The sequence below is a fragment of the Zea mays genome, chromosome 10 (genome assembly GCF_902167145.1).
Source record: "Zea mays cultivar B73 chromosome 10, Zm-B73-REFERENCE-NAM-5.0, whole genome shotgun sequence".
NCBI classification, from domain to species: domain Eukaryota; kingdom Viridiplantae; phylum Streptophyta; class Magnoliopsida; order Poales; family Poaceae; genus Zea; species Zea mays.
This window is the reverse complement of record NC_050105.1, coordinates 92503739-92575827: the sequence shown is the minus strand read 5'-3', so window position 1 is coordinate 92575827 and position 72089 is coordinate 92503739. Positions and strand designations below refer to the sequence as shown.

Here is a 72089-nt window from a genome sequence, read left to right as displayed (position 1 = left end):
CATCATGTTCATTGATTAGAGTTGAGCAATAGCATCAGACTAAGTAGTAATAATCCGACCCAAATAGGTAAACAAGGACATGGATAACAAAAGCTAGTCAATCCTTAGGTATAAATGTGTAATGCGGGAGGTGAATTAAAGAATGATTAGGACAGAGATAGGTCAAAGGACACTTGCCTCCACCAACCGACTGCTGCTCAGGGGCTTCTCCTGCGAATTCCTCGGGCTCTTCGACCGGATCGTTCTCTATGCGAGCGCAAACATACATACATCCATCCACATATTTAATACAAAAGAACAGTACACCATACAAGATAACAAATAAAGTGAATATGCACCAAGTATGACATTCGATAACGCATTTGTTATGGTTAGAAAGAAACGGGAAAGGTCTCGCAGGGGGTTAAATCTTATGCACTAATGACACAATTGGTTTTTAACAAAATAATTCTGTTATATATATTTATATATACTAATGGAAACCTAATCACTTTTAGTTGATCAACATTGCACAGGGTAAACAATTAATTACGTGAATCAATAACATAACGGAATTTTAAATTAAACTTCCTATTTTCCCATAGCATGAACAGTGATTAGCCTACTTAAAATACGGTAATTATGATCACAGAAAGTAAATAAAATAAAATAATAAAAAAAATAAAAAAAACAGAGGGGGGGGGGGCGGTTGAACCGGCCCTAGGGGCGGTTGAACCGGCCCGGGGGCAGGCGGCCGAGCTGGGGCGGCCGAGCGCGAGGGGCGGCCGAGCTGGGGCCGGGGGCGGCTGAGCCGGGGCCGAGGCCGGCTGAACCGGCCCGGGACAGGGGGGCGCGGCCAGGGGGCCAGGCGGCCGGGGCGCGGGCTAGGGGCGGCTGGCGGCCGGGCGGGGCGCGGCTGGGGGCGGCCAGCGGCCGGGCCAGGGCGGCCAGGGGAGCGGCCGGGGCTGGGGCGGCTGCCGGCGCGGCCAGGGGGCGCGCGGGGGTGGGGAGAGAAGAGGGGAGGGGGGAGAGGGAGGAGGGGGAGGGGGGCTCACCGGTGGGGATCGACGGCGAGGGGCGGCCGGCGGCAGGGGGCGGCGCGGCGGCCTAGGGTAGGGGGCAGGGGCGGCGGCGGCTTAGGGTAGGGGAGAGAAAATGAGAGAAAATGAGAGGGAGGGAGAGAGGATTGGGAAAAATAGAGGGGGTGGGGGGGCGGCTTGGGCCAATTGGGCCCAAGGGGGGGGCGCCAGGGGGCGGCTGGGCCGGCCGGGGTCGGCCCAGGGCGCGGGAGAGAGAGAAAGGGGAGAGAGAAAGAGAGAGAAAGAAAGATAAAAGATTTTCCGCTTGTTCTCGAAATCCGATCTTTTAGATGAATGCGATTGCACTTTCAAACAACCAAAAATGCAAGGGCGGCATGGTGCATCAAACAACATAAAGTATTTAGGGTTTTTTTTATACCTACGGGAATTCCAAACCGAATCCCGCTAAACTTTGAAAAAGGTCAAGGTTTAGCGAGGGGAAAAAGAAAAGGGAAAGGTAACGCCCGAATTTTGGCGAGTAAAGAAAAGAAAAAATTCAACTGCAAAATTCGGGGCGTTACAAACCTATCCCCCTTAAAAGAATCTCGCCCTCGAGATTCAGGGCTGGCTAGCAAAGAGCTCCGGGTACTTGGCCATCAGATCATCTTCACGCTCCCAGGTTGCTTCTTCCTCAGAGTGGTGACTCCATCTGACTTTGCACATTCTGACGGTCTTCCTTCGGGTGACTCTATCTGCAACCTCAAGGATCTGAGCTGGCTTCTCAATATAGGTCAAGTCCTCCTGGACTTCAAGACCTTCCACTGGCAACTGCTCTTCTGGCACACGCAAACACTTCTTCAATTGAGACACATGAAAGACATCATGCACAGCAGACAAATTCTCTGGCAGGCTGAGCTGATAAGCCACTTCTCCACGCTTTGAGAGAATTTGATACGGACCAATGTAGCGGGGTGCCAGCTTGCCTTTGACTCCGAATCTTCTGACTCCTCTGATCGGTGACACTTTCAGATAGACAAAGTCTCCGACTTCGAAACTCAGCTCTCTTCTTCTTGTGTCTGCATAGCTTCGCTGCCTTGATTGCGCTATCTTCAGATTCTCTCGGACCATCTTGATGTTCTCTTCGGCTTCAAGCAAAATATCTGGCCCAAACACCTGCTTCTCTCCAGGCTGATCCCATTGCAACGGAGTTCTGCAACTCCTTCCATACAGCGCTTGAAACGGTGACATCTTCAAACTGGCCTGGTAACTGTTGTTATAGGAAAACTCCGCATAAGGCAATCGCTTGTCCCATCCGGACTGATCTTGCAACGCACAGGCTCTCAACATATCTTCAAGAATTTGATTGGTTCTTTCAGTCTGACCATCTGTCTGCGGGTGATAAGCTGAACTGAAATTCAGATGCGTGCCCAAGGCTTCATGCAACTGCTGCCAGAAATGAGAGGTGAACTGCGTTCCTCTGTCTGACACTATCTTCTTTGGCACACCATGAAGACAAACGATCCGAGACATATACAATTCTGCCAATACTGCACTGTTGTAGTTGGTCTTGACAGGTATGAAGTGGGCTGACTTGGTCAAGCGGTCCACTACTACCCAAATGGAATCGTAGCCGGCTCGAGTGCGAGGCAATCCGACTATGAAATCCATACCAATTTCATCCCATTTCCACTGAGGGATCTGCAACGGTTGCAACAATCCAGCTGGTCTCTGGTGTTCTGCCTTAATTCTTCGACAACTATCGCACATAGCCACATGCTCTGCGATTTCTCTTTTCATTCCGTACCACCAGAATTTCTTCTTCAGATCCTGATACATCTTCTCACTGCCAGGGTGAATCAAATAAGCTGTCTCATGAGCTTCCTTAAGAATCAACTCCCGAATAGACTGGACATTGGGAACACACAAGCGGTCTTTGAACCATACCACACCTTCTGCATCTTCTCGAAAGTCTTTGCCTCTGCCATCTAGAATCAATCGCCGAATCTCACTGATCTTCTCATCATTTTTCTGCGCTTCTTTGATTTCGCGCTCCAAGGTAGGTTCCAATTCAACTGTGACTCCTCGCGAATTGTTCAGAAACCCGAGACTCAACCTGTCAAACTCTTTGGCCAACTCATAAGGCATCGGACGAGCGACCATCAGATTGACTTGACTCTTTCTGCTCAAAGCATCTGCCACTACGTTCGCTTTTCCTGGATGGTAATGAATCTCCAACTCATAGTCTTTGATCAATTCTAACCATCTTCGTTGCCTCATGTTCAATTCTGACTGAGTGAATATGTACTTCAGACTCTTGTGGTCTGTGTAAACATCGCATTTCTGTCCATACAGATAGTGCCTCCATGTCTTCAGTGCGTGAACCACTGCTGCCAACTCTAGATCATGGATTGGGTAGTTCTTCTCATGAACCTTCAGCTGTCGGGACGAGTAAGCCACAACTCTTCCCTCTTGCATCAACACACATCCCAAACCTGTGTAACAAGCATCGCAATACACCGAGAAGGACTTGTGCACATCAGGCAAGACTAGGACAGGCGCTGTTGTCAACTTCTCTTTCAGCGCTTCAAAGGCCTCTTGGCATTTCTGGGTCCACTTGAACTCAACCTTGTTGCCTAGCAACGCTGTCATTGGCTTCGCAATCTTCGAAAACCCTTCAATGAATCGCCGATAATATCCGGCCATTCCAATGAAGCTCTTGATTCCTCGAGCATCCGTTGGCGCTTTCCAGTTTAGAATGTCTGCCACTTTCTTCGGATCCACAGCCAATCCTTCTTTGTTGATTATGTGACCCAAGAACAGGACTTCACTGATCCAGAACTCACACTTGCTCAACTTTGCATACAACTGGTGCTCTCGCAATCTCTGCAATACCATCCTCAAATGATCTGCGTGCTCTTCTTCGCTTTGAGAATAAACCAGAATGTCATCAATGAATACCACCACAAACTTATCAAGGTAATCCATGAATACACTGTTCATCAAGTTCATGAAGAATGCTGGCGCATTGGTCAAACCAAAAGACATCACTGTGAACTCATATAAACCATACTTGGTAATGAATGCCGTCTTCGGAATGTCCGAAGGTCGGATCCTGAGCTGATGATAACCTGACCTCAGATCGATCTTGGAGAACACACTGGCTCCTCTCAACTGGTCGAACAGATCTTCTATTCTGGGCAAAGGATACTTGTTCTTGATCGTGACTTCATTCAAAGCTCGATAATCGATACACATCCTCTTGGTGCCATCTTTCTTCTCCACAAACAAGACAGGGGCGGCCCAAGGCGAGGTGCTTGGCCGGATGTAACCTTTCTCTGACAGCTCATCAATCTGCTTCTTAAGCTCAACCAACTCTGGTCCAGATATTCTGTAAGCTCTCTTAGAGATGGGGGCGGTTCCAGGAAGAAGCTCTATAGCAAATTCAACTTTCCGCTCTGGTGGCATACCCGGTAAATCCTTTGGAAACACATCTGGGAATTCAGACACAACCTTGATACTCTCAATTGGGTCTGCTTCACTGCTATCGACAGCCATCTGATAACAACTTCCTTTCTTTGGCTCAGGCGGGACTAACTCGGTCACCACTTCCTCTCCTAGTGGGGACACCAACTTGATTGTCCTTTTATCACAACTGATAACTGCCTGATACTTATCTAACCAATTCATCCCTAGGATGACATCTATTCCCTGAGTACCCATTACTATAAGGTTGGCGGGAAACGCTATCCCCCTTATTTCCACACTTACATTTAAACAAATGCTATCAGCTCGAATTCTACCACCAGCTGAGTCAATTTGAATGGGGGTTGACATGGTAGTAATTGGAAGATTATGTGCTTCTACCCATGATGCAGTAATGAAAGAATGTGTTGCTCCAGTATCAAATAACACTTCTGCAATATGGGAGTCGACTGGGAACATACCTACTATCATGTCGGGGGTCTCCTGAACTGCTTCAGCCTCCAAGTGGTTCAGCCTTCCATGATTATAGCGCGGCTGAGGGCGATTGCCTGCTCCAGGCCGAGACACATTCTGCTTTGCTGGGGCATTGGGGCCTGACTGCTGCTGGGCTGCCTTCTTCGGACATTGCATCACCCAATGGCCTTGCTCTCCACAGTGGAAACATGCCCTGTTTCCAACCTGAGCTGGTGCTGCCTGACTGTTCTGCTGATTTGCTGGGGCAGGAAGACGAGGTGTCTGCTGATTCTGCCTCTGAAACTGACCTCCTCCTGACTGATTGCTCTGACGATTCTGGTACTGATGCTGAGGATACTGCCTTTGGAACTGCTGATACTGCTGACGCTGCTGATGCTGCTGAGGTGGACGCTGGTTCTGCCTGAACTGCTGAGGTTGATTGCCTGAGAAACGGGGACGGCTGCTGCTTCCAGGCTGGGGTCCACTGATCTTGCGCTTACGATCTTCCATCTCCTTACGCTTCCTTTCTGTCATGATTGCTCTGTCAATCAGGTGCTGGAATGTCGGGAAGGTGTGATTCATCAGCTGATACTGCAGAGGGTCAACCAAGCCTCTCAGAAAACGGTATTGTCGCTTGGCGTCGGTGTTGACATCTTCGGGAGCGTAGCGAGACAACTGCAGAAACCTGTCCCGATACTCACTGACAGACGATGACCCTTGCTTAAGGGCCAGGAACTCCTCCTTCTTCACTGTCATCAGACCTGCAGGCACATGGTACTGACGAAAGCTACCTCTGAACTCTTCCCAGGTGATGGTGTCGGGGTTGGCATGGGTGGCGAGGTAAGACTCCCACCATGACTGGGCTGCTCCTCTCAACAGACGGGGACCATACAGAACTTTCTCCCGGTCATCGCACTGAGCGGTATGCAACTCCCGCTCCACAGTGCGCAGCCAATCTTCAGCATCCATGGGGTCAGAAGAATGAGCGAACGTTGGTGGATGACCTCTCATGAATTCAGCACGCTTATCTCTAGGCATCTGAGGCATCTGAGGCTGGGGTGGAGCCTGCTGCTGCTGCTGCTGCTGAATGGCGGCCAGAGTCTGACCGATGGCTTGAACTGCCTGAGTCTGCATCAGAAACATCTGCTCAATCGACATCGGGGGCGGGGGCGGCAGCTGCTGCTGCTGGGGCGCCTCATCTTGCTGACCGGCTTGCTCCTGCTGAGCACGCCTTCCTCCTCTGCGCCTGTTCTCTGACATCTGCAGAACGCAACCACACATCAGAACTGATCTGGCAAAGCTTGCAGCATAAGAAAAGAGTATAGAATTCTCCAACAGCACTGAACAGATGAGCATCTTCACTGATCTCCAACACAGACCACACAGCTTCTCAGATAAAGAGGAAAGTAGAATAAAGGTTTTCCCAACTATATAACTAACTTTATTAACATAGTATGTAAACCAAAATGCAGGGGATACCCACACTCTGGTGACAATCATTACAAAGATCCAAACCAAACATAGTTCATCATGACAAACATAAATGCACAGGATATAGCAAACTACCCTGTCTAACTAAAACTAACTAAGACCGAGACTAACGCTAAGACTGAAGCTTCCATGTATATATTTATTTCGTATTAATTACAAGATCCAACTCTAACGATCTATGGTTCTAGATTTATCTTGGTCTTGCAGGCGGGATTGCCATAAGACTGGTGTCCACGCTGAGGTGAGCGGTACGGGTGCTGAGTCCCAACGGGAGCGGGGGAACCACCGTCCAGGTGACGACGTTCCGCGCGCTCAGCCCGCAGCAGGGCGATCTCAGCACGAGCCCTACTCAGCTCGTCTAATGCATGGTCCAGCTCCGTGTTTAGCACGGCGGCTAGGTTGACTGTGCTGCTCAACCTAGGATTGCCCTCACCGACAGGTGAGACAATCACGCCTCCTGTGCTGCCAGATGAACGGCGGGGGTAATACTTCAGGTCAAGGCCGTCAGCTGCCCCACCGAAAACCGAGCAGTAGTGCGAAAGCGCACGCCGTGCAGCATCTTGCATGGCTGCCTCAGCTGAGTCCCGCTCAGAGATAGAATAGTGCTCTGAGCAAGCCTCCGCTCCCTGGAGACTGTTCTCCGGGCAGCGCACCAAGCAAGTTGCCTCCCAGCGATCCGGGTAGACCCCGCGACTGTGCTGGTAGACCACACAGCGATACTCGACGGACCAAGTATGTCGGTCAAATGCCCGACGTAGCAGGGTGTCGAGCGCATCATGGAAGTGACACCCGCGAGCAGCGTCGCGAGTGATGGGTCGAGCAACCCATCCTTCCGGCTCAGGGTTAGCAGAGAAGTCGGTGTCGTGGCTCGAGCTGTCGTCGCCATCTCCGTCGTCTGGGTCTCCTCCAGCAGCTACTCCAGAAGCTGGGACGCCCAGTGGTGGTGCAGGGGGCGCCTCCAGGGGAAGCACAGGAGAGCAGCTCCTCACAGACTCTATCTCCTGGTGGAGCAAGAAGGAAGAGCTCTGCTGCTCCTGTCGTCGACGTTCCTGCTCCTCACGCAGGCGGTGGTGTAGTCTCTCCAAGTGGCTGGACTGTCCGGCCACAGGACGGCGAAGCGGACGCTCAGCAAGGCGGGAGGGTAAGAAGGGGATGACTGACTTTCGTGCAGTGTGTCTAAGTCGAGCCATCTACAAAAGACATCGCAAGCAAAAGGGTGAGAACAGAATTAATATGACCAGCAAGTAATGAATCATAAATAAATGAAGGATTGGAATAAAACATGATTTTCAGCAAGGTATAATATATAGTAGAACATAGGTTTGGTCGGTATGACCAACTTTTGAAGGGATATCAAAGTCAAGGCAGAGACAGAGGTCTGTAATCCTTAGAACGACCATTCTACTCTAGGTTAGCGGTCCTACAGTCAGCACGGCTTTGATACCACTTATGTCACACCCGGTTTTTAGAAGGTAAACCGAATGCGAACCATGTACGTGCTAGGATCAGTTATTCACGTACACAGCAGTTACATAACATGGACATCATCACACAGTGCTCAAATAGTATTAAAAGGGGAAATAATAGTCGATTACATCATACGTCTGAGACGTCCATATAGTTCTTACAATAAATCAAAGTGCGAAAACGAAACGTAGATAACACGGCCTTCACAGGCAGCCGACTGGGGGTTGCCGCTAACCCACACCTAGAACTCGTCGTAGTCTTGGAACTCCTGGAAGTCTCCTTCCACAGCTTCATCTTCTCCTGAGCAGTGGTTGCAATGCTGACAACCTGGAGGGGGGGGGGGTTTGGTGTGTAGAGCAAGGGTGAGTACACATCAACATACTCAGCAAGTATCCTGTTTGGCTGTAGTGGACTAGCTTTATGTGGGGATAAGTCAAGCAGTTGCTTTTAGTTGGTCAGGTTATTACTTACTAGTAGAAAGCCAGGTTTTAACATTAACCCAAGTTATTAACCCAATGTATCCTTTCCAAACGGAAAGAATACCACTTACCAATACCATAATCATAACCAGAACCATCAATCTCATTGCCACCTGTACCACAATGTCTCTGATCAAGTACCACTAATCACTGGAGCTCCCTTGGCCGCTCATAACCGTGAGCACGGCTGATATATCAGTTTCATAACACTCTGCAGAGGTTGTGCACTTTACCCACAAGCCGTGATTCCCTCTTGCCTCGGACCGATCAAACCCTTAAACACTACCAAGGTGAATAGGCAGGGTTTCACTACGTAGCCTTTACAAAGATTCCCCGGGGCTGTAGCCACCCGTTAGGTTTCCTAAATGCACCACACTCCTCCCCAAGGGGCGAACCCAAACTTGGCAGAGCGAGCCGCATACACCGAGCCCCATTGACGGCACGACGGCTAAGTGAACTACATCCCGGATCCTCTAATTATTCAGCTAAGGGCACCCCATTCCACCCTCATGGTTGCACTGTTTTCCCGGGCGGTCATCCATAGAACAGGTCCTTACGGAGAGGCACTCGAGAAACCGCTCGAGTCCCCTTGAAAACCACAAGTATAATCATAAAGAAGAACGGGAAAACAGCGTATCATAGATAATCACATCATGTTCATTGATTAGAGTTGAGCAATAGCATCAGACTAAGTAGTAATAATCCGACCCAAATAGGTAAACAAGGACATGGATAACAAAAGCTAGTCAATCCTTAGGTATAAATGTGTAATGCGGGAGGTGAATTAAAGAATGATTAGGACAGAGATAGGTCAAAGGACACTTGCCTCCACCAACCGACTGCTGCTCAGGGGCTTCTCCTGCGAATTCCTCGGGCTCTTCGACCGGATCGTTCTCTATGCGAGCGCAAACATACATACATCCATCCACATATTTAATACAAAAGAACAGTACACCATACAAGATAACAAATAAAGTGAATATGCACCAAGTATGACATTCGATAACGCATTTGTTATGGTTAGAAAGAAACGGGAAAGGTCTCGCAGGGGGTTAAATCTTATGCACTAATGACACAATTGGTTTTTAACAAAATAATTCTGTTATATATATTTATATATACTAATGGAAACCTAATCACTTTTAGTTGATCAACATTGCACAGGGTAAACAATTAATTACGTGAATCAATAACATAACGGAATTTTAAATTAAACTTCCTATTTTCCCATAGCATGAACAGTGATTAGCCTACTTAAAATACGGTAATTATGATCACAGAAAGTAAATAAAATAAAATAATAAAAAAAAAATAAAAAAACAGAGGGGGGGGGGGCGGTTGAACCGGCCCTAGGGGCGGTTGAACCGGCCCGGGGGCAGGCGGCCGAGCTGGGGCGGCCGAGCGCGAGGGGCGGCCGAGCTGGGGCCGGGGGCGGCTGAGCCGGGGCCGAGGCCGGCTGAACCGGCCCGGGACAGGGGGGCGCGGCCAGGGGGCCAGGCGGCCGGGGCGCGGGCTAGGGGCGGCTGGCGGCCGGGCGGGGCGCGGCTGGGGGCGGCCAGCGGCCGGGCCAGGGCGGCCAGGGGAGCGGCCGGGGCTGGGGCGGCTGCCGGCGCGGCCAGGGGGCGCGCGGGGGTGGGGAGAGAAGAGGGGAGGGGGGAGAGGGAGGAGGGGGAGGGGGGCTCACCGGCGGGGATCGACGGCGAGGGGCGGCCGGCGGCAGGGGGCGGCGCGGCGGCCTAGGGTAGGGGGCAGGGGCGGCGGCGGCTTAGGGTAGGGGAGAGAAAATGAGAGAAAATGAGAGGGAGGGAGAGAGGATTGGGAAAAATAGAGGGGGTGGGGGGGGGGGGGCGGCTTGGGCCAATTGGGCCCAAGGGGGGGGCGCCAGGGGGCGGCTGGGCCGGCCGGGGTCGGCCCAGGGCGCGGGAGAGAGAGAAAGGGGAGAGAGAAAGAGAGAGAAAGAAAGATAAAAGATTTTCCGCTTGTTCTCGAAATCCGATCTTTTAGATGAATGCGATTGCACTTTCAAACAACCAAAAATGCAAGGGCGGCATGGTGCATCAAACAACATAAAGTATTTAGGGTTTTTTTATACCTACGGGAATTCCAAACCGAATCCCGCTAAACTTTGAAAAAGGTCAAGGTTTAGCGAGGGGAAAAAGAAAAGGGAAAGGTAACGCCCGAATTTTGGCGAGTAAAGAAAAGAAAAAATTCAACTGCAAAATTCGGGGCGTTACAAAGCAATTCCTCCTTTGAGCTAGAATTTCCAAGAACAAAAGATGATACCTGTCAAAAGCTCAAGGAAGAAAATGAGAGGCTAAGAACGAGCTTGACACAACTAAAAGGGAAGTGGACTACCCAACCTTCTCAAGATAACCATGATTACATGGTGAAAAAGCTTGAGATGGGAACAACCGTGGCATGCACAAAATCCCTTGAAGAAAAAGTCAAGGATTTGAGGATTGTCAAGAGGAAGGAACAAAAGAAGAAAATCAATACCTCTACCAAAAGCCTCAACCATGCCTCCATGCAAGGTAACATCCAAGGTAATGATCAAGCCACACTTAACACTAAGAAAAAGTGTAGTGTTGGGGGCCTTCGGCATCCGAAGGTCCTCAAAAACATGATTTAACAATGTTTCTGGAGTATGATACATGAACAGGTACCTTCGAACTTATGTCAAAACCACAGTGTGAAGAAGCATAAAGAATACGAAGGATGGCGCATAGCCGAAGCTATGCGCAGAGGAGCTTCGGCATGTTAGCAGAAAAGGAAACCGACTTAAAGAGGAAAAGGCTATTTAGACCCTGATGGATTATTATAGAGTTATTAGCAAATGTAAAGGGCATGGGTGTAATTTTACATGGGCTGTGTCCCGTGCCTATAAATAGATGAACAGTGCTCCTGTACTGTTCACGCTGACTTGGCATTTGCTTTTGCGTCACGCTTGTACTTTTACCTTCTTTCAAGCCGAAGGTACCTTTGTAACTTATTGTCATTTCTATTTTTCCATAATAATGAAATAGAAATGAGTTGATGGTAATACATAACTGTTTATGTTACTTTTTGTATTTCATGTCTCTTCCGTTATTTATATGTTATATTGACGAAGGTACGTCCTCCATAACCTTCGTCCGAAAATCATTATCTCTCAAGGGAAATAATGCTTCGAAGGACGAAGGACTTTAATGCTTAACATTTTCTGTGTTGCCTTGTTCTTAACTCATAGCATTTGAGAACAAGTCCCCAACATTGGCGCCCACCTCCGGTGAACTCTTATCGACCACCTTCGGAAAGCATTGACCTTCGTCATGCCACCGAAGAAAGCTTCGGCGATAGGAGCTGCCGCTCTGCAGCCGCTGGATCCGAACCAGGAGACCCTTTCTCTTTGAGAGGCCCGGAGCCAGAAGAGGAAGGCCACCAGTCGAACGCCCCAGGAGGACGAGTTGGACCAAGAGATCAGGAATATGGAGATGCTTCATCAGCAAGTGCAAAAGAAGAAGGAAAAAATGGCTCGGCTAGCTGACCTGCAAAGGCAGATTGACGAAGCCATTGAAGAAGTATGCCATCTTGCTCAAGATGAGCAAGAACGAAGGCCCCAGCACAGGGAGCTTCATCAAGAAGGATTGTTTAATGTGATGGATGGTATGATGATTCCCATCATGGAAATTTTGCTTTTGATGATGCTTCTCCTCTGTCAACAGAACTGCAGGTTACACCTTGGCCTCCATCTTACAAACCACCTTAGCTTCCCATGTACGACAGGCACTCAGATCCGAAGCAGTTTCTGATGAGCTACGAAGCTACCATATCTTCATATGGAGGCAATACTGCAGTCATGGCGAAATCTTTTGTCATGGCAGTCAAGAATGTTGCACAAACCTAGTACTCCTCTCTTCGGCCAGGAACAATCACATCATGGCAGAAGCTGAAGGACATGCTGATCACCAGTTTCCAAGGGTTTCAGACGAAGCCGGTTACTGCTCAAGCTTTGTTCCAGTGCACGCAGGATCACGAGGAATACCTTCAGGCGTATGTCCGAAGGTTCTTGCGACTGAGGGCACAAGCGCCAACAGTGCCCAATGAAATTGTCATTGAGGCCATGATCAAGGGGTTTCGGCCAGGACCTTCGGCCCAATACTTCGCCAGGAAACCCCCTCATACCTTGGAAAAATTGCTTCAGAAGATGGATGAATACATCCGCGCTGATAATGACTTTCGTCAAAGAAGGGAGGAAGCTTACAGATTCTCCGAGATGACCAGGGGCTTCGGAGGGAGGATTCACCCAAGGCACGTCAGATCAATCCACTCTACTCAAAATGACGACAGAGGAGGTCAGCAGCAGAGGCCGCAATATTCCTCCCAGGCTTCGGGGCAGCAACAAAGCTATCCTCGGCCTCCAGCTCCAAGGGGCAGAGACGACAGGGGCTTCGGTGGAAGGTTTGGGGATCAGCCCAGGAAAATTTATTGTCTATTCTGCGGTGAGGACAAGGGCCATACTACAAGGATGTGCCATGGCACCATCCAGAAACAGAAAGAGATAGCAGAAGCTGCAGCCCAACAGAACCAGCCGAAGCAAGTTATGCATACTGCTTCGTATCATTCACCGTACATACCAGAGTACGTGGGTAACCATCCTGCAATTTCTGTTGCTTCGGCAAGCCAACCTCAGGCATCTTGGCAACAACCTCCACCTCCACCACCAATGCAACCCGCATATCCCCAAGGCCAGCAGCCAGAAGGGAGCCAGCAGCCAGAAGGGAGCCAGCAGCGAGACTTCAGGGAGCAGTCCGAAGCTCGCACAGTCAACAGTACTGTGCCAGAATCGAAGCACATCTACTAAGAGATATCCTACCTCTGAAACAGTTTTTTCATTCGTCATCATTTTCCTTTTCAATAAAGAGCAATCATTGAAAGCCTAGTTCTTTTGTTGTTTTCAATTTCTTGTAATAGCTTCGTCATTGTCATGATATAATATACCTTCTTCACAGACTCACGAAGTTTCAAAAGTCAGTAAAACACGAAAGTTGTTCTCAAGAGAACGCGGGGTTCATAATTTTATTACAAGTTTTACCGAAGCAACAAAAAGTCGTTCTAAGGAACGCAGTGTAAGTTTTGCCAAAGCAACAAAAAGTCGTTCTGAGGAACGCAGTGTAAGTTTGCCGAAACAAACAAAAAGTCGTTCCTAAGGGAGCGCAGCGTAAGTTTTCTGCTCAAAAGTTGTTCCAAAGGAAATGCAGAGCTTACAACGAAAAATAAACGCTGATTCCGCCGAAGTATAAGGCAAAGCGCGAAAAGTCAACGCGAATACCATCGAAATAGAAGGCGAAGAAGCTCCTAAGGGAGGCTTACAGCGAAAAGTCAGCGCTGATACATCGAAAAATAAGCGGTGAAGCCGAAAAATAAACGACAATGAGATTGTGTGTTCTACTGTGGGAATGTGTGTGTATCTTCGGCACAAACATCATTCGCATACCATAACATCATTACATCATTCGCATAACATGACATCATACATCATATTGCATCAATGGCACAAGAAGGGGTTACAATGTTGATCTTCGGAAATTGTTTCGAAGATGCTGTGCCAAGGCACAAAATAAGTTTTGAACTAGTACAACTTTATCAACTTCAATATCAAAGGAGATCTATTGCTTACGAAGCATAATATTTTCGCGGAATATGGATATTCTTCACGAAGCGTGAAAAGAAGGGAAGGTGTTTTTTCGCCGAAGGCTCAAAAACGGTATGTACGTAAAGTTTCATGCATCGTAAAGAACTGAATTACAAACAACTTATATATTACATTCAAAACTATAAAATATTACACACTTTGTTCAGCAAATATTACATGAATATTCCGAATGTTTTTACAACAATAGCTATTCTTTTTTTAAAACTGCTTCCGCAGCTTCGTTTAGTAGTTGAGTCACAACTTCATCCATAATAGCTTCGGTCATCTTAGTAATTTCATCTTCCTTTTTTGCTTCGGGGTCGGCCAATGACTCGAAGGGCTCCGAGGGAGGAGATAGTTCAGCTGCAATACAAAATATGAATAAGTTCGAAGTCACAAAAATAAAACATAAAGTTAAAAACAATTAGGCAATACCTATCCGCCTCTCAAGTTCCGCAGCTTTTTCAGCCACCTTCGCTGCTTCTCTCGTATCGTATCTTTTTCGCTCTTTTTTATTATCTCATGGGCCATCCCTCGGCCGCCATTTTCCCAAATGTCAGTAAAGAATTTTCTGCCAACTAAGCTTGCTTCGGCCGAGGGATCCTTCGTGTCGTCAATAGAGAAAGCAGCTTCGGTTTGGGCCAGAATCTTCACATGTTCGCATCCTGCTTTCTCCAAAATGGATGCGACTCCTCTTGCACCAGAAAAGGCATAGACGTCCCCACGACCACTCAAAACTTCCTCAAAAGCTTCGGCTTCGCCGCTAATCCATTCAATTGGACCTTCGGGATCGCCCAGTACGAAGTTGTCTTCATTTGAATATGCGCCAATATTGGCGAAGCTAGTTTTTATCTTTTGTACACATGCTACAGATTTTTCATAGCATCTTTATTTTGAAGAGCGAAGCTCTACAACTGTTTTTCCCAGTAATTTTTCCAGTAGTCACTGGCGTCTCGGTCAGCTTCGGTAATAGCACATTTTAATTTTGCCTCTGCCAGCTGTTTCCGGAGATCCTCAATTTCGCTTCTCTGGGCTTCAGCTTGGGCTTTGGAAGTAGCTTCATCTTCTTTTATTTTGTTCAACAATGAGTTTAAAATCTTATCTTTTTCAAGACCTTCGTTCCTTAGTTCAATTACTTCGGAACGAAGGTTGTTCAAAGCTATAGTGCATCCTTCATCTTCGGCACTTTTTGTGCCCTGAGGGCGTTGCTAAGAATGAGGCCCTGCGAACGAAGTGTGAAATTAAGTATAAGCAAATAAAATAAATCTTGATTTTTTAATATAAAAAAATTTCATTCTGATACCTTTAGGCTATTATATGCTAAGTTGTCCGCCAGTTCATCTTTCGATAGCACCGAAAGTCCATCTTCTAGCGTCGGGAATCCGAAGCTTTTGCCCATCTCCCGGCAGACAGAAATTTCCTTACTATCTGGGAGACAATACAAGAAATTTTCTTCTCCGCTGCCATTAAAAATCAATGCCCCCTTTGGGTATTTCAATTTTTGGGCATAAAATTGAGCTTCTCGCTTTTCTTTTTCAGACAACCTTTTTCCCGAAGCATGTCGTACAATATAATCGACAATTTCGGAAGATGCTTCGGGAGTAGGAGTGGCAGCTTGTTCTGACAGAGTCTGTTCTGAAGCTTCTTTTTCCAGGGATTTCTTCTTGGCGGGCTCTGAGGGCCCAGCTTCGGTTTCGGCATGACTTTTTGCAGCTTTGGCTTCAGTTTGTTTTGTTTCAATTCGCGTTTTTGAAACTTCGGCTGTTTTTCTTGGAGTAGAGCTTGTAGTCTTTATTTCCTCCAGTACATCTAGTACGTGGACCATCCTTTTCCTCTTCGGGGTAACTGTAAGATCTTTTTGTGCCTTCAGCACTGTCACCTCTGCCGAAGGACTTGTAACTTTTGATATCTTCGTTCTCTCGACCTCTGTCTCTTTAACATTATCGACCTTCAGCTCACCCAATTTGGCCAACAGTGCCTTCGGCGTTGCAGCCGGCTCTTCAGACTTCTGCATAAGCGCAATTTCTTTGGATTTGCTAGCCGAAGAGGTCTCACCGCCAAATTCGGGCACTGTGGCCGTTTCAATGTAGCATGGTCGGTGTGTGAGAACCTTCACATTTTCCTCTTCGGCGCAGGCTCACTAGAAGCAGCCGAAGCAACATCCTTCACAGGAGCCGCACCTTTTCTTTTCTGACCCTGTAGTGGGTAGCGGTAGTCAGGGTACATGAACCCAATAGCATCAAAAACTCTGTTTAGTCTCTTCTTTTTCTGGTTCCCGAAGGCCACAGACAATGCGTTATCTTCTGCTCTGGAGTACGGCCCAACCAATTCATCACTTGTAGCTTCGATACATTTCAACCAGTCATCATCCGGCTCAACAAACTTACCTTCATATCTGAATGTGTACTTTAACCGAACTAGCTCTCCTTCGACAGCCTTATCGACAGTCTCCTTCGGCATTTCCCACTTTTCTACAAGTGGCCATACTCTAAAAGCTATATGCTCCTGGATCAGGTCCCTTGTCCTGATGAAAGAACAAACTATGCCGAAGGCTCTTCGGCATCCTTCGGCCGCCTCGTCAATCTCTACCTTCGGTTTTCGAAGGCCGAAGCGCTGCCAGATAGGGCACATGATTATTTCTTTAATGTCTTCTCATGCCTTTAAATCATTTTTCACATAGAACCATTCCTTCATCCAGTCTCTGGGCCACCTCTTCCGAAAAGTCGGTACTGGGGAGCTTGAGCCGGAGCGGGCAACGAAGCTATAGCAGCCAAAATTATTATGATACTGCTCTTTACCCCAGGGCTTCGTCTCATATAGCAGTTCGTGCATACTACATAAGCCTTTTGCATTTGGCTCCAAGCCCTGGCTCCTCACAGCCCAGACGAAGATTCCCATTCTTATGATTGCTTCGGGAGTAATTTGGTGAAGAAAAATTTGGAATATCTTTAAAACTTCAACCACAAATCCGCTTAAAGGGAACCGAAGCCTAGCTTTGAAAAAGCTTCGGAAGATTATGACTTCATTATCTTCGGGAGTAGGAGCAGTCTTGTCTCCATTGTCAGCCCTCACCAGAGACATATCTCGAAAATATCTTCCCCTCATATTGTCAAGATGACTCTGCTTAATAGTTGATTTTCCGAAGACTGCGTGACTTGGTCGCCACGGTCGATCTTCAGAGTCCTCACCCCCACTTTCAACATCATAACTGTCACTATCACCAGTGTCTTCAGATAAACCTTCTAAAATGTCCCTAGTGATCTTCTCTGTATTTGTCTTTGCTATTGATTCAAGAAACCCAAGATTTTTCTCCTCAGAAAGGCTCAGCTTCGTTGTGGCAACAGCTTTTTTATCTTCAGACATCTTCGGAAATGTTGAAAAAGTACTCTCAAGGCTGAAGCTTAGAAAATTTAAAAACCAAGCAAGTGTTGGTGCGCAAGAGCTAAAAATTGGGAAAGCAAGAGCAGATGGCAAGAAGGCGTGTCAATTGTGCTCGTGGTGTGCTCTTATTTATACGCCTAGTGCGTTGCAAGTGGGAGGGCCCCGCTTGTCATTGACTGTTGCTATTCTAGCAAAGGGAAGGTGTTTTTTCGGACCTTCGGCTTAAGGCCTTCGTCCATATTGCAATCTGAATTTATCATTCTAACAAATTAATATTGCGAGGGGCTACTGTTGGGGGCCTTCGTCTTCCGAAGGTCCTCAAAAACATGATTTAACAATGTTTCTGGAGTATGATACATGAACAGGTACCTTCGGATTTATGTCAAAACCACAGTGTGAAGAAGCATAAAGAATACGAAGGATGGCGCATAGCCGAAGCTATGCGCAGAGGAGCTTCGGCATGTTAGCAGAAAAGGAAACCGACTTAAAGAGGAAAAGGCTATTTAGACCCTGATGGATTATTATAGAGTTATTAGCAAATGTAAAGGGCATGGGTGTAATTTTACATGGGCTGCGGCCCGTGCCTATAAATAGATGAACAATGCTCCCGTACTGTTCACGCTGACTTGGCATTTGCTTTTGCGTCACGCTTGTACTTTTACCTTCTTTCAAGCCGAAGGTACCTTTGTAACTTATTGTCATTTCTATTTTTCCATAATAATGAAATAGAAATGAGTTGATGGTAATACATAACTGTTTATGTTACTTTTTGTATTTCATATGTCTCTTCCATTATTTATATGTTATATTGACGAAGGTACGTCCTCCATAACCTTCGTTCGAAAATCATTATCTCTCAAGGGAAATAATGCTTCGAAGGACGAAGGACTTTAATGCTTAACATTTTCTGTGTTGCCTTGTTCTTAACTCATAGCATTTGAGAACAAGTCCCCAACATGTAGTGTATGCTTTGAAAATGAGCACTTGATTAGGTCATGTCCCTGTATTAAAGAGAATGGCTTGATTATTAATAAGGATGATAAACATTGTTTTAGATGCTCTAAGAAGGGACATTTAGTTAAGTCATGTCCCTATGTAAAACAAAAAAGGCATAGTTTTAGAATAGAAAATATTTACTAACCATGTAGCAAGCAAGAACAAGGAAAGAAGAAATCTTCAAGACAAGAAGATCGCCTTTGCTACATTTGCCGAAAGAAAGGACATCAATGTAAGGATTGTCCTATTGGTAACTATCTTGCCCCCAACTTGTCAATTGATTCATATGTAACCAGGCAATCCAAAATTGCAACTTGTGCTAGAAAGGTAATGAGTTTACCAAGTGCTAGCACAAAGGACATTTGGGTCCCTAGATCTTTATTAACTAACCTTGACGGACCCATCAAGAGATGGGAACCAAAATATACTTGACAAGCTTTGCTGGGGAAGGAGATGATATGAAGATTTGGAAGTACTTGAGAGGATCAATTCAATTCATAATGACTCAAGCTATCAATCTTACAATAATCTATGTCTTTAAGATTGACCCAAAGTTATTTTGAGTTATTATATCTACAACTCATATCATCTCGAGCAAGATTTTGATGTTGTAGGGAGTAAAGGATTATTCTGTGTGGGAAATCAAAAGCCTACAACATGGAGGAAAGCCAAAGGATGGTAACACTTATACCTTTAAGTGCAAGTATTTTCAATTGGTTATCATTTCTCTTGTGTCTTGTGTAGTCACATAGAAAAAGGAAGCACTTAAAATATCTTTAAATTATGTCACCATTCTAGAAAGTTCCTCTCACATGGTAGATTGCATTTTCATCATTTCTATATTATGGCAATCTACATGATTTAAAATTATTGTACCTCATGGCATGTTTTACACTAATCATCCTATTATTACCATGTTCTAGACATAGAGAGATACTCCAAGTTCCTAAAAATAAGGTGTCATGTAAGGAATTCGAATCCTTAGGACACTTATAAAAGGAAAGTTCTCTCTATGACTAGAATAATGAGACTAACGTTTCTTGTCTAATTGATCTAAATAGTCTCACTTATAGAGAATAAGTTTCTTTATGGAAATGCGTAATCTAATATGAAAAAAAATCAATCCAATGATTTATGATATATTTCCTCTTGCTTAAATTGGATATGATTCTTCTACTTTCATCGCTCTCCATGTCATGAATTAGATTTGTTCCCATAATCTTAAGAAATTGGCTATGCTTATGAGTTTAAACTGAGCATGACATGATAATCTAGTTCATGATATAAAGTTTCCATGCTTTAGTAATCTACCTTTCATTCCTTCTCAAAAAATATTACAAAAAGGGAAACAAGTGCTTGTGTTACTAATGACATATCTCTTGAGCATATTTATGAAAATCTACGAGAGAATAAGCGCATGTTCAATTTATTAAAAGACACAAGCCTCAAGGGTTGATCTTCACCTAAAAGAAGAAAGGTAAAAGCAAAGGTATGGGAACTCATCTTCTTAATCAACAATAGTTCCCATCAATTGATATTTGTTCTATATTATCATATTCCACCTAGGAAAAGAATAGATTTCTTATTGGACTAAAATCAGCTAGAAGTGCATTCAATTCTGTTTTCATAAATGCATTAGTCCATTAGAATATAATTCATGCCTTTGCTATACCTGTTCTCACATTGATATGCTTCTAAGTTATGTTAATAAATTCAATATGAAGAAGTAAAATTCCTATGATTGATTAGAAATGTTAAAAGGTGCATATTCCCCTTTTCTAATGATGTGCACTAATATTAAGGATTTTACTTCATGTCTGTGTGACTTGTGGATGATGAATTGTTTATATCTCTTATCTAAAGAAATCATCATTTATCTCCCTTGTGCTGCTAATATCCCTTTTTGAGTATTTTTTTAATAAGCTTGAAAATAAGGGGACAACTACAAAGGGAGGACACTCAAATGAAAAAGAAGACATCAAGAACAACAACACCTACTTAGACAGTAAAATCATCAAATGATCAATGGTGTGGTTGTAAGTATTCTAAACCTTTTGACTGTTAAGAATACCAGACATAAGTTGATTATTGGAAATATTACATGCCTTGATCAAGATGTTCATAGAATTCCCCTATTTTTCGTTAAAAGAGAAGTGCATTCAAACTCTTGATGCATACCTTTAGGGGGAGCTCCATTTCTATATCTTGATCATATTGAAACTAACATTTTCTCTTAGTAATTTCATAAAGTCTCAAGTATGAGAATAAGTTTCTCATGAAGTATGCTGCTTCAATTCAATCCAATTTGGTAAAGTAATATCACTTTTAATCAAGGATTGTAGCTTTTATTGTTAAAGTAGCATATTTACTGGATTCTCATATTTTAAGCATATTTGATATTCTTATGTTGTTCTTTTGATCGCATCTGTTATTCATTGAATAACTTCAATTGACACTTATGTTGCTTAGTGCCTCATATACTATCAATCAATATCTCTCTTGATATGCACTAAGTTAAAAGGAGAATTCAGGATAAATTTATGCAATTTGTGATCTACTTGATATATGATAGCTATAACTTAGAAAAGGATCACTAGTTGTAGAACTCTCTCTTATGCAAAATATTTCCATACATTGTCTTGAATATAGGTCTTAAGTAACCAAGACTAAGGACAAAACACAATGAAGAGAGCATCTCTATATGAAGGTACATAAGGGTAAACTACTTCCTCTCATTTACACATGTACCTAAATCTTCCTATACATTCCTTGCATATCTTGTATAAAAGGAAGAGAAAGCATGTCTATGCATTATCCCTGCTTCATACCTAGTTTAACCTCTCAAAAATTTCATTCCTGCATTAATGCATTTTTGTTAAAACTGGGTGAAGTGATTTTATTGTCAAAGAGCTTAAAGCTTAACCTTGTAACGAGGATAAGCTACCTTTGTTCCAAAGGTGGAAGCTCCTTAAGCCTCTTTGAAATCCTTAAGGTAAATGCTTAAAATGTTTATAAAATGCTTTCATAAGTGCAAAGTCTGTCGTGAGCATCACACTTATATTATGACACAATGCACTTCACATTGTCTATGATATAGATATGTTCTCATTAACCTCATTTTGTGCATTTGGCATTTAAGGCCAAAATATGTATTCCTCTCAAGGCACATATTTAGGGGGAGCAATCTATATTATATAGAACTATGATAAACCTTAATTGACATATCTTTTGATCATATCTCTTTCATTTGATACACATCCATATTTCTTATTCTTCATGTGCCAAGGCTAAGACTAATAAGCTTCCATGAGTATTTCTTGTATTAGTCTTAGATTGAAAGGAAAATGGAGTATTCGGCAAAGACAACGCTTCCACTCAACTCCATCGGTATTATTTACCCTTTGTCGGTACTTCGCCATCTCTCCAATTGGTATAATCTTTCACTTATATTTCTTTTATCAATGGGGGAGAAAAGATAAAAGGGCTCACAAAGTCTCCGTTTTTGGCGATTAATGCAAAGGGGGAGAGAGTATTAGTCCAAAGCAAAAGGACTGTACCACCACCCTATTTTTTGAAAACGTTTTAAACTATTTTATAACAAAGGGGAGAACTTATTCAAGAAGAGTTTTGGAAATGGCCAAAGGAAAAGCATTTGGAAAAAGGAAAAATCTTTAAATCTTAGAAATGCTCTTAAAATTTCATTCTTGTACCTTGGGCCATACGCAAATAACTTTGAAAAAGATTTATCAAAAGTTTGCAAAAACCATCACATGTGGTGCAAAAGTGGTCCAAAGCTACAATCATATCAATATCACTCATATGCACTTAATACCACTTTTATTTTAGTAGCTTATGAACACTTGACCAATTGCAAACTAGTTACATTTTTATACTTCATATTTGCTTTGGTTTGTGTTGGCATCAATCACCAAAAAGGAGGAGATTGAAAGGGAAATGGCCTTAAACCATTTCTTATATTTTGGTGCTTGATGACCATCACAACCATTCAGACTAACTAGTTTGCCTAGTCTTTGATTCACAGGTTCATAAGATTCAACAGTTCAGTTTCTTAGTCAGAATCAGCTCAGACTCAACCAAATAGGGGTAAAACATGGAATAGATGAACTACCAATAATTCTACTCTTTGGATAAGTTCAAAATACCCCGAGGAACGTATTCAACACTTCTAGAAAGGTTGGGAAGCTCAAAATCAACATATCGCTATTTTGGAGCCAGTTTGAGCAAAAGAAGAAATATGAGTGAAAGGATCAAAATGTTCATGATCCATGACTTAGACTAGATGGAAAACCACTTGAGATATTTTTCTAAGTCATAGGATCTCTCTCAAGTTTAGCCAAAGCAAATTGGACAAGATTGTTCAAAGATCAACGGGAAGTCAGGAACTCAAGTTCTGAATTTGCCTAGCGCGGACCGTCCGACCCCTTCTGGCGGACCGTCCGTGACACCGTTTCGACTTCGGCCAGGAACTAAAAATCATGGATAGTCTCACTAAACCACGGACTGTCCGGCTATATAGTGCGGACCGTTTGACTATAATTCACGGACCGTCCGCATGTGAAGACCTGGTTCAGCCCGAAGGTGACAAGTTGAGCCAAAGGAATTATAGAGCTGACGCGGACCGTCCAGGACCAAGGGTGGACCGTCCGCATGGTGTCACCGAGGCATATAATCGTCGATCTAGCCGTTGACCTGTGAGGCGTATCCGTTGAAGATGTCAGAATCGACCGTTGGAGGGTCGTGGACCGTCCGGGCCCTAGCCTCGGACCGTCCGCGAGTGCAATTTCTGGCAGATGCGCCCCGACGACTATATGGGTGGTTGAGGGCTATAAAAGCCACCCCAACCAGCCCATTCACAAGCATTCATTGATCCATTTCATACACAAGAGTTGGGTATTCACTCCTATCTACTAGAGCAACACTTCTATACACATCAAAGCCTCACAAGTGCCACAAAAGAGAGATCAAGCAAGAAAGAGCTATTCGTGTGCGTTTAGTGATAGTGCCTTGTGAGAATTATTGAGAGAAAGTGTGTGCTACCTCTTGTGATCATTTGAGCGTGGAGTTTTGACTCCCATTTATTGTAAAGCTAGCAAGAGCCCCTTATCTTTGTGGTTGGCCTTGCAGAGACTTCGGTCTCTTGTTGACAAAGAAGAAGAGCTCGCCGGTCTTGGTGATCGGTGGAGAGAGGGAAAGGGTTGAAAAAGACCCGTCCTTAGTGGACTCCTCAATGGGGATTAGGTTCTCGAGAACCGAACCTCGGTAAAACAAATCACCCGTGTCTCTTGTGCTTATTGCTTTTGATTTGTTTGTTTTCTTCCTCTCTAAGTTCTCTTGCACTATTCCTTGCTAATATTATTTTGTGTTGGTTCAAGTTAAATTTTCATTTAGAGAAGCAACGCCTTGCAAGAAAGAATTTGCATTATTCCTCCTTTTACCTAAGCCCTCTTGCTTTATATTCCATAAACTTATTAGTTGTATTGATTTGCTAATTCCGCTTTCTTTGAAAGCAACACTCTTTACAAGCAAGGGACTTAGTTTTACACTCCGATAATTGTGCATCTTGTTCCAATCACTAATCAAGGGATCTAGTTTGTGTTTAGAGTTATAATTTCCAGGTTTCGCCTATTCACCCCCCTCTAGGCGACTTTCAATGTGGAACACACAGATATTATCCTACCCTTGCTAATCAACTCACAAGAAATGACTGAGCAATGAGCAGACCTATTGTTGCTAAGAAAGCACACTACACACTTGCATATTGTAGACACCTTTTTGGAGGCGTCAATTACTCAAGAGAACCAGCGGCGGTGCTCTCTGGTCAGGCGCGGACGGTCCGCGGCCAGGGCCGGATGGTCCGCGACCTGGCGCGAGGCGGTGGTGCTCTCTGGTCAGGCGCGGACGGTCCGCGGCACAGGGCCGGACGGTCCGCGACCTGGTGCAGGAGCTCGGGTTCCCTGCCTGACGGTCGGACGGTCCGCGCCCTAGGGCCGGACGGTCCGCGCGTGCGCAGGGGCGGCGGAAGATCGCCGGCGGCGCCTGGATCTCGCTCCCGGGAGGGACCCCGTCGGGGAGGAGAGATCCTAGGAGTTGTCTAGGCTCGGGTAGACCGACCTAGACTCCTCTAATCGACGTAGAGTCGAAGAGAGACAAAGAATTTGGGGATTGGAAGGCTAAACTAGGGCTAAACTAGAACTACTCCTAAGATAAAATGCGAAATAGAAGTTGTATTGATTCGATTGATGATTACAAATCGGCCGTAGACCTCTCTTTTTATAGAGGAGGGGGGCTGGACCCTTTACACAACCGGATTCTGAGCTAAATCCGCGAATATAGCTAACAAACATAGCATAAAACTCGGAACCCTAACCTATTCTGCGCAGGCGCGGACCGTCCGGCCCACAGGCGCGGACTGTCCGGACCGCGGACCGTCCGGCTCCAGGGCCGGACCGTCCGCTTGGCTCTTTTTGGTGCCAAACATATGCCCCCCTGCCTTTTGGTGGGGCTAGGCTAACCAAAAGCATCTTAACTCGATGTGATCACATCGGTTTTCTTTAAGCATCTTGCCACATACTAGGATGGTACTGCTTGAGGAAACGCCCATTCAAAGCTTTGGGTAAATCCTTGCCTTGTAATGTTTGTAGCAAATAGGCGTTACCAGATATAACCTGTTTTACTTTATAAGGACCTTCCCAGCTTGGCGACCATTTTCCAAACTTCCGGTCTTTATTCCTTAGAGGCAGGATGGTCTTCCACACCAGATCCCCTACTTGAAATGACTTTGCTTTGACCTTCTTGCTGTAGGCCCTGGCTACCATGATCTTGTCCTTTTCTATTGCTCCCAAAGCTATCACCCTCTTGTCGGTCACCTCATCAATATTATCCATCATCGAATTGTAATAATCAGTGATGGCTAGATCATTTTGTCTGGCGAACCTGACAACATTCAAACTTATTTCCACAGGCAACACTGCTTCCTGCCCATAGACAAGCTCAAAAGGAGACACTTTAGTAGCACTATGTTTAGATATCCTGTGAGCCCATAAAGCTTCGGACAAAATCTTATGCCAATGCTTAGGATTATCAGATATATTCTTTTTTATCAAGTTGATCAATGTCCTATTACTAGACTCGGCCTGTCCATTGGCCTGAGCATAATATGGAGATGAATTAAGCAACTTAATTCTATATAATTCAGCAAATTCACGTACCTCCTTTGACATAAAAGAAGTCCCTTGATCTATAGTCAAGGTCTGGGGAATGCCGAATCTATGAATAATATGCTCAGTTATGAACTCAATTACCTCCTTGTGTGTCATGTTCTTCAGAGCAACGACTTCAGTCCATTTGGTAAAGTAGTCAGTGGCCACTAACACGAACCGATGCCCTTTTGATGATGAAGGATGAATTTCTCCAATAAAGTCTAATCCCCATCCTCTGAACGGCCAAGGCTTGATGATAGGATGTAATTCAGCTGCAGGGACCAACTGTAGGTCACCGAATTTTTGACACACTTGGCAACCCTTGTAGTACTTGAAACAATCAGCTATCATACTAGGCCAATAAAAACCGGACCTTCGCAACAACCACTTCATTTTTGGAGCTGATTGATGAGTACCACAAATCCCTTCATGTACTTCGGCCATGGCTAATATAGCATCATCTGGGCCCAAGCACTTAAGCAGGATGTCATTGACTGTTCGGCGGTAAAGTTCGTCACTCATCAAAACATACTTGAAAGCTGTTCGCCGAATGTTCTTATCTGTTTTGATATTGGGATTTTGTAAATAATTAAGTATAGGTGTCCTCCAATCTCTTGCATCGGCTTCATTGTCAGCCGAATCGATTAAGAGAACATTTCTGGTAACCCCGGACGGTCCGGCGCCATCACGCGGACGGTCCGCGACCTAGGAATTTGGCTCTGCACTGGTTATCAGATTTTTAGTTTTGTGAAACTTCCCTCTCTTTATCCGATAACCTGATGCATCTTGTGCCAAATCGTTAGCTCTATGATTCTCGACTCTAGAGATATGCCGAATACTGAATTCGTCAAAAGAATAAATTATGCTCCAACATTTCTCAAGGTAACTATTTAGAGTACCATCAAAACATTGATATTCTTCTAACACTTGTTGGACAACCAGCTGAGAATCACCAAATACCTTCACATGTTTTACTCCCATACCATTTAAAAGTTCTAAGCCGAATAGGAGGGCCTCATATTCAGCTTGATTATTAGTGCAATAAGTTTTCAATCGGCTAGAGAAGTCAAAGGAGACATTACTTGGTGAAACAAGCACAATGCCAATTCCTTGCCCTTCATTGCAAACCGATCCATCAAAATATAAAGTCCAAGGAGTAATAGTGAGGTATGACATGTCTAGTTCATGGATATCATTAACCCGATGTTCTACAATGAAATCCGCTATGACTTGGCCTTTCATAGATTTCAATGGTTCATAGGCCAAGTCATATTCTATGAGTGCATAAGCCCACTTACCAATTCTACCACTCATAATTGGGTTATGCAACATATATTTGATCACATCGGCTTGACCAGAAACAGTGCAACAACTAGAAAGTAAATAACATCTACATTTGGTGCATGCAAAAAACAAGCATAAGCATAACTTTTCAATAAAAGTGTACCTTGTTTCAGCATCCACCAACCTTCGGCTTAGATATGTCACCACATGCTCCTTCCCCTCAGTTTCTTGTGTCAGAACAGCCCCAACGACCTTATCCTCAGCTGCAATGTATAATCGGAATGGTACTCCTGCTCGTGGTGCTTTTAATACGGGAGCCGAAGATAAGTATTTTTTTATGAGATCAAATGCTTCTTGCTGTTCTGCCCCCAAGCAAATTCGGCATCATTCTTAAGCCGAAGAATAGGGGTGAACGCATCAATCTTCCCGGCTAGGTTAGAAATAAACCTTCGTAAATAATTCACCTTGCCGAGAAACCTCTGTACCTCGACCTTATAGGTCGGAGGTCCCACATTCCGAATAGACTTGATTCGGTCAGGGTCTATCTCTATACCATGTTCATGTATGACGAATCCTAAAAACTTACCAGCCGACACTCCAAAAGCACATTTACGTGGGTTCATTTTCAAACCATACTGACACATTTTATCAAAGGCTTTGCGCAAATCAGCTATATGAGAACTAAACTCAACCGATTTGACTACAATATCATCAATGTAAACTTCCACAGTGTTTCCTAATAATTCATGGAAGATCAAATTCATAGCCCTCTGATAAGTAGCACCAGCATTTTTCAGACCAAATGTCATGACAACCCACTCAAATAAACCAATGAAGCCTGGACATATAAAGGCCGTTTTAGACGCATCCTCTTCGGCCATGAAAATCTGATTATATCCGGCATTACCATCAAGGAAGCTAATAATTCTATTTCCTGATGCATTATTGATTAATGTGTCGGCTATGGGCATGGGGTATTCGTCTTTAGGAGTTGCTCTATTTAAATTGCGAAATCAATGCATACTCTAAGTTTACCTGACTCCTTCTTCTCCACCGGCACAATATTGGAGACCCACTCTGCGTATCTGCAAGGTCTGATAAAATCAGCTTCTAGCAGCCGGTGGATTTCGTCCTTGATGCGTGGGAGAAGATCTGGACAAAATGTTCTAGCTCTTTACTTGAAAGGTCTGAAACCAGATTTAATAGGCAGCCGATGCTCTACGATCTCTCGACTCAATCCAGGCATCTCAGTATAGTTCCAAGCAAAGCAATCTGAATATTCCTTTAATAGACCGATCATCTCATCTCTAGGATCGGTCTCCAGGGTCTTGTTTACAAAAGTCGGCCTTGGAGTTTTACCATCTCCTATGTCAATCTCCTCCAAAGGATCGGCCGATGTAAACCCCTGTCCTAGTTTATCAAGATCTCTGAATTCCTATATCATGTTCCCCACAGAGGAATTAGAAGATCTTTGTGTGACGACGGACTCTCCGGTTTCGGGGACCGGATCATCCGTGATACTGTCCTTTTGCTGTGATATATGTTCGGTCTTAAAGCCCGAACCCTTTTGTGAAAGACCAGACCATCCGGCCTTGGAAGCCTAACTGTCCGTGGCTAGAGACTCATGAATTTTGTGTGTATTCATCATTTAAACTTCATTTAGTATTTAGTCGATTCTCCATCGGCTCTAGCATTACAGGAATGAAGCCTTTCTTATCGATACTTATGAATTGATAATCAGAAAAATCTACTCCTGTGAGACATGTAGCAGTCTCATAAGTCCAGAGTACAGGGGCATCGGCCACAGCGATGCAGGCCGATACATCAGCATGTACTTGTTCTATGTCATCGCCTACCCATTGTATTAGCATTTGATGTAATGTAGAAGGTATACATTGATTGGCGTGAATCCAATCTCTGCCTAGAATTAAACTGTAATTTCCTTCTACATCAGCAACGAAGAATGCAGCAGCAAGGGTCTTAGTCCTGATGGTTAATTCAACGGACGTGACTCCCCTGGCTTTGATCGAACTATCAGTTCCAACACCGCTGAGGGTCATGTTGGTCTTGACAAGTTCGTCATCTTGTTTACCTAATTTTCTGTATAATGAATAAGGCATTAGATTTACAGCCGCCCCTCCGTCTACCAACATCTTAGCAATCGGTATCCCATCAATGTGACCGCGCACTAAGAGCGGCTTTAAATGATTTACCGATTCCTTTGGTTTAGTAAAGGCGGCTTCTTTAGGACCAAAATCAAACTGGGCAACAACAGGTTCATCGTCGTTGATGATAGTACAATCGGCGGAAAATGTAATAATATTTACATCCATACCTGGGCGTTCTGGAGAAGCCTCGTAGTCGACCAGGTCTTCTCCCAGCAGGTCGTCCTCTTCCATTGATGTTGTCGTGTCGTTGGAGGCCTCCTGGTGAACGGCGGACGGTCCGCACGCGGGGGCCGGACGGTCCGCGCCTGGTGCATGTTGTCCAGAGGCTTCCTGGTGAACGGCGGACGGTCCGTTCGCGGGGGCTGGACGGTCCGCGCCTGGTGCAGGTTGACTTTCTATTTCTATGGCCGTTTGTTTTTTCTCAACGGCCTTCGGTCTCCATTTCTTTTGCGGTGGCGGGTATAGTGGATGTGTGTCATTAAATGTCTTTTCCGCCTCCTTCTCCTGGCTCTCCTTTGCTCTTAGGCGCTGTAATTTTCTCTTTTGGGATCGTGTCAATCCCGCTGGGCACCATCGATGCATGGAGTATTTTGGATCGGCTGTTTTGATGGTAGCCGTATCCTTTTCGGTTGTGTTGGCCGATTTGCCGAAAATCATCGGCCCTTTATTATCTTCTTGTATGACAACATCTGCAGTGCCTATTTTGATGATGTCCTTTTTTGTTGTTTTTTGAGTTGCTGCAGGCATATGCCCCCCTGCCGGATTGGTCGGCCTAGGAGGCCGAGTAGTCCGGCAATCTTGTTGGGCCTGTGCCTGGTGACCGGATTCAGCAGCGCTCAATCGGTCTTGCACTGGCGGCGCCAACCTATCAAAAAACGGATGTTTGGGGTGCCCCCCAGGCGGGGTACTGTGGCATTCCAAATGGATATGGTGGCATGCCCCACATTTGATTTGGGACATATGGTGGAGGTAAGTATGTGTATGAATATGGCATAGATGGATAAGGAGGTGGAGGGGTCCATGTCGGTATGTTAGGTCTCAATTGTACAATAGGACCTTTCATTTCTTTCGATTGGTGAGGTGGTCCAATCGGCCTGACCTGACGTTGCTCATGAATGGGTGAGCGGGGTCGCTTCGGTGGCCGGTCACTGGGGCCGGCCTTCTTTTTCACATATTTAGACAACAATTGATCGAAAGTCGGGCCAGGCTTGATCAGCCGACCAGCTGCTTTAAATGTATTTGTTTTCCACGTACCTATCTCTGGTCGTCGTGGTTTGAAGGTACGTGGTCGCTGCGAGTCTTGAGCATGGCCGGACCGTCCGCCAGAGTCCTCCGGACCGTCCGGAGAAGCGTCAGACCGTCCGCGTCGGGACGGCGGACTGTCCGTGATGCGCAGCACGGGTTCCCGCAACTGTCTCCCTGTCTGCGCTTGCCCCCCAGTGCTAGAGGCTGTGATGGTCACCTTCAGGGTCTCCCCTCCATCGGGAGTCTTCTCAGCCACCACTTTCCTGCAAGAAACTTTACAATCCCCATCGGCCTTTTTAGCATTGCCGATGATTGTTTCCTTGCCTTTGCCTTTATCGGCTGTATTTGGCCGAACCAGGACTTTCTTGCCCTCGAAGTCAATCATGTTCATCGGAAAGGGCTCTGTATCCACCTGCATTTCCTGAAATTTCAATCATCCTTCGTTAATGGCCGATTGAATCTGTCGCCGAAATACATTACAATCATTAGTGGCATGAGAAAATGAGTTATGCCACTTGCAGTACGCACGACGTTTTAGCTCGTCGGCGGATGGAACAATGTGATTTATTTTAATATTGCCATTTTTAAGTAACTCATCAAATATTTTATCACATTTACCAACATTAAATGTAAACTTTACCTCCTCTTGCCGTTTCTTTTGAACCGGCTGTAAGGAAGCACAAGCCGAAGATTTGGCCTGCTTTGGCCAAACCATTTCAGCAGCGTACACTTCTGCTGATTCGTCATCTGAGCTACTTTGGTCGCATTCTACTATGTGTACGTTGTGACGCATTGTTTTAGCAGTTTCTTTGCTCCGGCTTTCGCAAGCCAAAGCTCTCTGTTGTAACTGTGCTAGTGTAAAAAATTGGATGCCTTCTAATCTTTCTTTTAAATAATATCGCAGACCATTAAAGGCTAATCCTACTAGCTGTTTCTCTGCTAAATGAATTTGAAAGCATCGGTTTCTTGTATCTCGGAATCTCCGGATGTAATCATTAACCGATTCATCTTTTGTCTGTCGCAACGACACTAAATCTACCAAATCCAACTCATAGTCTCCGGAGAAAAAATGATCATGAAATTTTTGTTCTAGATCCCCCCATGATGAAATGGAATTAGGAGGTAAAGTGGCATACCATGCAAACGCGGTTCCTGTTAGCGATAATGAAAATAAACGTACGCGAAATGCCTCTGTGTCGGCCAATTCTCCCAATTGTGCTAAGAACTGGCCTACATGTTCGCGTGTGTTTTTCCCTTGATCACCCGAAAATTTTGCGAATTCGGGTATCCTGGTTCCCTGTGGGTATGGTGGTGATCAAATCGACTGTCATAAGGTTTCCGATATGATTGCCCCCTAGGGACCATGCTTACTCCGAGCTTATCTCGGAACGCCCCGGCTATTTCTTCCCTTACTATATCAATGGCAGCCGGTGCGAGACCACCGGCTCTCTGGTCAAACATAGGTGGGGTTGGCTGGATATTAGCATGTTGTCTTTCCCCCCATTGGTTTGAGTTACGTGGTGCATTTTCATTTGCCCTATATGGGTCATAGGTTTGATCGTTTCTTTCCGGCCTCCTGGGTGGGGCCGGAAAGCTTTCCTGGGCTCTGGATCTTGAATTAATGGGTTGATGCATTGTATAGTGTGATGGGAAGTGCTGCTGGGACGGGTGAGGATTCCGGTAACAATCCTCCTCAAAAAGGTCATGTGCGGACTGTCCGGACATTGGCCCGGACCATCCGTGATTATGTGCGGACCGTCCGTTGTTGTACGCGGACGGTCCGACTGGGTAGTTTAGATTCTGTGTCGTGTGTGGTGGTTCGGGCACATATCTAGGTAACTCATTAAAAATCGGCCCGACTGTTGTTGGTCCGGACGGTCCGCGCTCACGTGCGGACGGTCCGGGCATGTGCAGATCGGCTGATTTGCTGCCGATTTGCGGTTGCTCAGGGTATGTGTCCATCGGCATCCCATAAAGGGGTTGTGACTGGTCGTGACAACCTGTAGCCGATGTGTTACGCGTGTTACCTCCTAACTCAACCTCGTGCGAAGGAAAATTTGTGATACTAGATTTATCAAATGCACGTACTAGTCTCTTAAGATCGCTTTGCATACCCCCTATGATGTTCTGCATTTGTTCACGCTGATCTTCTACATAATTTCTAAGAGATTGCAGATCGTTGGTATTACTTACATTGGGGATATCTGGCGTGGGTTGGAGCGAAGCCGGATCCGTCGCCCGATGTCGGACGACCTTGTTGTTCCTGTCCACTTTGAAGTTGGCCAAGAACTTTGCTTTCGCCTCTTGGATCATCCGCTCCTTGTGCTCCTCGAACTGGAGCTGCTCGTCAGCCGGCAAGGTTTCCCAAGTCGGCTCTATGATGTTGCTTGGAGAAATATCAGAGCTATCCCTTGAACCGGCCATTGAGGGCCGATTTGATGAGCTTAGATATGTATGTCCCCAGTGGAGTCGCCAAAAAGTATGTTGACACCTTTTGGAGGCGTCAATTACTCAAGAGAACCAGCGGCGGTGCTCTCTGGTCAGGCGCGGACGGTCCGCGGCCAGGGCCGAACGGTCCGCGACCTGGCGCGAGGCGGCGGTGCTCTCTAGTCAGGCGCGAACGGTCCGCGGCACAGGGCCGGACGGTCCGTGACCTGGTGCAGGAGCTCGGGTTCCCTGCCTGACGGCCGGACGGTCCGCGCCCTAGGGCCGGACGGTCCGCGCGTGCGCAGGGGCGGCGGAAGATCGCTGGCGGCGCCTGGATCTCGCTCCCGGGAGGGACCCTGTCGGGGAGGAGAGATCCTAGGAGTTGTCTAGGCTCGGGTAGACCGACCTAGACTCTTCTAATCGACGTAGAGTCGAAGAGAGACAGAGAATTTGGGGATTGGAAGGCTAAACTAGGGCTAAACTAGAACTACTTCTATGATAAAATGCGAAATAGAAGTTGTATTGATTCGATTGATGATTACAAATCGGCCGTAGACCTCTCTTTTTATAGAGGAGGGGGGCTGGACCCTTTACACAACCGGATTCCGAGCTAAATCCGCGAATATAGCTAACAAACATTGCATAAAACTCGGAACCCTAACCTATTCTGCGCAGGCACGGACCGTTCGGCCCACAGGCGCGGACTGTCCGGACCGCGGACCGTCCGGCTCCAGGGCCGGACCGTCCGCTTGGCTCTTTTTGGTGCCAAACACATATCAAAATAGTCCCAAGAAACGATGTCGTTGTTGGTTGTTGTTGATGCTGAAGTTTCCTCCTATCAGAGCCACACGATATCTTGTTCGCGTTAGCCAACGCCCACCTGTTAAAATCCGGTGATGACAACAGTTGCTTCATAGCTTCCTTCATCTCCAATCTTGCGAATGTTGCGTATTCCTCTTTTGAGAATTTCCTCCTCTCTAGGTTAGTGTGAAACGTGGAATAGAAGCTATCCATAGCAGCACCTTGCGACAAAGACTTTGTTGAGCCTGGATAAGCAAGATAACAAGTTGTTCACTTAGTTTGAGAACATTAAGCTAGGGCATCATATAGGTACAATTACAAGAAGTTACAAACCTGCAAGACGTGAGTTTCTTCTTGGTGTATGTCTCTAGTATCCACCATCAAGTTTCCCAAATCCATCTTGGCGACCTCCATTCACACTAGAATAAGTGTGCATAGTTTTGTGCTTGTTTTCCTATCAAAAAACATATAAATAAAAAAGTAATACTTTATTAGAATGTGTATTCCTATCAATTGGAGTTGCCCATCATGGAAGAAACATAGCATAACTTATATACCACTTATTGAAAATAAAGAAATCAAATTGCATTTCGGCAACTGAACATATTATCAGAAATCTCACAAAATTATATCCTAATTTCTACCGACACCTATATATTACAGTATACTAACTAAGCGACATAGTAAGATGTTTGAAGACTTGCGGTTGCTTCTGTCAGAATGATTAGATATTAGGATCCTTAAAATCTGGACTTAATGCAGCAGCAGCTAAACACCTATGCTATAGCTTATCACTATCAGCTTAGCGCAGAAGAAGGCAATTGCACATGTTCTGCGGTTTTCTTTATGTTCAAAGAAAATAAAGTTTTATCCCTTGCTCCTACCTACCCATTGCAGAATATCCAAATGCCCAAACTCAATCACAAATCCTAAAAAAATAGGATACTGAAATTCTACCTTCAGAACACTGAATACACAGGGTATGCATGAATGCCAAGCTAACTATTGAACAATCTAGAATTAATGCAGCAGCTAAACACCTACACGTAGCTTTTATCCATCATATAGAGCAATATAAGTTTAGCGCAGAAGAAGGCAATTGCACATGGTCTGCGGTTTTATTTATCAAAGAAAATAAAATTTTATCCATTGCTCCTACATACCCATTGCAGAGAATCCAAATGCCTAAACTCAATCACAAATCCCACAAAAAGTAGGGTACTGAAATTCCATCTTCAGAACACTGAACATAGAGGGTATGCATGAATGCCAAGCCAACTATTAAGCATTTTGTGCTTTACTAAGATATTAGGAAAAAATCACGAGCATCACTGAAAAAGTGAACATTTTTAATCTCACAAAATTAGATCCTAACTCCTATAGACTTATAATGCAGTATATTAATTGAGTGATATAGTAAGGTGGTTGAAGATCTTTGGTTCCTTTTATGTTAGAAAGACTAGAGATTAGGATCCTTCAAATCTAGACTCAATCTGGCAACAACTAACCACCTATGCACTTTTATTACCTTGCAAAGTGATGAATGGGCCAAGGAGTTCAATGGCCATGTCGTTGTCATACATGGTTTTGGAAGGCAAACCGAATGTGAACCATGTACGTGTCAGGATCAGAAACTCACGTACACAACGATTACATAGTTGGACATCATCACACATTGCTCAAAATAGTAGCGAAAAAGGTACTTTATTACATCAAGATGTCCAAGACATCAACAGAGTCATTAACATAACATAGTCATTAACGTGATCAAAGTGCGGAATGCGAAACGTAGAGATAAGACATTCACAGGCAGCTGACTGGGGGTTTGCCACTAACACAACTAGAACCCATCGTAGTCCTGAAACTCTTCGAAGTCCTCCATGTTGCCTACATCTCGTCCTGAGCACTAATTGCAATGGGGGACAACCTGGGGTGGAGTGGTTTTAAAAGCAAGGGTGAGTACACATCAACATACTCATCAAATGTCCTGTTTGGCTAAAGTGGACTAGTTGTATGTGGAGTTAGGGTTAAAACAATTGCTTTTAGTTGGTCAGGTATATATTACTAGTAGTAAGCCAAGTTTTAGTAATAAACCCAGTTATTACCCAAAAGTACTCCCTCTAAGAGAAAATACCAGCAGTCAGAGTTATAACCATCAATATTAGCCATCGTCATAAAGTATCCAAAGTTCTTCTAATCAAAGAGGATCCCAAGGCTGCTCTTAACCATGAGCACAATCGATATACCAATTTCTAACACTCTGCAGAGGTTGCACACTTTACCCATGAGTCTTGATTCCCTTTCCAGCCCAGGTTGTCCAGACCCAATCTTCACTACCAAGGTGAATGGCTAGGGATTCACTACGTAGCTTTTATAAAGACTCCCCTAGTGCATAGCTGCTCGTTAGGTTGTACCAATCGTACAAACACAATACTTCTCCCTAAGGTGGGTGACTAACAAAACCAAATCGAATGAACCTCGACACCCACCCTTAGTAGAGTGAGCACCATGCCCCGGCCCCCATTGACGGCCCTCCGGCAAAGCCAACTACACCCCCAGGTTTATCTAATTAATCAGCTAAGGGTGTCCCATTCCACCCTCATGGTTGTACTGTTATCCCGGGTGGTCACTCAACGAACAGGTCCTTACGGAGAGGTACTCAGGAAAACAACCTGAGTCCTCTAAAGTGCCATAAGGACATCATCATAATCATAATACCAATATCATAAATATTCACATCATGCTCGTTGATTAAAGTGGAGCAATAGCATGGAACTAACTATAATAACCCAAAAGGTAATCAAGGACAAGATGAATACAGACTAGCCCGTCCTTAGGTTTCAATTAAGTAATGCGGGACAGTGAATTATAAAGTAAGTAGGACATAATGGGTTAGAGGACACTTGTCTTCACCAGGTTGCTGCTCAAGGAAGTCTTCGGCAACACACTCAGGAACCGTGGACTGCTCGTTGTCTACGCAAAGCGATCATGCATTCAACACATTTAGAAAATGACAAAGAAACAATACACCAAACATGTACAATCAAGTGAACACAAGCTCGTAAAACACAAGAGGGTAAATCTAGGTTCTAGGGTGAGCGATTACACCTAGAGATTTGTGGTTCTCTAAGTACTGCTTATCTCAATAGATTACATAACTTAACTTCATTTATCGTAATGAGACACAAAAATTATACTAGGGATATGTTCATACTTTACATGATATTACTTTCACAAAGTTGATTACCTAATTACCATTAGGGTTTTCCTTTTAATAAATAAACCATCACTTAAACTAATCTACAATCTAGACATACACTACAAAAATACCCCCCCTATTGCAACGCATTTATGCGTTGCTAGAAGTTGAAATAAGTGTTGCTAAGGCTTATACCAACACATAATTATATGTTGCCTATGCTGGCGTTGCTAGGGTCTACTGCAACACTTATTTATATGTTGGTAAGCCATGGCTATAAGCGTTGCTGGGCCGCAACGGATATTTATTGCCTACTGCAACGCTTACATGTGTTTGTACCGGCAAAGACGAGTTGACCCGTATTGGATTTGGTAATATTTTGCTTAGATTTATGGCAGCACATTTATGTGTTGCAATGTTGTTGAACCATATAACAATGGCAACATTTAGATCGGATTTGTGAGAGCACATATATGTGTTGCAAGAAATAAACCATTTATTGAATAGAAATTGATATACAACAACATTTGCCATTAATAAAATGAGAAGGTCCAATTCATCCTAGGCATAAACACGATTGCAATGGACAAACCATTTCTCATTGAAATAAAATAGTCAATATACAGAGTAGCACAACTTAAAATAATAACCACTTCATGCGTGTACAAATATTTTTGGATACAGATATAAACATATGACTCATCCTAAACAATACTGAACTGCATCATAGGTAAATTAGGAAAGCTTTTTTGGTAGCATAGTCTTCAAATTCTGCATAAATCTTGCAGCTCTGAAACTAAAATCTGACAGCCCTGAAACTTCATCCTAGGTACTGAATCTGATGAACAACAAGAAAGCATTTCAGAAAAAGAAACATATGTGCAAAAGAATACAATAGTGCGATAGGAGAGCACAGGAATGAACGAACTGAGAAACAAAGATCAAAGGAGAGTGCAAGTATATGAACGAGCCTACCGAGAAATACAGGACCAAGAATAGGAGCCAGTGATGGCTGCTATTGTTGCTACAGATATAGTGATCAGAGGCGACCAATCACCCGCTCAAACATTTCCTGCTGGACTACAAAATTGAGGATAAAAGTTCAGACCAGAAATCATAGTAGCCAAATACTGATAGCTTTTATTTGGTCAATGCCCCTCAACTTCAAATTTGAGGATAACATAATTTACAAAAGTGTCATACCGGTTGCAATTTCATTTAGAAAAGCATGTGCTGAAATCCCACATTCCACTGATATATAAACAATTTTTGCTAATAGAACACATCAAGCATTCAAGAAACATCATATTGCTTGAGCACCACTTGATGAATGCTTGATCGCTACAATATTCTCGAATGTCTTTTGGATCTCAGTAATGAGATTAACCATGCATAACAATACAATATGTGATATTAGCAGACACCTCTTTTTAACGAAAAGCCCTTTATAGCTAAGAAATGCTTTGAACTAGACTGTCTTTCTTTGTAGTTTTTACTCTTTTAGCTCATTCCATTTATTCAGTTCGATTGGCTAGCAAGATACTACGTTCACCTAAATTCTGATTGAGCACACATAAGCATCTGTCTTGTAGGTTTTGCTTTGCCTCCAGGCACTTTGGACAGGATCGGAGAGACTATTTTTCTTTGTAATAACATAGATCAAACAGTTTTTTAAGAAAAATGCAGTAAACCTTAAGAAATGGGTCAATACAAGTCATCATGACACAAAGATAATATGGTGGGATTAGCATATGCTGGGGACCTTTTACTATAACAGCATTACATACTAGACAAGGGTGAACCTCCACATGTGCAAAATTACAAGCTAACAAAAACACGAGTAGAATTTTTATGATGATTATTAGTGATTATCGTATCATGGTCTGTCAGCGGTGTTGGTGACATTGCAATTTTTTCCTATCCTTTTTTTGTTTTGTGCTGTTGCCCTTGCATTTTGTTCAAATTATATAAGACTGAGAGCAGAAACAAAGAACCAACTTTCAGAATGGCATTACTTACCAGTGGCATATCAAAAGCAAAGAATTTGCCAACAGGTTTGCTGGCAACAAACACCATCCTTATATTGGACAGGTAAATTGTGCCTTTTGTTTTCACATGACCTCTAGGAGCTCTAATTGATAATAACAAGAGAAGCAGCAGCAGTAGGAAAATATGGTTAGATATGTTTGTTGAGAGCAACTATTAAAAATGAAGCTTCCAATACAAGCATAGGTAATGGGCGAATGAGAAGGCAAATGATGTTCAATCTTAGAACTTATAAGTGACAAAAAAACTATTTTACTACTGATTTTTTTACTGCTGTTGTAACATATGAAAGATAAATTTGGCTAGACAGTCCCCCCTTCCTCATATAACACCTGATTCTCCAAAATTGTCTAAATAAGCAAATAGATGAAGTCATAAAGATCATAAATTAAACTTAAATTGTAGTAATATAATTGCAAAAACATATCGATGAACCAACCAGATTCGTCACCAAACAAAGGGGCGATGGAAACTTGGAAAGAAATAAACAGACCTGAGAACTGATCTTCTCTGCTCTCTGAGTCATCACAGCTCACCATGGGATGATAGAAATTCTTGGCTTGATCAAGCACATGGAAATGAAGATGGCAATGGCAAAGATTACAATCCTTCGAGTATGTAGATAATAGGATTTAGAGACTATGATTGACAAGGTTACCTGGTCCTTTTGATCAAGCAAAGAATTAATCTCAGAATTCACTATTACACCACCATACTCATCATCCATGTTTCTAGGGTCACTTTTTTGATTGGTGTCCCCTCCCCCACATCACTCAACTAGTCTGTTGAATCACTTAAAGAAACTAGTTGTTTGGGGTCATGTTTAAAGTTATACAGTTTTGATGCAAGATCATTGGTACCAGTCTAAACACCTAGACATTTTGCTCTTTCTTCTATCGCAGATATAATAGGTGGGTAGTGTTTATTACTCAGTTCTTGCAATATTGTTTCATTTACGGATTGGTATCCCACGCGAGATGTCAAGACAAGTTGGCTGCTGTCAAAAGTGCAACCAGATAAAATCTGCAAAAGGGCAACTGCATCACCAGCATCTTTTGTAGTCACAAGAGTAGGGCCTGCAATTAACACAAGCATGAGTCTACAAACATTCTCAGAAGAGCAGGGCCTGCAATCACCAGCATCTTTACATTGGGTCCCTCCCCTGATGTATCTTTAAATCCTATTATAGAACACAAGAAGGAAAATGGACTAAAAGAATGACAAACCTTCAGAAAACTTCATTTCAAGGCTTCAAGCATATCCTAACTTGTCTTGTTTCTTGCATTTTATCGCACTAACCAAGCAAGATGGATATAATAAAACTTTTTGCACTGATCATTTCCAAAAACCTCAAACAAATAGTATTTCGTAAGTCAGAGACAAAATATAACTCATGTAAAAAGGTGAGCTCAATGAAGTTCAAAATATTTATACCGCAAATGTGAAGGAAAAGGGTAGGTTAAACAAAATTAGTCCAAAATTATGATTCCAGTACTTATAAGAATGCAGTTATAATTTCCAATGTATTAGGAGTTATAATTTTGCATAAAATGGGTGCTCTTCATGATGCCACAAACAAAACAGACACCAATAATCAGGCAATACCGTAAAATAAACAGTAGTAGACTTACCCTCTTTGTGGCCTCTGCTTGGCACTCTCGTTCATATTACTGTTTAAGGTATTTTATTCTTTGTGATTTGTAGTGATGACAACATTAATGAGTTCTTGATGAACATGGGCACTTTGTGTTGTGCATATGCCATCTTCAGATAGCAGATGAACTTCTGATGAAGATGTGCCTGAACATATCTGTTCTTCCTGCCATGCATTTTACCATAACATGTTTCTTTGAAATATGTTAATAAGTGCAATGAAAAGATTTTATGGCTGCTTTGCTCCTTAAAATGGTGCCTCTGCCATGAACGATTGTTTTTAAAATAAATGCTACGATTAACTACCTTCTTGTCATCATCTTTAAAGATTGTCAGATTCCCGTATAAGCATCTGTTGGAGCAGCTGCAACGAACAAGCCATATACTGCTTGTTATCAAGTTTTTTGTTTCTCCAAAATATTCCATGCGATCATTCTTGCAATGGTTTATGTTTAGTATTTTGTTGCCTTAATCTTGGATTTCCTGCAAACTTACAATGGCGGTTCTTTTGTACATGTTGAACAAGTATTCCTAAACTATACTGTATATAAGGTAAGATTGAATGTTAGTATTCTGTTTTCTTCATGGTATCTAGTATTTTTGTATTATAATTGATTATCTATATGTTTGCTAAAACATGAGTTGTTGGGAGTTCTGTACAAAGGAATCTGGTCTATATTTATGGTCATCTACATGCCACTTCCAGTCCATTCTAATAATATTTTTTATTTGAGTTTTTGAGTGATTTCTTTCATGGCTTGGAGTAAGAAATACAGTTTATTACAAAAATCATCTTCAGGATGAAGATATCGAATACCTTGTGTAACCAATCGCTCAGCCTCAAGCCAGTACTGTTGGAAGTGAATTAGATGGATCTGACCCTGATGATATTGATGAAGACATAGAATAAGTCGACGATGATGATGAGGGGACCATAGATTAGCCTTCATCCTCGCACGGAACCAAGCGGAAGAGAGATGATCCCTCGCCAGACCCAACTACCAATCAAGAATTACGAGGATCCCCTTCGTTGTGTTGGTCGCTGACCAGGAGGCAAAAACATAGAGGGAATAAGCGACAGACAGGCACGGCGAGGCATACCTGGGACGGTCTGGACACGGACAGCTTGTGGTGACTCCTGCGGAGGCTGCCAGCAAGACTGAGGAAGAGTAGGCGGAGTGAAGAAGGAGGCGTCGCGGTGCGCGGCGAAGGCGCTCATGGCCCGCGCGACGAGGACGGTGGTGGTGGTGATGGAGAACCACACCTGCCCCAGGCCCACATCGACGGCCTCATGGACCGTGAGTCCAACAACCTCGATGCCTCCGACCCCAACTCCCTAGAGATCTTTAGTGCCACAGCCATGGCACTCATTGCACGCACATTAACCCAGCGGGAGGAGAGTCGGGGCTACACACACGGGTTATTGCCGGAGGGAGCGCGCTGGCGGCTTGAGCGAGGCCGCCGGCTTCCACGCGACGCCCTGCTCATCCGGCGGAGGCGGCTGCGAGCGGAGAGGTTAGGGATTAGGGCAAGGTAAGGGAGGTGACGAGGGAGAGGGGAGGAAGTCGGGTAGGTGTGTAGCGACTTGCGAGCGAGCGTCGCGTGGAGGGGAGACATACGAAAAGTATATTTTGCATGTTTTTGGCACATAAATAGAGATATATAATAAATATTTTAATAAGTGCAACATAGTGACAACAAGATACAATAATTTTTTAATAAATAAAACGATACAAAGTGGACTAAAAGACTTTGTATTGCTGTTCAATTCCTTACTTTACATTTTTTGCGTAATTTATCATCCCAACTACTATGCTTTAGTTAAAAATAAAAAACACAATTGCAAAATTGCTTAAGTACCAAAATTAATCTACAGATACGGTTTGCAATGTAGGTAAACGTTACAAGCATTCTAGTTACTATACGCATACGATTGCAACACATGGTAAATGTTGATATGATCATATTTACTCTACGCATACGGTTTGCAACGCATGTTAAACGTTGTCAGTATCATTGTAATTCAACGGATGTAGGTTGCAACGCATAACAAGCGTTGGACCTAATCACTTCCAACACATATAACTATACGTTGCCAGGTATATGTTGCTATAGGGGGGTTTGTTTTGTAGTGATAATACATGCAGACAATGAAAGATTATAATTTAAATAGATATATAATAATCTTATGAACATTTTGCAATTTGAATCACTCAATTTGGAGTTCATATGCAAAAGGTATGAAATAAACAAGTTTTGGAATTCAAAATACAAAACTAGGTCCAATTCTGCGATAAAACAAAAGGGATGGGCTTTTCTGCAAATACTTAGGGGCCTGAACGCGAAAACTAGGGACATCAGATTGATATCCAGAAAGCCAGGGGTTTTTAACAAGTTTTCCCTGTGAACAGGTATCGGCTGCTTTTGATTGTGCGATCGCAAATCAACGGCCAGGATTAGATCTGAGCGCGAGCGCGCGCGGGCACGGGGGCAAGTGCTGACAAGCAGGCCATGGGTGTCAACGACTGGGGAGGGGGACGGGCTGACCAGTCAGGCCCAGCGCCATGGGGTGCAAGCATTGATAGGCGGGGCCCAGAGGCAGGGCGCGCGGACGCAGTCGATATCCGCAAATTCAAACCGTTGGATCGGGGACGGACAGTTGCGATGGGGTGCACGAGGTTTTGTAGCTCGGTGACCGGCGTTGCTTCCTCCGCGGTAGCGAAGTCGTCGAAGACAGGGCAGGCGCGGTCGCTGGGGGTCTGGGGTCGGCGGTGAGGGCTGGAACGGGTGAATTCTGTCCAAATCTGGACAGAATTTTTGAAGTTATGTATTTTTGAAGTGAGTAGTCGAATTCTGTCCAAATCAAGATAGAATTTATGTTTAGCACGGTTTGACCTTTTTAAAGGTCGAATCTTGTTGTGATGGTAATACAAAAGTTATAGAGGACTTTATAAGCTTTCTATAAAGTCCTAGTTTACTATTTTTGGATAAATAACTATGGAGTTATGATTAAAAGAACTGACTACTGTGCTGCTGTCCAGAAAATCTGCATGTGTTAAATTGATTGCTTGGAGTCATTCTTGTTTGGCTAGGTAGGATTAGTCCATTCTTGATCCTTGATTGATGACAATTTTTGTTGCATATGAAGTGTTTATCGAAATGCCTTGTTATATTGGAGTAATTCATTTCCTTCTTACTGTTTGATCTAGACTTTAGTAATTGGGAATGAAGTAAATACTTTGGTGAGTGCATTTGAATTAGTGATATTGATGCCTTGTCTTAGGAAGTATTGTCTTCTATGTAATCACTGGCGTTAATAAGTCATGAATGGTTGTTGATTTTCATCTCGAGTATGTGGGATCAAGTAGCACCGATAAGTCTAATCCAAGTAAAGTATGAAATCTATGTGATACTAGATGCGCATGAGGAGTTTAGGTTGAAATGCCAATTTTGTGTAGAGTGGTAAGTTAGTAATTTGAATATTTTGCATGTAAGTGGTGTCGAGGTTACTGTGATGATTTAGTTGTTTGAGTGAATATGTATGTGATGGATGCTTTACCTGCTAGCTCACAATTATGATGTCTTAGCTAGTGTATGATTCAAGTTATTTGGACATGGTGGTTTAGAAAGTTAATAGATTGCTTCTATCCATATTTTGTTCTAGATGTCTGTTAGTGAAGAACCTAAGGTTATTCATTTTTCGATGAATGCTTAATCCTAGGAGAATATAGAACCCAAGTAAAACATGTTCCTAGATGTTTGGGTTAGGTCCATTTGACTTGAAGATCATGTTTGTGTAAAGTCAAAAACATCTAATAAAGTTGAAATGTCTTGCTTTAAGTGCTTAATCTACTTCGAGTAGCATTATCTAGCTCGTGCTATTTATACTCATGCTCATTCATGTGCATCTTGCATATCGCATAGGTGCGTTCATTGATCACGTAATGTGGATGACAACAACTGGAATGATCTCAAGGTGGGACTGATGAATAAACCCAAAGATGAATGATCTGATCGTGCTGGAATGGGAGGTGCTCGCCAAGCGAGTATTGTCTAACAAGCACTAACTTAATAGTGTTTATCCCAGGCAAGCCCTGGTGCATTTGCCACCTCCTTCTGTTTTAAAAACTTTTATCACTTATCTGTTGCATTAGGTGATAGGAGTTGTGTGAATAAACAATTGATGCATTACCATTCCTTGGAATTTGATTATCCTCCTTGCTACCTATTTTATAAAGAGAACTAATGAGGCTTAGCCCTGCCTAGAGAATTAAAACTTGTTTCTTTTTAAAAGAATGTTGTTTAACACTGGGTAGGGGTTTGTTTTATGAAAAAAGACTTGTAATGGTGATAGCATGAATTCACCATTCAAGTATGGTACCTCTGTCCGGTACATGGTTTTGGGAAGGAAAATAATAAGATGAGACCAAACGTTGAGCAGGAAAGGTCGCCCGTCTGTGTCGATTAAGGACCACAACGAAAGTAGGCTTGCTAATCTAGGACCCTTTAACTGGCCACATGCCTCGTCATGGTAAGCTTAGCCTTGACCGGACCAATACCAGAATAGCTCGCACACACTGGGAGTGGAGAGATGGCGGGAGTAACATGTGCCCACCTAGCAAGTGGCTGGATGGTGGGGTACTATGCTCTCGGGTCACGTGAACCCGTGCTGGTCTTGAGAAACCCGGGTGCGAGTTGACATATGCAAGGGTTAAGTGCTACATATGTCGTGTGGTTGGAGATCCCTAGCTGGGTATGAATCGATTCGGATCGCCGTTACTTCTCGGATATGAAGATTGGATCACTGCCCTGCATCATAGTTAACAAGTGAAACTAAAGCTGCTAAAATGAAGCTAGTGTAGGACAAGTGAATGCTATAGATTAGTCAAATCTAGATTCAGGAAAAGTACTTAACTTCTAAAGTAAAAGTTTGGCATAAGGATCCACTACTAGTAAGCTTTTTCTGCAAAAATGAGTCTTTGAAAGTTGATAAGCTTTACCTTGATTCCCAACAACCCAGCATACCCTTGAGAGTCTTTTCTTTAGTCAGGTAAGTCTTGCTGAGTAATTGCGTACTCAGGGTTTTATTCCCTATTGTTTTCAGGTTATAATTTTGTTCTGTTGTGGATGGTGCTAAGTGTCGGTGGGCTCGACCTTCTTGTATAGGTGTATCCCATCTTTAGCTTCTTTATTCAGGATTGTCACTTAAGCTAGCATGTATTTTAAAACGTACAAATGTTTTATACATTCAAATTGTAATATTTTTTTGAATCAATTTCTTTTATAATAAACTCCGATGATATATATTGTAATCTTGTTATAACTTGTAAATGTTGTAACTTGTAACCATTTTGTAATAAAGAATTTCCGCTGCAAATGTTTGTATGTGAGTTGTGTTTACTTAATCCTGCGATCTTGGCGGTAAGTGTTTATCCGGGGTCCTTGGGACATTCGGACAGATCCTGTTAAGTTGTTTGGTGCACATGCATAACTGTCTTAGGTCTTTGAGATAGGGACAGGTGCATGTGGGCCCGATAACTTGGGAGGTTCTGCGACATAAATATGTAGATCGAAAGGTATACTAGTCGATGATAGGATCTTTACTCTACTTATGTGCTTCACGACCAGATATTATGCTTTCAACATGCATGTGTGCATGATTCCAAGTCGACCCTAAGGAAATCCATCAAATGGCCGTGAAAATAATCATGATATATTTAGTTTACACTCTTAAGTTTGGGCTATGGTACATTGGTACCCTAAGGGATCTAGCTTTGATCTAATCAGGTATTCTGTTGTTGATTATGCCAGATGTAAGATTTATAGAAAGAGCACATCAGGTACTTGTTAGTTTCTAGGGAGATCCCTGGTATCTTGGGCTTCAAAGAAACAGAATTCAGTAGCTCTATCCACCGCCGAAGTTGAGTATATTGCTGCAAGACACTGTTGTGCACAAGTACTCTAAACGAGGCAAACTCTTAAGGACTATGGCTACAAATTAAGAAAAGTCCCTCTTCTATGTGACAATGAGAGTGCAATCCGCATGGTGGACAATCCTGTTGAACACAGCCGTATAAAGCACATAGACATCCGGTATCACTTCCTGAGAGATCACCAACAATGGGGAGATATTGCAATTAATTATGTAAGCACCCACAAACAGTTAGCTGATATCTTCACCAAGCCCTTAGATGAAAAGACTTTTAACAAGCTTAGGAATGAACCAAATGTCTTAGATTCTCGGAACTTTGATTGAAATCTTGCACACATTGCTCATTTTATATCTTTGATCATGGCATGTCTCTTTTATTTGATACAAATGTATATTTCGTATTCTTCTTGTGCCAAGGCTAAGACTAATGTGCTTCCAAGTGTATTTCTATCCTTAGTCTTAGATTGAAAGGGAAATCAAGTTGTAGGCAAAGGCAAGGCTTCCACTACATTTTCATTAGTACCGTATACCCTTTGCTCTACTCATGTATTTACATTCATATCTTTCTTGATAAAGACCCCTAGATTTTTTCATTTTTGGCGCTCAATGCCAAAGAGGGAGAAATTAATAGGCCAAAGCAAAAGGACCGCACCACCACCCTGTTTTCTGAAAACCTTTTCTTCCAAATTAGAACTATTGCGTTTGCAAAAACCATCTTAACAGCTAAGGGGAGAACTCTTTTAGGGGGAGCCTTTATTTAGCCAAAGGAAAAGCATTTGAAAAGGGGGGAGAATCTTTCAAAACTTGAAAACGCCTTTAGAAATTATATTCTTATACCATTGGATGATTGCAAAATAATTTGAAAAGTTGTCTCCAAAAGATTTCAAAAACAAGCTAAGTTGTGCAAATGTGGTCCAAATTTTTAACTATATCAAAACATTCATATATACTTATAACTGTCTTCAATTCAAAGTACCTTATGCACATCTGTCAAAAAGCAAACTAGCTATATTTCCCACTTTATATTTGCTTTGATTTGTGTTGGCATCAATCACCAAAAAGGGAGAGATTGAAAGAGAAATGGTCATAGCCATTTTCTATAATCGATTTTGGTGCTTGACGCCCATCACAAATCTTATGGACTAACCAGTTTTCCTAGTTGATCATTTCCCAGGTGCATAAAGTTAATCTATATCAATTCTAAGTCAACTGTCCGGAATACCGTAGATTATTCCGGACAGGAGAAGTTTTTTGGAAATTCACCTGTGCGCAAACCATCCGCGACACCAAGGTGTGCCTCAGACAGAAACTATGCAAAACACGCGTTTACACTGCGGATTGTCCGGAGGAGAAGAGAGCACCGTCCGGTACCAAGCTCGGACCGTCCGACCTCAGGCACGGACCGTTCGATCGTTGAAAAACCAGAAAACCCGAAGGTGATGGGTTCGGTAAAATGTATTTTTAGCGTCCTCGCAGATCACCCGGGTGCACGTCCAGACTGTCCACGACTGATTTATCTGACATCTGATGACGCATTAAATGCACCTATAGCCGTTATTGTTGACCATTGCGATTTCAGTCGTTGATGTGTAGGGACGGACCGTCTGGACCAGGGGCGCGGACCGTCCGCGGTTGGCAGAACAAGGGCAACGACTAGGAAGTGTGAAAATCGCCTAGAGGAGGGGTGAATAGGCATAATCTGAAATTTACAAGTTTAAACACACACTACAAGCTGGGGTTAGCGTTAGAGCAAATAATAAGCCCGGGAGAGAGGGGGAAAACAAATCAAATGAGAATTGAGCGAATGAACATGGTGATTTGTTTTACGGAGGTTCGGTTCCAAAGAACCTAGTCCCCGTTGAGGAGGTCACAAAGACCGGGTCTATTCTAACCCTTTCCCTCTCTCAAACGGTCACTTAGACCGAGTGAGCCTTTCCCTTAATCAAATGGGTCACTAAGACCCCGCAAGGACCACCACACTCTTAGGTGTCTCTTGCTTTGATTACAAGTCACTTGAGAACAAGAATGAGAAACTAGAAAGACAATCCAAGAGACAAGAGTTCAAAAGAATAAGAAATCACTCTCTCACAAGTCACTAAGTATTTGAGATGAATTTGGGACTTAGAGAGGCTTTGATCTTTTGAATTGTGTCTAGAAGTGAATGTTAGAGCTCTTGTATTGAATGGAATGCTCAGAAATCTTGGATGCTTGGAGTTATGGTGGTTGGGGGGTATTTATAGCCCTCAACCACCAAAGTAGTCGTTGGGGAGGCTGCTGTCGATGGACGCACCAGACAGTCCGGTGCGCCACCATACACTCACTGTTCAGTGTCCGGTGCGCCGCTATGTCACCCAACTTTTAGGGTTCAGAGCGAAGTCGACCGTTGGAGCTTTGTCTCCTTGCGGCATCAGACAGTCCAGTGCCACACCAGACAGTCCGGTGCCCTCTGACTTCGCGACTCTGACTTCTACCGCTGCACTGTTCACGCGTTAGGTACTTTTGCAGTCGACCGTTGCGCGCAAATAATCGTTGCCCGCTGGCTCACCGGACAGTCCGGTGAATTATAGTGGAGCGCGCATGCGAAAACCCGAGAGTGGCTGATTGGACCTTGTACGGTCCTGGTGCACCGGACAGTCCGGTGCGCTAGACCACAACACACTTTGGTTCCTTTTGCTCCTTTGAATTGGGTCCCTAACTTGAATATTTATTGGTTTGTGTTGAACCTTTATGCACATGTAATACATGAATTCTTGACAAACTAATTTGTCCTTGTGTTTGTGTTGACGGTCAACCACCAAAATTAATTATAGGAAAAGGTTAACCCTATTTCCCTTTCAATCTCCCCCTTTTTGGTGATTGATGCCAACACAAACCAAAGCAAATATATAAAGTGCAGAAATGAACTAGTTTGCATTTTGGAATGTGCATAGGTTGCTTGGAGTTAAACCAATTGATAATCTCACTAGATATGAATGGATTGCTTTTCTTTTATTTAACATTTTGGACCACTTTTGCACCACTTGTTTTGTTTTTGCAAATTCTTTTGGAAAATCTTTTCAAAGTGTTTTTGCAAATAGTCAAAGGTATATAAATAAGATTGCAAGAAGCATTTTCAAGATTTGAAATTTCTCCCCCTTGTTTCAAATGCTTTTCCTTTGACTGAACAAAACTCCCCCTGAATGAAATTCTCCTCTTAGCTTTCAAGAGGGTTTTGAGATATATATCAATTTGAAATATAGATACCAATTGAGATATTATTTCTCGAGGAATACTGATTTAAAAAATATCAATTAACACTTTATTTAGAAATTTTTTGAAATGATGGTGGTGCGGTCCTTTTGCTTTGGGCTTAATATTTTCTCCCCCTTTGGCATTAATCGCCAAAAACGGAGAACGTTGGAGCCCTTTGGAATTTTCTCCCCATTGGTACAAGTAAATAAGAGTGAAGGATTATACCAATTGAGATTGGAGTGACAACGGCAAAGGGTAAATGATACCGTCAGAGTTGTGGAGTGGAAGCCTTGTTCTTTGCCGAAAACTCCATTTCCCTTTCAATCTAAGACTAAGGATAGAAATATGCTTGAAAGCACATTAGTCCATATGAAAGAAATGATCAAAGGTATATAAAATAAGCTATGTTTGCAATGTTTCATTCAAAATTCCGAGAATCAAGTATATTTAGCACATTCCTAAGTTTGCTAAATGTTTTCTCATCTAATGGCTTGGTAAAGATATCAGCTAATTGATTCTTAGTGTTTACACAAGCTATTTCGATATCCCCCTTTGTTGGTGATCTCTCAAAAAGTGATACTGAATGTTTATGTGCTTAGTGAGGCCGTGTTCAATGGGATTATCCGCCATGCGGATTGCACTCTCATTATCACATAGGAGAGGGACTTTGCTCAATTTGTAGCCATAGTCCCTAAGGGTTTGCCTCATCCAAAGTAATTGCGCACAATAATGGCCTGTGACAATATACTCGGCTTCGGCGATGGAAAGAGCTACTGAGTTTTGTTTCTTTGAAGCCCATGACACCAGGGATCTTCCCAGAAACTGACAAGTCCCTGATGTGCTCTTTCTATCAATTTACACCCTGCCCAATCGGCATCGGAATATCCTATTAAATCAAAAGTGGATCCCTTGGGGTACCAAAGTCCAAACTTAGGAGTGTAAACTAAATACCTCATGATTCTCTTCACGACCCTAAGGTGAACTTCCTTAGGATCGGCCTGGAACCTTGCACAAATGCATACAGAAAGCATAATATCCGGTCGAGATGCACATAAATAGAGTAAAGATCCTATCATCGACCGATATACCTTTTGATCTACGGATTTACCTCCCATGTCGAGGTCGAGATGCCCATTTGTTCCCATGGGTGTCTTGATGGGTTTGTCATCCTTCATCCCAAACTTTTTAAGTATGTCTTGAATGTACTTTATTTGACAGATGAAGGTCACTACACCAAAATAGTAAACTTCATAGAGCCTAAAGCCTAGGAAGTTAGGCCTAAATTCTAGGAAGTTAGCTAAACTCTCGGAAGTTAAGCCATCCCGTCGGAAGTTTGGCTCTCAGAAATTTTTTGTCGGACGTTAGCTTAACTTCCTAGAGACCTCTAGGAAGTTAGCTAACTTCCTACAGCCAAAAAAGCCTCTCGGAAGTTAGTAGCTTCACGCCGTCAGCGCTGTCAGCTGACTAACTTCCTACGACTAACTTACTACGGCTGGCCGTAGCCCTTAGGAAGTTAGCTGGCTAATTTCCTACGGCTGACTGTAGCCCCTAGGAAGTTAGCTAGCTAACTTCCTATGACTTAATAAGCCTCTAGAAAGTTAATTTGACCAGCATTACAAATGCTGTTTATTTTTATTTTACACCACATTCCACAACATAACAAATATATCAACAGCTATATAGCACAACATATTTTCACATAAAACATATCACACACAATCACATAAAAATATTTAAATCCATAGTCTCATCAATTACATCACAAAAGTCTCATCCATAGTCTCATCAATTATATCACTAAAGTCTCATCAATTACATCACAAAAGTCTCATCCATAGTCATAATAAGACACATCTCATCATCCAGTACTAATAAGAGACAATATCTCATACATAGTCATAATAAAAGTCTCAAGTATCAGAACACAATAACATGGAAGCTCACGGTCGCCGATCACCATCGGGTTACAGTGACGAGTGATGGTCGATACCTCCACTAGTGAAGAGGGTTTCGACAAAGTCTAACCCGTCTTCTTGTTCATGCGTCGGCAAGGTAGCTGGAGGGGTCTAATATACATGTACAAATGACATTTGTTGAGTTACATCATAATATAACTAACAACAAGTAAATGATGATGAATTTGCATACCTGATGTTCAGTAGATGGAGATGTAGGTATAGGTGGAGGTGAAGACCAAGGATAATGAACGAGAGGTGGGGGGCACCGGGACGTGTATCCCTTGGGCCTGTGCTAGTTGCTACAAATTTGTCAAACTCATTCACATCAGCATTTTAAATCAATACATATCTTAAAGTGAAAGCTATTATCTTTTGAACTTACTTGTATGAGTGTTTGCTGTTGTTGAATCTATGTAGCATAATATTAATGTTGCACAGCTTGTTGCTTCAAGTAATCCTGATGTCGCCTAAGTTCTTCTCGCAGTTGCTCCACTTCTGCTGGATCTTGAGTGGAGCGACGAGAGCTACGAGCAGCAGACCTCGATGAACCTCCACGCTGAACCCTCACCTTGCTCGAGTCGATGACGTTAGCAAACATTGTGTACCTACAAAACAAGTAACATCACGACAAATTAAGAATACATGTATTGCACTCAACCAATGAAACAATATAAGATATGTAGAGTCCTCACCTTCCATGAGCTTTTCCACCACTTGCATACACAGCCTGAGGATCAATAGGTGAGGTCCTCCAGTCATAGTCTGGTCCGTGCTGACTAGACATCGCCTCGCCATATGCAGCCTCATACAAAAGAACAATGCAATCTTACATATAAAAATCCATATAAACAGAACCTACCAAACATTTCAAAACACTCACCACACGATCTGTTGCCTTTTGGCTGCACAACACATCTGGATTTGCAGGATCTGGTCCTCTGTGCCCCCTAAGGTATATTTGAACATCACTGGGCACTGCACCAGTGCTAGCTTCCTGTATGTATATTTGACAAACATTGTAACCAGAAATTACAACAACTCAACTACAATAAACGAAAATGGCTTAAATTGTACTTACCATTCGTTTTGCCAAACGAAAGTGATCATCACCTCCATACCTGTGATACGACTCGGTTCCACGAAAGTGATCCCCAACTCCTGACCCTCCATCTCTTGGCCATCCACTTGCATCCTCAGGCCATTCACGCCATCCACTATGGCTATCATGTCCAAAACCACCAGTATCATGGCATCCCCACCCTGTCTCCGCCTCCTCTGTCTCTACCTCATCTTCAACATCTCCCACCTGTCTCCCCTCCTTTGTCTCTACCTCATCTTCAGACTCATCCTACAAACATTACATTGCATTGCAAAACAAATATTACATTAATAATTTAGTTATGCGAACTCATACAAACATTACATTGCAAAACAAATATTGGTTACCTCATTCCTCTGAACACTGACTGTCTGACCCTGCAACTCTGGAACATGCTCCAACAAAGCTCTACGCCTACTCGAGCTGGAACTAGTGCCCTTAAACACTAAGTCCTCCTTTCTCATAACATAGGACGCTCTCTTCGCAAGTCCCTTAGTGAACTGCCTAAGAATAAAAAGCACTGAGGCACTATGAACCATCTTGTGCAGCAAAGAATAACATGTCAGGTTGTTTGGTGAACATAGAGGATCATAGTCCTTACCTTCTAGATTTTCAGAGAGACACTTAGAATTTTGTGGACTAATATGACTGTTCCACCACCATGAGCGGGATTTTCCTGAGTGCACCTTTCTCTTCATCTTCACCAAAATATAAGAAAATCTCCTCTGATATACAGAGCTAATTGAGATTCAAAAGGAACAGTGAGCAGTTAAAAATGGTGTGCATGATGCAAGCAACATGACTAGCCTTATTAAGAAGGCTGCAAGTGCAGGAGCAATAGAACCCCATGTAACCTATAAGAAACTTAAAATAGTCTACTAAATCGTTCCAGTAGTTATAATAATGTAATTAATGAAAGAAAGCGAAAAATTACTAAAAATCTTTAAAATACAGAAATGTGTAACTGCTGCCAGAGACCCATAACAAGTAATGGTCTTAATTTTAGTTTTGATTAAGTAACTACAACTTACATGTACAAACAAAATAAATATATGCAATACTCTAGCCAACAGAGTCAATCTTGCCTGCTCTATACAACATGGCAATTAGTAATAAATTATTTGAGATAAGAGAAGCCTTATCCCAGAAATAAGGATGGCAGGCAACAGGACTAGAATTCTGATGCATGCCAGGGACACGAAAAATGTCACGTAATGGCTACCAAGAAGAGGCAAGGCATCATTTCATTATGATCTTATCAGCATCGCTGTCATAAAGCCCACGACAAGTAATAATCTGCTATCCAAAAAAAGTAGCATACAAGGATTGAATGACAATGACCCTTTCTCTTCCTGAAAGGAACATACTATTTTAAGAAGACATCTGAAAATAGATAAAATGTGCAATCTGATTTTGGAGAAAATATACATTATATATCAGGATTAACATAAGAGAGGGCCCACCACAAATATTTTCATGCTTTCTGAGCAGTTTTGTCAGGAAAAAAGATTATACATGTATATTGGGACATTTAGAAATTGATGAGAATGAAGTTGATCAGACCTTGTATAACGATCATTTGTTTACATTATGAAAGGACTCAGACTTGTTTATCACAATTGACAAGTCCAAGTGCAAAAGAAGCTGCAACTAGAGCTCTAGAGGGGTTAGGTGGGTCAGGGAACTAGATTCAATGAACTGGGAATGAACTGAAACATAGAAAAGAAGAATGGACAATACAAGGTACCCCACATTGATCAAAACTTGAGGATTGAAGCAAGATGCCGCGAACTCACAACCAAAAATGTACTTGTCAATGTCCAGCAATGAGACCACTCAATTTAATACTATTATTAAGTATCTGGGATCCACAAAACAAACATGGCAGGGCTCACACCTAGATGTGCACATGGAAGCCTGAGGTGATGGTCATTATCCCTAAGTGATCAGTTTCATTGAGTAAACAGAAAGTAGAGCTATCAGTTTCCAGCCTCTCATTACTGAATAAGAAAGGCATTACGTTTTTTTTCTATTTTCCAGTCCATGAATTAATCTGCCTGAGTTTTAAACTAAGAAATGTTATCCCCGTTCATTTGTAGGTGGTACCAGTATTTTAAACTAAGAAAAATGTTATCTCTGTTCCACCCACGGGAACATGGGACAAACTGATGCCATTCCTAACCCATGCCTGTGAAGGATCTAGATAACTTTGCCTAGTATCTAGGTGGCTACAAATGGCACTGACGATATTTCAGATGAACGCAACATTGTAGATTTCCACAACAAACTATGGAATGAGCACAAATTGCTACCTAGGACAAGACAACAATCTAAATAAGAAAGACACTCCCACAATCCCAGTAGCAGCATTCACTCTTGACACGATTGAGCATTTCAAGGCAGCATAGAAACATCCATGGAAGCATAGCATGGACTGGGTCCCCGACTCTTCCTGGAGTCTGAACAGATCGAAGCCACGGCAAGACGAACAACAGTGGCGACAGTCTCCAAGGGGCAGCATGGTTTCGTGAAGAGATGAAGGCAAGCCAGAATCATCAGTGCTGTGGGGGTGGCCAGGGCTGGCGGGCGGGGCCGGGGGCGGTGGGCGAGGGCGTCCGCGGCTGACGGGGCCGGGAGCGGCCGCGGCGTGGGCGGGCGGGGGTGGCTGGCGGTGGGCGGCGGGCGGCTCTAGATAGACGCGAGAGAGACAGCCGCGGCGGGTTGAGAAAGGTGAGAGAAAGATAAGGTTGAGAAGAGGTTTAAAATAAAAAAACTAACTTCCTAGAGTAAAGGCGTAGGAAGTTACGTAACTTCCTAGAGTTTGTACATTTACTCTAGGAAGTTAAGTAACTTCCTAGAGCCGGCTGTAGGAAGTTAGCTTTTCGTTTGATTGGTCAACAACTGAAACCTAACTTCCTAGAGGAGGCCGTAGGAAGTTATGTGGGCAGCTAACTTCCTAGAGCCGGTCGTAGGAAGTTAGCTTTTTGTTTGACTAGTCAACAGCTGAAACCTAACTTCCTAAAGGAGGTCGTAGGAAGGAGCCAGCCGTAGGAAGTTAGCTTTTCATTTGACTGGTCAACAGCTGACACCTAACTTCCTAGAGGAGGCCGTAGGAAGTTAGCTGGGTAGCTAACTTTCTAGAGCCAGCCGTAGGAAGTTAGCTTTTCGTTTGACTGGTCAATAGCTGACACCTAACTTCCTAGAGGAGGCCATAGGAAGTTTGCTAACTTCCTACGGTTTTTTTAACTTTCGACAACTTTTATATAATATTGTAGGAAGTTGTTTATTTCCTAGAGCTACCAGTCGCCTCTCGGAAGTTATGTATTTCCTACGGTTTCTTATAAAAACTGTAGGAAGTTAAAAACCATAGGAAGTGTATGATTTTGGTGTAGTGGGTGCCCTCTTGGAGTTGCTTGATTTGAAATCCTAAGACATACTTCAACTCCCCCATCATAGACATCTCGAATTTTTGAATCATGATCCTACTAAACTCTTCACAAGTTGATTTGTTAGTAGACCCAAATATAATATCATCAACATAAATTTTGCATACAAACAAATCTTTTGCAATAGTTTTGGTAAAGAGTGTAGGATCGACTTTTCTAACTTTGAAGCCATTAGTGATAAGAAAATCTCACAGGCATTCATACCATGTTCTTGGGGCTTGCTTGAGCCCATAAAGCGCCTTTGAGAGTTTATACACGTGGTTAGGAAACTCACTATCTTCAAAGCCAGGAGGTTGCTCAACATAGACCTCTTCCTTGATTGGTCCATTGAGGAAGACACTTTTCACGTCCATTTGATAAAGCTTAAAGCCATGGTAAGTAGCATAGGCAAGTAATATACAAATTGACTCAAGCCTAGCTACGGGTGCATAAGTTTCATCAAAGTCCAAACCTTCGACTTGTGAATAACCTTTGGCCACAAGTCAGGCTTTGTTTCTTGTCACCACACCATGCTCATCTTGCTTGTTGCAGAATACCCATTTGATACCTACAACATTTTGGTTAGGACGTGGAACTAAATGCCATACATCATTCCTTGTGAAGTTGTTGAGCTCCTCTTGCATTGCCAGCACCCAATCTGGATCTCTTAGTGCATCCTCCACCCTGTAAGGCTCAATAGAGGACACAAAGGAGTAATGTTCATAGAAATGAGCAACTCGAGATCTAGTGGTTACCCCCTTATGAATATCACCGAGGATGGAGTTAACGGGGTGATCTCGTTGAATTGCTTGGTGGACTCTTGGGTGTGGTGGTCTTTGACCCTGAACTTCTTGATCATCTTCCTTGTCTTCATTATCTTTATCTCCCCCTTGACCATTGCCGTCTTCTTGAGGTGGCTCATCCTCTTGATCTTCATTTCCATCATCTTGAGCCTGTTCCTCATCATGAGTGGGCAGAGATGCTTGCATGGAAGATGACAATTGACCTTGTGCTTGTGTGGGCTCTTCGGATTCCTTAGGACACACATCCCCAATGGACATGTTCCTTAGTGCGACGCACGGGGCCTCTTCATCATCTAATTCATCAAGATCAACTTGCTCCACTTGGGAGCCATTAGTCTCATCAAACACAATGCCACAAGAAACCTCAACTAATCAGTGGATTTGTTGAAGAATCTATATGCCCTTGTGTTTGAGTCATATCCTAGTAAAAAGCCTTCTACAGCTTTAGGAGCAAATTTAGATTTTCTACCTCTTTTAATAAGAATAAAACATTTGCTTACAAAGACTCTAAAATATGAAACATTAGGCTTTTTACCGGTGAGGAGTTCGTATGATGTCTTCTTGAGGATTCGGTGAAGATATAACCGGTTGATGGAGTAGCAGGCGGTGTTATTCGCCTCGGCCCAAAACCGGTCCGGTGTCTTGTACTCATCAAGCATGGTTCTTGCCATATCCAGTAGAGTTCTATTCTTCCTCTCCACTACACCATTTTGTTGAGGTGTGTAGGGAGAAGAGAACTCATGCTTGATGTCCTCATCCTCAAGAAAGCCTTCAATTTGTGAATTCTTGAACTCCGTCCCATTATCGCTTCTTATCTTTTTGATTCTTAATCCGAACTCGTTTTGAGCTCGTCTTAAGAATCCCTTTAAGGTCTCTTAGGTTTGTGATTTTTCCTGCAAAATGAATACCCAAGTGAAGCGAGAATAATCATCCACAATAACTAGACAGTACTTACTCCCGCCGATGCTTATGTAAGCGATCGGGCCGAATAGATCCAAGTGGAGTAGCTCGAGCGGCCTGTCAGTCGTCATTATGTTCTTGTGTGGATGATGAGCGCCAACTTGCTTTCCTGCTTGGCATGCGCTACAAACCCTGTCTTTCTCAAAATGGACATTTGTCAGTCCTAAAATGTGTTCTCCCTTGAGAAGTTTGTGGAGATTCTTCATCCCAACATGGGCTAGTCGGCGATGCCAGAGCCAACCCATATTAGTCTTAGCAATTAAGCAAGTGTCTAGTTTAGCTTGATTAAAATCAACTAAGTATAGCTGACCCTTTAGCACTCCCTTAAATGCTACTGAATCATCTCTCCTTCTAAAGACAGTAACACCTACATGTGTAAATAGACAGTAGTAGCCCATTTTGCATAATTGAGAAACAGAAAGCAAGTTGTAATATAAAGAATCTACAAGAAAACATTGGAAATAGAATGGTCAGGGGATATAGCAATTTTACCCAAGCCTTTGACCAAACCTTGATTTCCATCTCCGAATGTGATAGCTCGTTGGGTGTTGGGGGCCTTCGTCTTCCAAAGGTCCTCAAAAACAAGACTAACATGCTTTCCAAGTATAATATACTGTCATAGGAACCTTCGGCTTTGAGATGAAGGTGTGCACGACATGAAGGGCGCGATCTGGGAGAAGGATGAATCAATTCCGAAGCTACGAATGAAGAAGATTCGGCTTAGCAAGGGCAGTGATGGATGATGGAACCGACCTAAAGGGGAATATACTGTCAAGTCCTCGACTGATTACTCCTTAGTCAGTAGTAGGTGTCAAGGACATGGATGTAATTTTACCCAGGATGCGTCCTGTGCCTATAAATAGATGAACAGTAACACCGTACTGTTCACGCTGACTTGTAATCACTTGCACGTCGCTCTCGGATTCTCACCTTCTGCCAAACCGAAGGTACAATTGTAATTAATGTCATTAATACTTGTTCATGATTATATAATAAGGAACACAAATAATCTAATGATTTAATGTGATTAATCATGTTCTTTTCTATGTTTTATATGTCTCAGCTTTCATTATTACATACTGAAATGATGAAGGTATGTCCTTCATAACCTTCGTATGAAGATCATTATATCCCAAGGGAGATAATGCTTCGAAAGACGAAGGTCTTTAACCATTAACATTTGTGTTGCCTTGTTCTTAACTCATAACATTTGAGAACAAGTCCCCAACATTGGCGCCCACCTCCGATGAACTCATTCGACCACCTTCGGCAAGCTGTGACCTTCGTCATGCCGACAAAGAAATCTTCAGCACTGGGGCTGCATTGCAGCCACTGGATGTCAACCAAGAAACACTATGCGAAGCTAGAAGCCAAAAAAGGAAGGCTACAAGTCCAATGCCTCAGGAGGAGGAGTTGGACCAAGAAATCAGGGACCTTGAAGTCATCCATCAACAGGTCTAGAGAAAGAAGGAGAAGATGTTTCGTCTTGCCGACCTTCAGCAGAAGATCGATGAGGCCGTTGAGGAAATGCGTCATCTCACCCAAGATGACCAGGACCGAAGACCTCAACGTAGGGAGCTTCGTCAGGATAATTCCTACGATGATGACGAATGGTATGATGATTTCCATCATGGAAATTTTGCTTTTGATGATGCTTCTCCTCTGTCAGCAGAACTGCAGGCTACCCCATGGCCCCTATCATACAAGCCACCTCAGCTCCCTATGTATGATGGGCATTCAGACTCGAAGCAGTTTCTAATGAGCTACAAAGCAACCATATCTTCATAAGGGGGCAACACCGCATTCATGGCGAAATCCTTCGTCATGGCAGTCAAGAATGTCGCACAAACTTGGTACTCTTCTCTTCGGCCAGGAACAATCACATCATGGCAGAAGTTGAAGGATATGCTGATCACCAGTTTCCAAGGATTTCAGACGAAGCCAACACTGCTCAGGCTCTGTTCCAATGTACGCAGGACCACGAGGAATACCTTCAGACGTATGTCCGGAGGTTCTTGCGTCTGAGAGCACAAGCACCCACAGTGCCCAATGAAATTGTCATTGAGGCCATGATCAAAGGGCTTCGGCCAGGACCTACGACTCAATACTTTGCCAGAAAACCCCCTCAGACCCTAGACAAGCTTCTTCAGAAGATGGATGAGTACATCCAGGCTGATAATGATTTCTGCCAGAGAAGGGAACAAGCCTATAGGTTTTCTGAAATGACTAGGAGCTTCGAAGGAAGAATCCACCCTAGGCATGTCAGATCAATCCATAACTCAAGCCAGAGTGATGACAGAGGAAGTCAACTTCAAAGGCCACAACACAGCTCCCAATCCTCAGGACAACAACAAAGCTCTTTCAGGCCACCAGCCCCAAGGGGCAGGGGCTTCGAAGGAAGGTATGGGGATCAGCCCAGAAAGCTCTATTGCTTATTCTGTGGTGAAGACAAGGGCCACACTACAAGAACATGCTAGGTCACCATTCAGAAGCAAAAGGAGATTGCCGAAGCATAGGCACAACAGAATCAACCGAAGCAGGTCTTACATACTGCTTCATGCTATTCTCCCTATGTACCAGAATACGTAGGTAATCAACCTGCGGCTTATGTTGCTTCGGCAAGTCATTCACAAGCTTCCTAGGCCCAGCTCCCATTACCACCACCATTGATGTAGCTGAGGTGCCCGATCTTTCGGCGAGTAGAGATAATTCCGATTTGGCGGAAGATGACCCTTGCGATCCGACTACGACGAGCAAGCCCGAGGCGCCAATGCAATCGCTGAACCAACTCCCTGTGGTTACCGACCTTGCTGATGCGAGATCGGCCTGACCACGAAGATCGTTTCCTGTGCACAATCGAAGAACGAACAAGAAAAGATGCGAGCAATCTAATCTATCACTCGAGGGTGGAGTTCTGAATACACGAAGACAGCGCATATTTGCGCGTGTTCGAGAGTAGCTAAAGCTAATGTAAAACAAAACTCGAAAACAAAGGAGGCGCAACTCCTGGATAAATAGAGAGGGGCGCAACCCCTAGGGGCGACCAACCCTAGGTCATCCACTATGGGCCACAGTTGGGCTGGTCGTCTATTCTTCTGGGCCCTCATTCTTCAGTAGCATGACGAAGTTAAGATCTCTGGCACGAGCCCGAGTGATTGGCCCAGCTAATGAAGGAAGTGGCGCTTGATGTGGAGGTGCTGCTGGTGTAGTCGTACTCATAGTGATGTCCTCATCATCCTCCCCTTCTTGAAGTGAAGTCATCCTCGACGACAACTCCTCATCCTCAGCCATATATGGTTTCAAATCTGCAACATTAAAACTAGTGGAAACACCAAATTCCGCAGGCAGGTCAAGGATATAAGCATTATCATTAATCTTTGTTAGCACCTTAAAAGGACCAGCAGCACGAGACATTAATTTAGAACGGCGCAAAGTAGGAAACCGATCCTTTCTCAAGTGCAACCAAACCATATCACCTGGCTCAAAAGTAACATGTTTTCTTCCTTTACTACCAGCAACCTGATTTTTTGCATTAGTAGCAGCAATGTTCTGTTTCGTTTGTTCATGTATGGTAATCATTTGTTCAACATGTGCAACAGCATCTACATGTGGGGCGTTCGCAGCATTAAGTGAAATCAAATCAATAGGTGCCCTAGGGATGTAACCATAAACAATCTGGAAAGGCGCATCTTTGTAGAAGAATGCGTGGCATGATTGTAAGCAAATTCAACATGAGGCAAGCAATCCTCCCAACGTCTCAAATTCTTGTCTAAAACAGCCCTAAGCATGGTAGATAAAGTTCTATTTACTACCTCAGTTTGTCCATCAGTCTGAGGGTGACAAGTAGTGCTAAACAACAATTTAGTTCCCAATTTATTCCAAAGAGATCTCCAAAAATGGCTTAGAAACTTAGCATCGCGATCAGAGACTATTGTTTTTGGAATACCATGTAAACGAATAATTTCTCTAAAGAACAATTCAGCAACAATGCTAGCATCATCAGTTTTATGACAAGGTATAAAGTGAGCCATTTTAGAGAATCTATCAACAACCACAAAAATACTATCCCTCCCCTTCTTAGTTCTAGGCAAGCCCAAAACAAAGTCCATAGAGATATCAAGCCAAGGAGAAGAAGGGACATGCAAAGGCATATACAAACCATGGTTATTCAACCGTGACTTAGCTTTCTGACAAGTAGTGCAGCGTGCAACAAGGCGCTCAACATCAGCGCGCATCCGAGGCCAAAAGAAGTGGGCATCCAACACCTCATGCGTTTTGTAGACGCCAAAATGCCCCATGAGACCGCCTCCATGCGCTTCCTGTAACAACAAAAGACGAACCGAGCTAGCTGGAACACACAGCTTGTTAGCGCGAAACAGGAACCCATCCTGTATGTGAAATTTGCCCCATGGTATCCCATTAATACAATGGCCGAAAGCATCTTTAAAATCAGCATCGTCAACATATTGATCCTTCACAGTGTCCAAACCAAAGATTTTAAAATCTAATTGTGACAGCATGGTATAGCGACGAGACAAAGCATCAGCAATAACATTGTCCTTCCCGTTCTTGTGTTTAATAATGTAAGGAAAGGACTCAATGAATTCGACCCATTTAGCATGACGACGGTTCAGATTTGTTTGGGTACGAATATGTTTTAAAGCCTCATGATCAGAATGAATTATGAACTCACGATGCCAAAGATAGTGCTGCCAAGTATGCAAAGTGCGCACTAAAGCGTAAAGCTCCATATCATAAGTAGAATATTTCAGACTAGCACCGCTTAATTTTTCACTAAAATAAGCAACTGGTTTTCCTTCTTGTAACAAAACAGCACCTAGCCCAATACCGCTAGCATCGCATTCAAGCTCAAAAACTTTATTAAAATCAGGCAATTGCAAGAGGGGAGCTTGGGTTAACTTATCTTTCAAAGTGCTGAACGCTACCTCCTGCGAATCACTCCAAGCAAACGACACATCTTTCTTTGTAAGCTCATGTAGAGGCGCTGCAATGGAGCTAAAATCACGAACAAATCTGCGGTAGAAACCGGCAAGTCCAAGAAAGCTCCGAATTTGTGTGACCGTCGTCGGTGTAGGCCACTCCCGAATGGCAGCAATCTTGCTGCTATCCACCTCAATGCCCTGCGGAGTAACCACATAACCAAGAAACAAGACACGTTGCGTGCAAAAATGTGCACTTTTCCATGTTACCAAACAAGCGAGCAGCACGCAAAGCATCAAAAACAGCACACAAATGTTCTAAATGCTCCTCTATAGACTTGCTGTAAATAAGGATATCATCGAAATAAACAACAACAAACAAACCTATGAAGGCCCGTAAAACTTCGTTCATTAAACGCATAAAGGTGCTGGGAGCATTAGTCAATCCAAATGGCATAACCAACCATTCATATAAACCAAATTTCGTTTTAAAAGCCGTTTTCCATTCATCACCGAGTTTCATTCTAATCTGATGGTAACCGCTACGCAAATCAACCTTAGAGAAAATAACGGCACCACTAAGCTCATCTAACATATCATCAAGGCGTGGAATAGGATATCGATAACGAACTGTGATGTTATTAATAGCACGACAATCTACGCACATACGCCATGACCCATCTTTCTTTGGAACGAGTAAAACAGGAACCGAGCAAGGGCTAAGAGACTCACGAATGTAACCTTTATCAAGCAGTGTCTGCACCTGGCGCTGGATCTCCTTCGTCTCATCTGGATTTGTACGGTACGGGGCGCGGTTCGGAAGAGAAGCGCCGGGGATGAGATCGATCTGATGCTCAATGCCACGGAGGGAAGGAAGACCCGGTGGTAAGTCCGTAGGATAAACATCAGCATACTCCTGCAAAAGGTTAACAACAGTAGGGGGTATATCCAAAGACGGTGCATCATCAAGCGGAACAAGCATGCGCGAGCATACAAGTGCATAACAGGGCATATGAGCTTCATGGAGATCATCAAAATCAGCACGTGTAGCAAGTAAAACAGGAGAGTGCAACTTGATTTCAGATTTAATAGGTGCGACTGATGTCGATTTGACTTGTTGTGCAGTTTTAGCAGCCCTAGTAAGAACATCTTTCAAAATTTGGTCAGGGGTCATTGGATGTATAATTATTTTCTGGCCTTTAAACATGAAAGAATAATGATTTGAACGACCATGATGTAAACTATCAGTAGCATATTGCCAAGGTCGACCCAATAACAAAGAGCATGCTTCCATAGGAATAACATCGCAATCAACATAATCAGAATAAGAACCCAGCGAAAAGGGGACACGTACCGAACGTGTTACCTTTATTTTACCACCATCATTAAGCCATTGAATGTGATACGGATGTGGGTGTGTGCGAGTGGGCAAGGATAATTTCTCTACCAACGCTGTACTTGCCAAATTGTTGCAGCTGCCACTATTGATGATGATGCGAATCGACCGTTCGTGCACAACGCCCTTGGTATGGAATAGAGTGTGTCACTGATTTTTTTCGGCCTGGGCAACCTGTGTGCTGAGAACACGCTGCACAACAAGACTCTCATACCTATCGGCGTCGATGGGATCAACGTGGACTTCCTCATTTTCTGCATGGTTAGTGGCAATCATAGCATGACTAGTTTCCTTAGAATCACTGGCTGAAGAGTACTCACCATTGTCACGTATAAGCAAGGTACGCTTGTTTGGGCAGTCCCGAATCATGTGCCCAAACCCTCTGCAACGATGGCACTGAATATCCCGTGTACGTCCTGTGGAAGAAGCGGCGCCTTTGGCAGGGGGCGCCACTGGCTTGGTCGTCCCTGTGCGCGATGTAGTGCTAGGCGTAGAAGGTGCAGGGCTGGAAGGAGTTGAGCTGTGTGTTGGACCCCGGCCTGCAAAAGAGTTAGTATATGTCTTTGATCGTCGTCCCTGCACTTCACGTTCAGCTTTGCAAGCATATTCAAACAATGTGGTTATATCAAAATAATCCTTATAATCAAGTATATCCTGAATTTCCCTGTTCAAACCACCACGAAAACGCGTCATAGCAGCGTCATCCGACTCAACCAAACCACAACGAAGCATACCCTTTTGTAACTCCTGGTAATATTCCTCAACAGATTGTGAACCTTGTTGAAAACGCTGCATTTTGTTAAGCAAATCACGAGCATAATAGGAAGGAACAAATCTGTGGCGCATGGCAGTTTTTAATTGGGTCCAAGTAATGACACTGTTAATGGGAAGTTTTTGTTTATACTCACGCCACCAAATTAAAGCAAAATCAGTAAATTCACTAATGGCAGCCTTCACTTGGCTATTAGCAGGAATATCATGGCATGGAAATTTCTGTTCTACCTCTAATTCCCAATCAAGATATGCAGCATGATCATATTTACCATTAAAAGATGGAATTTTAAATTTAATCTTAGAAAATAAGTCATTAGGGGGATGACGAACCACACGACGTGCACGACCACGACGATCTCCATCGTCCTGCTCAGTGTCACCGCCGTATTCCTGCTCCATCTTTGTGGTCAATGCATCAAGGCGTGCCAGGATGGTGTCGAGTGTGGTGCGAGTCGCCGTTTGAGCAAGGTCAAGTTGGTTGAAACGCTCGGTCGTCGAAGTGATCGTTGAATCAAGCCGTTCATGCATCATCCTAATGTCAGCAGCAAGTCCATCAACTTGTCCCCTTACTTCCTGCAACTGGGCATCCACCATGTCGTGTGCTCCTGCCATAGTTAGCGCAAACACCAAAACACCAAAAGGAGAAAAACCGACGACAACAGGGGAATGGTGGTGACAACTTGCTCGCTCGATGGAATGCTGTTATCAAGTTCGTATACGTTCTTACCAAGCCACAGTGGTGAACTGCAATCAACAGGTGGAACCGGTGAAAGATTGGATGAGCGATTGCGTGGAGAAACAGAAACCTGCTCGTCGTAAAAATATGTGGAGTTCTGGGTAGGCTGCACTCAAGTCAAGGATTAGCACGATCTAACAATAATGCAAAGTTGAATTATAGTGCAAAACACGAAACTATATTGCTGGCCACAGGTGCAAAGGACAGATGGAACTAGCAGAATGGCAGTACCGTAAATATTGTACTAGTGATGCCAAAAAGGCACTAGTAGGAATCACAGGTGATTTTTTTCTTTTTTGTATGATTTTTTGATATTTTTCTCAGCACAAGAAGCAACAAAATAGGAGCTACACGAAGTTTCACCTAAAACAGAGTTCAGATGTGGTCTACAGAAAATTAGGAAGTTCTCTGAAAAGCGTGCGAGAACTTTGACGAATTTTTTTCTTTATTTTCCTGAATTTTTTTGACAATTTTGTCGAAACCCAAACAGACCATAGGTGCGTTTGGCCGGCCTCAGAATGGTGTCAACTAGCTTCTGTAAAAATTTCAGATTTTTTGGACAATCGAGCGAAAAGTTATGCCCGGTTTAAGGAAGGCACCTCAAGTTATGGTTAAACCGACCGAGATGAGACAACCGCTTTGTTTCCTTTCCCTATTTTTTGTTTGTTCTCTGGTTCTATCCTTTCTCTTTCTTTTTCTTTTTTTCTTTTTTTGTTTCTGTTTTTTTTTGACGTAACCGAAGGAGAAAAACAAGGAAGCGGCGTTGACTCGGTTTGTGGCGTTGAATCGGTTTGATGTAACCGAAGGAGAGAAACAAGGAAGATGGTTGCGACACGCTAGGGTTTGATGTAACCGAAGGAGAAAAACAAGGAAGATGGTTGCGACGCGCTAGGGTTTGATGTAACCGAAGGAGAAAAACAAGGAAGAAGAAGGATGGTGAGAAAAAAAACACAATGCGACCAACAACAAATGACGCGAAAGCACACAAATTCAACAATACAGATTATTGAAAGAAGGTACGAGGCTCAAAAGGGTGCTGGTATAAGGTCTAACCTGAATTTTTATGTGGTTTTGTGGACTGTAGGAGAAAAAAACACTCGATAAACTCACCGATCAACCTGAAAATTTGATACCAATTGATGTAGCTGAGGTGCCCGATCTTTCGGCGAGTAGAGATAATTCCGATTTGGCGGAAGATGACCCTTGTGATCCGACTACGACGAGCAAGCCCGAGGCGCCAATGCAATCGCTGAACCAACTCCCTGTGGTTACCGACCTTGCTGATGCGAGATCGGCCTGATCACGAAGATCGTTTCTTGTGCGCAATCGAAGAACGAACAAGAAAAAGATGCGAGCAATCTAATCTATTACTCGAGGGTGGAGTTCTGAATACACGAAGACAACGCAGATTTGCGCGTGTTCGAGAGTAGCTAAAGCTAACGTAAAACAAAACTCGAAAACAAAGGAGGCGCAACTCCTGGATAAATAGAGAGGGGCGCAGCCCCTAGGGGCGGCCAACCCTAGGTCGTCCACTATGGGTCGCAGTTGGGCTGGTCGTCTATTCTTCTGGGCCCTCATTCTTCAGTAGCATGACGAAGTTAAGATCTCTAGCACGGGCCCGAGTGATTGGCCCAGCTAATGAAGGAAGTGGCGCTTGATGTGGAGGTGCTGCTGGTGTAGTCGTACTCATAGTGATGTCCTCATCAACCATTGCCACCTACTCACACCCGAAGCCAGCAGCCAGAAGGGCACCAGCACGCCCCACAACAGTGTGACTTCCGAGAGGAGTCCAAAGCTCGTACAATCAACAGTACTGTGCCAGAATCGAAGCATATCTACTGAAGAATATCCTACTCTTAATATACCTTTATCTTTTAAACCATTTTATTTTTTGTAAGAAACAAGTAGCGAAGGAGTAAATTTCGATTTCTTGTAATAATTGTGCTTGCATCAATGAGTAAAATATGCCTTACTCACAGTTTTCTGAAGCTCAAAAATTGATCTTAAGGGAGCGGAGTAAGTTCCGAAGCTACAAAAAATCGTTCCTAAGTGAGCACAGAGTAAATTCCGAAGCTACAAAAAAGTCGTTCCTAAGGAAGCGCAGCGTAAGTTTTCTGCTCAAAAGTCATTCCTAAGGGAATGCAGATCCAAATACCACCGAAATATAAGGTGAAGAAGCTCAAAAGTCGTTCCTAAGGGGAATAGCTTAAATGCCACCGAAATACAAGGTGAAGAAGCTCAAAAGTCGTTCCTAAGGGGATGCGGAGCTTAAAAGACTCAAAAGACGTTCCTAAGGGGATGCAGAGTCTTGTGTGTTCTAGTGTGGGCGTGTGTGTGTCTTCGGCATCACCATCATTTTTGCATCATATCATCATATCATTCCGCATAACATTACATCATACATCATATCACATCAACAACAAAAAAGGATTGAATACGAAGCAAATCTTCAGTAATACTTTGATAGAAAGAAAATGTGCTGAGGCACGAAGCGAACTTCGAGAGATACGTTTTTATCGGACTTACTAAAGGAGGGGTTTCTTTCTTTATGAAGCATGAAAAGAAGGGAAGGTGTTTTTTCGCCAAAGGCTAAAAAATGGTACGTGCGTAAATTTCATGCATCGAAAAGAAATATATTACAGAAATTTACATGTCTGATTAATTGTTTCATACATAAAATATTACAAAGTATTATTACAATAAAGTCTAATCTTCCCTAAGAATTTTTTCTGCAGCTTCGTTCAATAGTTTATCGACGACTTCGTCGATAATGGAGCTAGCAATGCTTATTACATCCAGTGCTTCCTTCATGTCCGGATCAGCAAGGGGTTGTACGGCTCCAGCAGCGGTGACAGTTCAGCTGTAGTAGGTAAACTGTTAGTTCGAAGCCACAAAGTAAGTACCGAAGCTAAAGTTCAAAAACAATACCTATGCGCCTTTCACGTTCAGCACTTCTTCAGCTCGCCTAGCTTCTTCTCGGGCGTCATGGGTGTCTTTTTCATTCTTCTTTATAATTCCGTTGGCCAATTCTCGGCCACCGTTCACCCAGACATCAGAATAGAACTTTCCACCCACCAAAGTCGCTTTGGCTGAAGGGTCTTTTGTGTCGTCTATGGAGAAGGCGGCTTCGGCCTGGGCTATAGCTTTGACGTGATCGCATCTAGTCTTCTCCAGAATAGCCGCAATTCCCCGAGCGCCGGAGAAAGCACAAATATCGCCACGATCGCTCAGGATTTCCTTGAAAGCTTCGGCTTCCCCGCTTATCCACTCAATAACGCCCTCAGTGTCGCCTCGGATAAAATTTTCCTCAGAGGAATAAGCACCCACTTTGGAAAAGCTAGTTTTTAATTTCTTCACACAATCCAAGGATTTTTCGAAACATCTTTCCTTGAATTCGCGAAGCTCCTCAATATTTTTCTCTAGCTTGGTCTTCCACCATTCACTAAATTCTTGGCTAGCCTTTGCAACCGTACAATTTCATTAGCTTCGGCAAGTTTTTTCCGAAGGTCTTCAACATCGACTTTATGAGCTTCGGCCTGGGCGTTGTATTTCGCCTCATCTTCCTTCACTTTACTCACTAATGAAATTAGAATTTTGTCCTTCTCCAGGGCTTCGTTTCTCAGCTGAATTACCTCTGATCGAAGGTTGCCAAGAGCTATCGTGCAGCTTTCATCCTCCGCATTCTTTTGAGCCCTCAGGGCGTTGCTCAGAATTAAACCCTGCGAAAAATAAGGATAAAGGTTTAGCATGAGAATAAAAAATTTATTCCCAAATTCTTAAACTTTAAGTTTATAATTTCTGTACCTTCAGGCTATTGTATGCAAGGCTGTCCGCGAGGTCATCCTTTGACATGGCGGAAAGGCCAACCTTGAGCTTTGGAAATCCCATACTTTTAGCCATCTCCCGGCAGATAGATATCTCTTTGTTGTCCGGGAGACAGTATAAGAAATCATCTTCGTCTGTACCATTGAACACCAAAGCCCCTTTTGTGTATTTCAGTTTTTGGGCATAATGATTGGCCTCTACAATCTCTCCTTCAGATAACCTCTTTCCCGAAGCATGACGAATAATAAAATCAAAATTCTCGGATAGAGCTTCAGGACTAGGAGATTTAGCTTCTTCGACTATTTCTTTCTCCGTAGTTATGCCAAACCCTAGAGATTCTTGTTCAGCCCCTTCCTCAGTTGCAGTGGGCTTCATCTCAACAGACACTGAAGGCACAACTTCGGTTTCAGCCCCGGCCGTAGCAGCTTCAGCAACTTTCTTCGCGGGAGAAGGAGTTAATGCTTTTGGGGTTTCTATGATAGCGTCTAGCACGCTGGCCATTCTCCTTCTCTTAGGAGTTGTGGCAGGAGCCTTTGTCACCTTCGGCAATTCTGCCTCTACCGGTGGGCTCAGAATTTTCGGCAACACCACTGTTTTTTCTAACTCTAGCACTTTGGCCACACCATCTTTGACTTCGGCTAACCCGACTATAGGCACCTTCGGCGCTGCAGTCGAACCTTCGGCTTCAGCCTCGGCGGGAGCAGCTTGTTTCGCTTCGACAGCGGAGGAGGTCCCTTCACCAAATTCAGGCACTACAGTCGTTTCAATATATCGTGGCCGGTGGGTCAAAACCTTCATTTTCTTGCCCTTCGGCGTAGCAGTGGTGGCCAAAGCGACAGTTTCTTCTCTTTTTTCCTTGCCTTCGCAATGGGTAGCAGTAATTAGGGTATATGAAGCCAATTGCATCAAAAACCCTGTTCAATCTTTTCTTTCCCCGATCCCCGAAGGCCGAGGATAAAGCATCATCTTCGGCTCTAGTATATGCCCCAAGTAACTCGTCGCTAATAGCCACAATACTTTTCAGCCAATCGTCATTTGGCTCGTCAAACCGGTCCCTGAATCTGAAGGTATATTTCAATCGAACTAATCCACCTTCGGTGGACCCGGCAGCAGTATCCTTCGACATCTCCCAGCTATCTACAAGTGGCCACACTCTATAGGCTATGTGCTCTTGGATTATGTCTCTTGTACCAATGAAAGCACAAACGTTGCTGAAAGCCTTTTGGCATGCTTCAGCATCATTTTCAATCGTCACCCTCGGCCTCCAAAGGCTGAAGCAAGACCAGATGGGGCGCTGGATAATTTCCTTAATATCCTCCCTCTCAATTAGATTATTCTTAACATAAAATCATTCCTCCATCCAGGCTCTGGGCCACCTCTTCCGAAATGTTGGAACTGGGTAGCTTGCATTGGGACGAGCAATAAATCCATAACAACTAAAGTTGTTGTGATATTGTTCTTTGCCAGTAGCCTTCGTCTCGTACAAAAGTTCGTGCATATTGCAGAAACACTTTGCGCTCGGTTCCAGCCCTTGGCTTCTTACAGCCCAAACAAACATCCTCATCCTAATTATAGCTTCGAGAGTAATTTGATGAAGAAAGATCTGGAATATCTTCAACACTTCAACCACAAATTTGCTCAATGGGAACCGAAGGCGGTGCTGTCTCCTCCAACCCTCACAATAGACATGTCACGAAAGTATCTTCCTCTCATGGTGTCAATATGACTTTGCTTAATGGTCGACTTTCCGAAGATGGTATGGCTTGGCCGCCAGGGCTAGTCCTCAGAATCTTCATCTCCACTTTCCACATCATAATCATCATTGTCGTTAGAATCTTCAGACAAATCCGCCATTATTTCCTTTGTGATCTTTTATGTGTTTGTCTTTGCCATAGATTCGTAAAACCCAGCAAGAAAAGGGTCCGCAACTTTCTTCTCCTCATACAGCTTCTCCTCCTCGGATATCTTCTTCTCCTCAGACATCTTCTTCTCCTTAGTCATCTTCTTCTCTTCAGACATGGAGCAAGCACGTCTTTAAGCCGAAGCTCGAAAATCAGGCGAGGGCTGATAAGCAAGAGTTAAAAATTTGAGAAAATAACACAAGCATCAGAAATGGCGTACCAAATGTTGCCGCTGTGGGTTTCTATTTATACGCCTAGTGCTTTGCAACTTGGTGGGCCCCATTTGTCATTGACTTTCGCTATTCTAGCGATGGGAAGGTGTTTTTTCGGACCTTCAGCTTAAGGCCTTCTTTCACGTCGCAGACTGAATTTGTTGTTACAAGAACAAATTAATACTGCGAGGGGCTACTATTGTGGGCCTTCATCTTCCGAAGGTCCTCAAAAACAAGACTAACATGCTTTCCAAGTATAATATACTGTCACAGGAACCTTCGGCTTTGAGATGAAGGTGTGCACGACATGAAGGGCGCGATCTGGGAGAAGGATGAATCAATTCTGAAGCTACGAATGAAGAAGATTCGGCTTAGCAAGGGCGGTGATGGAGGATGGAACCGACCTAAAGGGGAATATACTGTCAAGTCCTCGAC

The 72089-nt window shown here is 43.5% G+C and overlaps 1 protein-coding gene across 1 annotated transcript; it reads right to left on the bottom strand.

Moving 5' to 3' along the window:
* Positions 1-40251: 40251 nt before the first annotated feature.
* Positions 40252-41997, bottom strand: LOC100274873 (uncharacterized). The gene is given in 1 exon segment (NM_001149133.1): positions 40252-41997. A coding segment is annotated over 1 exon segment (405 nt). The 5' UTR covers positions 40889-41997; the 3' UTR covers positions 40252-40483.
* Between the last annotated feature and the right edge of the window lie 30092 nt (positions 41998-72089).